At 40.3% G+C, this 64,118-nt stretch overlaps 1 protein-coding gene across 2 annotated transcripts; it reads right to left on the minus strand.

Annotated features, from left to right (window-relative positions):
- Positions 1-39,342: 39,342 nt before the first annotated feature.
- On the minus strand, positions 39,343-60,348 carry LOC117420568 (uncharacterized). Of its 2 annotated transcripts, XM_034034039.3 has the most exons (12): positions 60,278-60,348; positions 59,359-59,449; positions 57,345-57,502; positions 56,272-56,386; positions 55,225-55,295; positions 54,387-54,492; positions 53,794-53,860; positions 53,552-53,634; positions 51,100-51,199; positions 43,968-44,066; positions 42,702-42,802; positions 39,343-41,743 (listed from the first exon to the last, which is right to left on the minus strand). In XM_034034039.3, the coding sequence occupies exons 2-12, from the start codon at positions 59,379-59,381 to the stop codon at positions 41,686-41,688; spliced, it is 981 nt and encodes a 326-aa protein (XP_033889930.3). In that variant the 5' UTR covers positions 59,382-59,449; positions 60,278-60,348; the 3' UTR covers positions 39,343-41,685. The 2 variants fall into 2 exon arrangements, with proteins under 2 accessions (XP_033889930.3, XP_033889931.3); XM_034034040.3 differs by lacking the exon at positions 43,968-44,066.
- Positions 60,349-64,118: the final 3,770 nt, after the last annotated feature.

Raw genomic sequence — 64,118 nt, forward strand, 5'->3', positions numbered from 1 at the left:
CCACCAACGTGCAAAATCCCCAGCACCTTCAGGTAGGTATTGCACAGCACCAGACACTGTACCAGCACTTTGCGTCTCCGCTTGGCGGGTCAGCTGACGCTTAGGCGTCTGTGCTTGCGTTCCACGCTCGGTACTCGCGCTTCGGCGCTCGCGCTCCGGCGCTTTTGGTGTCAGCGCTTGTGCGCTTGGTGCAGCGCTTCGGCGCTTTGTGCAGCGCTTCTGCGCTTGGTGCTTAGTGCTTCTGCACTTGGGGCTCAGTGCTCGACGCTCGGTGCTCGACGCTCGGTGCACGTTTCCATCAACGTCGGTGCTCGACGCTCGGTGCTCGACGCTCGACGCTCGGTGCACGCACCCTCGACGCACCTCGGTGCTCGACGCTTCGGCGCTCGACGCTCGGTGCTCGGCGCTTGGCGCCTCGACGCACGCACCCTCGACGCTCGACGCTCGGTGCACGCACCCTCGACGCACCTCGGTGCTTGACGCTCGGTGCTCGACGCTCGACGCTCGGTGCACGCACCCTCGACGCACCTCGGTGCTCGACGCTTCGGCGCTCGACGCTCGGTGCTCGGCGCTTGGCGCCTCGACGCACGCACCCTCGACGCTCGACGCTCGGTGCACGCACCCTCGACGCACCTCGGTGCTTGACGCTCGGTGCTCGACGCTCGGTGCTCGGCGCTTGGCGGCTCGACGCTCGACGCTTCGGCGCTCGACGCTCGGTGCTCGACGCCTCAACGCGCGCACCCTTGACGTCGACGCACGCACCTCGGTGCTTGACGCTTCGGCGCTCGGTGCTCGACGCACGCACCCTCGACGCTTCGGCGCTCGACGCGGCGGCGCTCGACGCACGCACATCAGGTGCTTGACGCTTGGTGCCCAGCGCTTCGGCGCTCGACGACGCGCACCTCGCTCTCGTCTTTGACGTCAATATGTCTGGGTTCCACCGTTGTGTGACCTGTCAGGCCAAGTTGCCTGCCAGCGACCCTCATGAGGACTGTGTCGCATGTTTAGGGCCGGACCATGCAGCATCTGCCCTGGCAGACAGGGCATACTGCCAGCTATGTGCAGGGTTTCAAACACGCACCCTACGCCAGAGAGCTAGGAAGGCGGTGGGAGGTCGTTCCCCATCTTCGGGCTCGTCCCACACCGTCTCGGCCCCACCATCGTCTATCGTGTCGCTGCCGGTGACGTCTCAGCCTATGAGCCCATCTTCCCAGCTTATAGCTGGTCAAAGGTCTCCAATTAGGCGTGCTCGGGAACGTTCCCGCAGCCCCTCCTCTCGCGGGGCTCGCCCCCGTCGAGAGTCGCGATCCAGATCTCGATCGCCTCGCCGGAGAAGACACTCCCGCTCCCCTCGAAGGGGTAGACGGCATCAAGACACATCTGGGGTGGCTGAGCTCACCTCCAAGATGTCGCAGTTCATGGAGCTCATGATGGGACAACAATCCCTCCTCATGACTCTAGCGAACGTGGCGCCTCGGGCCCCAGAGATGGTTACCGGACCCAGCGCTAGTCAGCCGATGGTTCCTCCACCAGTTCCCCAGGAAGTAGAGTGGGACGCCGATGCTGTCTCAAGGGACGCATCTGATGCAGACCCGCTCTTTGAAGATACAGAGCCTGAGGTGGCATCCCAGCACTCTGGGCAGGACGACCCTGAAGTGCTGCATACTAATGACCCTATCTGGTCAGTGGTGGAGAGGGCAGCCCGCCATCTAGGCGTGGACTGGCCCGCATCAGAGCCGACACGTCGCTCTCTGTTTGAATTGCCATCGGCTCCGCCCCTTCAGTCCAGGATGCTCCCGGCATTCCCGGATTTTATTAAGGAGGTGCAGTCCACCTGGGGAGCACCGGCCTCCGCCCCTGCGACTTCTCGCAAGGCTTCGGCCTTCACCATGCACGGGGCGAGCGAAGCTGGGCTGGCGTTGTTTCCGCCAGTGGGCGCCGCGTTCGCCGCGCTAGTAAAGACGCCGACACTTTCGGGGCTGGCTAAGGACCCTTCCTGCCCTAACAGGCAGTGTAGGATTACGGAGGCCCACCTAAAAAAGGGTTATGCCGCGGCTACAGAGGCAGTTAGACTGTCCAACGTGGCCAGCCTCCTGACAGTCTACCAGGCGGCGCTGATTCGCGACCTGCCTGAGTCCCCACCCGTCGGGCTCAGGACCGAGCTGGGTGCAGTTGCACAGCTGTTGGTCAGGCTGGCTCAGCTAAATGCGCGAGCACAGGGCAGGAGCATTGCTTCCCTAGTAGTAGCAAGGAGGCAGCTATGGCTCTCACAGGCCAGGGTACAGGAGCCTGATAAGGCCCCGTTGTTAGATGCTCCTATATCCCCGGGGCACACGTTTGGCCCAGCGGTGGAGGAGATGCTGCAACGCTCCATCAAGGCGCGTGAGGCGTCGCAGCAGTTGGCTAAGATGTGGCCAAGCAAGCCTTTCCAGCCAAGGCGGCCGCAGGAGCGCCAATGGCGCAGGGCGCCGCCGCAGCAGCAGGCGCACCCACAGGGCAGTAAAACCGCCCCCTCGGGGGTTGCAGCACGCAGCCAACCAGCATTTGCGAGACCGCAGCGCGGAGGGTGGCGCCCCAGAGGAGGTAGCAGACCACGTCCTCGTGGCTCTGGTCAGGCCCCTCGTGAGCGAGCGCAGCCTAAGCAGCCCTGAGAAACCCCGGCAGCCGTTAACCCACCCCTACACTGTTCCACAGCTCCTGTTCTGGCAACAATGCACCAACGACATCTGGGTGCGCAAAACTATAATCACCGGGTACACCCTTCAATTCCGGTTAAACCCCCCCCCTTCAGGGGAGTGGTGGTAACTGCAGTGAAGGACTCGGTTCAGTCCTCAGCTCTAAATGCAGAAATACAGGCATTGCTCAAGAAGCGTGCCATTCAACTAGTAGACCCTGCTCTGACCGACCAGGGGTTCTACTGCAAATACTTCCTTGTGCCAAAGAAGGACGGCGGGCTCCGCCCTATTCTAGACCTGCGTGTACTGAACAAATACCTACGGGTGTTGTCGTTCAAGATGCTTACGCACAGGCACATTGTCCAGTCTGTCTGGCAGGGTGACTGGTTTACCACCGTAGACCTCACAGATGCGTACTTTCACGTTCCCATCTGTCCGGGTCACAGGAAGTACCTACGTTTCGCATTTCAGAGCAGGGTCTACGAGTTTTGTGTCCTGCCATTCGGCCTGTCTCTAGCTCCTCGAACCTTTTCGAAGTGTATGGACGCCATTTTAGCCCCCTTGCGGGTTCAAGGCGTTCGACTGCTGAACTATCTGGACGACTGGCTCGTCTGCGCGCAGTCAAAGGAGCAGTTGGCACAGCACACAGTGATGGTTACAGACCATCTTCAGCGGCTAGGTCTGAAGGTCAATCCAGACAAGAGCCGCCTCGTGCCCAGCCAACAGACCGAGTTTTTGGGTCTGCATCTGGACTCAGTGTCCATGGAAGCGACCCTATCGACACAAAGAGTTGCCTCATTAGAGCGGTGTCTCTCCCTATTCAGGTTGAGAGAAACAGTCAGCATGGAGCTCTGTCAGCGCATGCTGGGGTTGATGGCTGCCGCCTCGCAAGCCCTTCCTTTGGGCTTACTACACCAGAGACCTCTGCAGGCCTGGTTCAATGCCTTCGCGTTGCACCCGCGGAGAGACAAGCACCGCAGGCTGAGGGTATCCCGAACCTGCTGGGAAGCATTACGCTGGTGGAGAGTTCAGTCGAACATCCGCCAGGGCGTGCGCTTGGGTCCCATCTTCCGAAGGGAAGTTATCACAACCGACGCTTCCAACCAAGGTTGGGGAGCAGTCTGGAACGGGACAGGGACCCGTTGAGTGTGGTCAGGACCCTGGAGGTCAGCCCACATCAACGCTCTGGAACTCAGAGCAGTGGACCTCGCCCTTCGGCACTTCTTGCCAGTGCTTCTAGACAAGCACGTGTTAGTGCGGTCAGATAACACCACAGTAGTGGCGTATATCAATCGCCAGGGCGGATTGCGGTCCCCAGGTCTTCACCGGATGGTAACGCGGCTGTTGCTCTGGGCTCAACCGCGGTTAGCCTCTCTGCGTGCAGTTCATCTGCCGGGCAGAGTCAATTACGCAGCGGATCTCCTGTCCAGAGGAGGTCCTCTTGCGGGCGAATGGCGTCTTCACCCTCGGGTGGTAGAGCGCATTTGGGACTGGTTCGGCACAGCGCAAGTCGATCTCTTCGCTTCGCGAGAGACCACGCACTGCCCCCTATGGTTCTCGGTGAAGGACCTCGACAGCCCCCTAGGAGTCGATGCACTGGCTCACGATTGGCCGCCAGGGCTCCTGTACGCATTTCCACCGATTTCGATGCTCCCCGCCTTCTTGGAGAAGGTCAGGGTAGAGCAAGCGACAGTGATTCTGATCGCTCCTCGGTGGCCTCGGAGGATTTGGTTCCCGAGTCTGGTGCAGTTGTTGCACGGTCGCCCGAGGGAGCTCCCTCTGCGAGCGGACCTGTTGTCCCAAGCCCAAGGAGGGCTATGGCATCCGAACCCCAAGCTCATGCAGCAATGGGCTTGGCCCCTGAGCGGGAGCGCCTGTCAGCCTTAGGGCTTTCGACGGCGGTTATATCGACCATTCAAAGTGCGAGGGCGCCCTCCACTCGGTCGCAATATACGTATAAGTGGCAATTATTTCAGAGTTGGTGTCTGGCTGAGGGCCATGACCCGGTCTCCTGCCCTATGGCAGTGATATTACAGTTTCTGCAGAAGCTGTTAGACGAGGGTAAGTCTCCCTCTACACTTAAAGTGTATTTAGCCGCTATTTCGGCTTGCCACGTACGCATTGACGGGTTATCACCTGGTTGCCATTTTTTGGCATCTCAGTTTCTGAAAGGCGCAAGACGCTTGCGGCCTCCAAGAACGACCAGTTTACCGTCGTGGAGCCTTGATGTGGTGCTGGAAGCCCTTGCCAAGGTGCCGTTTGAGCCTCTCCACAGCGTGGATATGAAGCTCATATCTATTAAGACTGCGTTTTTGCTGGCTGTGGTATCAGCAAAACGCGTGAGCGAGTTACATGCACTGTCAGTGCATCCTTCTTGTACTCGTTTTGCAGGAGACGGTTCTAAGGTCTCCATGCGCCCTAATCCGGCCTTTTTACCAAAGGTTATATCCCCGTTCCACATGAACCAGTCAGTCGAGTTGATGGCGTTCCATCCTCCTCCTTTTTCTTCCCCAGAGGAAGAGCGGTTACACATGCTCTGCCCTGTGAGGGCATTGAGGTGTTATATTGACCGCACAAGGACTGTGAGGCAGACAGAACAGTTGTTCATATGCCATGGTTCTAGATCTTTGGGTCAGCCGCTGTCTAAACAGCACCTTTCCCACTGGATAGTGGATGCTATTAAATTAGCGTATGAATCTGCAGGCCTTCCTCCACCAGGGCAGTTGAAGGCGCATTCTACCAGGGGTATGGCGACATCCTGGGCCCTCTTTCGAGGGGTGCCGGTGTCTGATATTTGCGCGGCAGCCAGTTGGGCTACGCCGCATACTTTCATGAGGTTTTACAGGCTAAATGTGCTGGAATCCTCTGCTCTGTCATTTGGAGCATCTGTGTTGCACTCTATGACGCCTCAGGTTGCGGACGTCTAGAGTAGGTACAATATGGTGTGACTATTCCACCTTGGGACAGGTGTCATTGCGAGCATAGACGCTGAGGCGCAGCTCCGCATATGTGTAGATGTACTGCCTACGCAGTTGCGTTATGACGTAAGTCTGTCCTACTGCCGAGAATCCTCCCTCGCGACGGCTTGGGTACACTGTTCCCATACCTTGATGGTTATTTTCGACTTGAAAGGGAACGATAGGTTGCGGATGCAACCCCGGTTCCCTGAAAGAGAAAATAACCATCAAGCCGCGAGGTCGCTCTGGAGGCCTTCACGGCCTGAAGGGCAAAAGAGGAAGTGACTCTCCGCGCGCTGCGTATAGTAAGCTCCCAAGGGGGCGGGCTTACACGGCAGCTTGCGCGGAGGCCTATCGGCAGCTTTGACATAAAGCTCAGCCAATCCCTACTGCCTGACGGCAATGTCCCATACCTATACCTTGATGGTTATTTTCTCTTTCAGGGAACCGGGGTTGCATCCGCAACCTATTGTTTTCTGATTCGGAAAACGCTTTGTCATGTAAACGTACTGAGTGTAAGAAATCTACAGTCAGCGATAGGTTCATTTTTTTCTTTTTCCTTTTTTATTTTAAAAACATGAACTCGCCCTCTGTAGTACACTTTATCGTTCATTAACAGCAGCTGTCTGTATTTAATATGGAACTAATTAGTTACATGTGGAGTAAAATATACGTTTACAGACATGTACTTTCATATCCAAAAACTTGGGTATTCGTTTTTGATGAGTGTCCTTGGTCTGCTAGGAAAAATAAATCTTGGTATGCGCTGTGCAAAGGGGAAATATTCTGGGCACGTGCAGTACGCAAAGTAGGAAAATTTGCCAGGTAGCATAAATTGACGTGACACCGTAATATTTTATTGTCTTGCGATGTTCTGGCTCAAGCTGGCATTGTTACTTCCTTCTTAGTCTAAATGAAACACCAAATGATGGATTCATACTTTCATAAATACAGAATGTTCTCATTGTAAATATGTTATCAATCCTTAACAAATTACCCAAATAGGAAACAAAGGTTAATTTAGCTTGAAGGACAGTGACGTTCATTTTTCCATATTAAAACATTTCTGTGATGTCAACCTTTGATCTTTTCATTGATTAATTCTTTGAATCTTCTAAGTGTGGCTTTGAAGAGAAGGGGAGTTCAGGGCAGATATATTGTTGATTAGCGAAAACGGTTCATTTGTCAACTAAACCACAGTTAGAACAATTCAACAGAAAAGCGAAAAACATTTTATTACACAACAAAATCATTTCAACAATTATTTAATTACAATAGTACACATTTCAACACTTATTGTTTGCTAAAAGCAATTTACATTAACATAATGTAAAAAAAGGTTTTCATAATTACAAATTCATTTCCACATAACGCCCCCCCCCCGGCCCCCCCCCCCCCCACACATCTAATTTGTATTTCACATATCTTTTGGACAGGTTCAGGAACAACAACAATTTCATCATCACTTTATAAACCTCCATCAATTAAACTCTGCTTTTGTATTTCTGTCTTTAAACCATTGTTCAAACAAGCTTACAGCCCACTTATGTTTTGCCTTAGTACTTCTCGAAAGCCGATCTCTGGCAATGATATTTAGGTCTTAATCTTTTTTAGGTTTGGCAAAACGATCAATAACTTGGACTTTCCGTTGCTGGTTCACATTCCTTTGTTATTCACATTTTTATTTTTCTAATGCCACTTTCACGGTTTGCATCTAAAACACATAGTCCTCGCTACTATCTTCACTTACAACAGACACTTTCTTCTGTAATGTAAGTGGGATTTCAAACTCAAACTTTGAGGAACTCATGACAACATTCCTACAATATGAGAGAAACATCTTAACTGTTCAAATGTTTTAAGTGGCAACAACTCAAACTGTTGAATCGGTAAGAAAACAAGGCAGTTTCTCATGCCTAATGGCACGAGAACCTGTGAATATTTTTTTTACAGATTCAATACATCGTTGTTTATCCCTTGCTTAAAAAAAAAAAAATTACAGAAAAAATAAAAACAATGAATCATTATAAACTAAACACATTATGCCTCAAGGCTATAATTTAATGTTCTAATATAATGTTTTAACATATTGCCTGTTACCAATATGAAAGACCTGGCAAGTACTTTATTCAAATTTTCACAAAAGTGGGACTCATTGGCATTTGCTTAATATAAGAACCACAATAAACCCTCCGTGGACTGACCGGTCACAAAATGTTCCAACAAAAACAGGCAATAAACCATAAACAGTAAAAACAACTTTTTTTTTATTTTTTATTGAACTCAGCTGTTTGAAATGCTTAATAGAAATACTGTGCTGCCTTTGTCTTTCCATACCGTAGTAATATGAATCTGCAGCTTTAACTGCAGCATATCACGTTTGCAGGGATGTTTTTTGGAAGACTAGGTCAACAGACCGCTGAGGAGATTTGTTCATTCCCAGGGCCCTGAGTCAGAGAGCCACAGGGGTGTTTATCCAGGTGCCATGTGGTAAGCACATAAAGAGCATGGAAGCAAAATGCTTCTTTTTCCCCTTAAGGGAGACGTACTGGAAACACAGACAGTAGGCTGCAGATGACACTGTGCATATGGCTAATAACTCAATATGACATCCACAGGAAGAATGCTTCTCTAGCACCGCACAGCTTGCACCGGGGAGAGCAAAAGTTCTTTGAGGCTTCACAATGTGCTTGCAAGATGAACTCCTTTTCTTGGGCCTAAAAGTAACAATTAATTAATTCATTCATTAATTAACATTTCCTTCAGAGGACGTGACAATAAAGATAAAGGGTGCAGTCTTGCAGTAAAAAAAGGGGGAAAAACAAAACATATGGCAATATCATATTCATCTTTAGAGCATTCTTGAAAGGCTTCTGTATTGAGAGACATTTGAAATCACTGCGACACAGAACGAAACAGCCAGCAGTGGGATAAAGCAACGAACGGTTAGACAAAGAGAAGCTTGAAGTATTGTAAGATTAAATTTGACAAGACCCTTAGAAAAAGCTAGACAACCCCCAGCTGCGTGAGACTTGCAATATACTACTGCTTAGTAGATTAATATGTGTTTGAAAGATCATTTGAAAAGTGTAATCAGAAAATAGGTTTGTAGCATAATCTACCAATAAAGCCCCCTGAACTATGTAAAACACAGTGGGACAGTTGGCATTAATAGAATAAAAACTGCCTCAATGACAACTACTGTACCCAGCTCAATACAAATTCAGCCAACTCAGTTCTGAAAATAGTAAGTATTTTTGTCCCACAACAAGTCTGTTCCTGGGGTAAACATGCTCTCCATTTCATTTGGGGAATGTAAATGAAGAATATGAAGTGGAATTCAAAGGCTATGACATCAGAGAGAAATAGAATTCCACTGACTGCTTTTTAAATGAATGTAGAACAACTGAGCGACGATATTACAAAAAAACCCATTATTAACACACAAATATAATGCAGCATAACTAGTGTGGACTATGAAAAATGTTTTACATGAAAAAAATAATGCAAAGTGGGAACCTCTTATGAACTGACACATGCTTTTATATTGAATTTAATTAAGAAAATGTATCTTGTGGTCTATATTACCTTCTGCAAACTGATACTAAACTACTCGCTAGTTACCGGCTGAATTAATGTTATACCATGTAGAAATACCTTTCTTGGACATTTTAGTCCTGTATGTGTCATGCTCCACACACACAGATATTATTAAACACATCAGAAGTTCCACTTCTAAGGTTTTATAACCTAAAAAAAGTATATGTTTTCAATTAAAATCACATTTGTATGAGTTTTGAGATTCTACTTTTTCTGCTGCTGCGATATCAGTTACAGTGATAAAAAGAAGACGACAAACCTTTCTCCCCTCCTACCATGTGGTTTCCAGATGCTGGAGAGATCGAAGTGAAAGGATATGAAGGGATTGGTGAAGATGTGGACTTCTTCTCAGTGAGAGAGTGGAGGTGAACTGTGAAGTGAAAATGATGCAATACATAAACCGTACCTGTAATAACTCATTGCTAAGAAACTGGGAAGCTGTAGCCTCATAAAACATATCAGTTTTCTGAAATATATTTTTATGGAAACAGCCCATGAAAAAAATGAAAACTGAGATTCCCATTGTGCTCGTTGGGGTTGTCAATTTAATACTAGTCTTCATATGATACATAATGGCAGCTACAGGTTCCTCTATTGCACTGTAAAAGTTAACAGTGTCATGCAGTCTTGAATTAAGCTGTCACAATATCAAGTGAAAAGTTCGAATTTTCTATTCATTCTCTAGTAAATAAGGAAAGATAAAACTTAAATGTTAGCGGAATTGGCTATGTGCAAAAAAATAAATTAAAAAAAATCCTGCATTTAAACTCCTTACATATATATATATATATATGCAGATTTCACTTTGGAAACAGCCACAGTTTATTGGGAATGCTTTGCCATTAAGAAATAAGAAGACAATATGAAGGAGGCAGATTCAGTAGCATCAATATCCCCGCAGATTCGACACAGCATAATTGAAGGTAAGGAAGTTAATCTGGTTTCTCTATTGATGATTTGTGGCAAAGTGGTTGAGTGGATACAGATGCAGGAGTGATGCAGTGCGTTAGTGAAGCAGACAGAGATGTTTTTAATCCAGTTTGGAAAAGGTTTTATTGTTGTTTTCTTTTATATCCAGGTCTGGTGACTAAACAATAATCCCCCGGCAATACACAACAATGTGTACTGCACGGGGTAAATAACAACAGGGTTGCAGTCCCAAATAATAAACACAATATATATCTGCCCCACAATATACCAACATGGTCATCAGTCCGGGGTGCGTGCAGTAGTTCTCGTGGTGGGTGATACAAGTTTATTAGTGACAGTAGTGTAGTGCTGTTCCGGGTTTTGTGCTGGCCCTTGACAACAGCTCCGGAACTTGTTAGCCATCTAATAATCACAAACAAGACAATTATAGACAAACAAACAAAACACTCACGATACATATAATTCACAGGGTCTCTCACGAAACACAAACCAAAGCAAAGGAACAGATTGCGTCTCTCTGTCCCCTTTTATGCCGGCACACATGACCCCTTGGTAAACGAGTGCAGCCACCCCTCCAATCTGCGGCTGCCACATCGTTTCCCTTCCGGGTCAATGCGTTAATGCAACAGAGTTCCGCCCCCTTTCTAGCTGGCCGACTTCCCTTGAAACCTGGGAAAGACATGTCAGCCCAGCCTGTCCAGGGAACTCTGTTCTCGCTGCTTAGCGCCCTCACAGGTCGGGAGGGAGATTTACTACCCAGAATCATTGTATTTCTGTCACATGGCTACATCCTAATTTCTGGACCATAGAGTGGTGGAGCCCGGTTCCAGTGAGAGCAAGGAAATCGAGAGAGAGAGAGGTGGGAGGCAAAGGCAGAGATCAGCTTTATTAGCAGAAGAGTGACAGTTCCAGAGGGCACCAGAGAGAGTGCGGGAGGGGAGAGAGTGGGAGGGGGGAGAGAGGCAGAGGGATGAGGTTAGAAGGGTTAGGGGAGCAGCAGCGGAGAGAGGACAGAGGATGAGAGTGAGAGGACAGAATAACAGGGATGTGAGCGACAGTCATAGCAGGACAGGTGATACAGATAGGTACAGTAGTAGTGGGAGCAGGAGCGGTGGGGGGGAGGGTACAGACCTGTCTAGTAGTTGGCGTCTTCCAGAGCACTGCTAGATTCGGATTTTCTCCAACAGCCTCTCCTCGCACCCTCACTTTGCAAGGGAACTGGTTAACAGTTGCTAAACTACGCTAAAGACAATACTTAAGCAATACAATAGTTTCAATGCACGTCAATGGGATCACACAACTACAAAACCAAGATGGAAACCAATCAAATTGCAAATCAACCTCTATTCAATTGAACCACACTCACCTGGTATTAATCACAAACAGTAGATCACCTAATTAAAACAACACCACCTTTATAATGTTACTTAAATACAGCTAATGTTAAGAGTTGGAATAAGGCCTCTAGTAGCCACCGGTAGAGATTTTGAAAAGGTCATCGCTCTACATGTCCTCGCTCGGACTGCCACAGCTCAGACTGCCACAGCTCAGACTGCCAAAGCACAGACTGCCCTTGGACATGTGGCCCTTAGACTGCCACAGTTAAGAACTGAATGCCCCTGGGTCACCTGTAATTTGAGCTAGTTTTGGGTGGCTGTTTTCCAGAGCAGCCTTAAATAAAGTACCAGAGGTACCCAAAATTTAAATTCTGCTTCTTAGTGTGTTTTACACCATGCCACAATACCAAGGTACATTTTTATAAGGGTTTGCTCCAATAAGAGACTTTAAAAGCTACCATAATCCAAAAATGGAAATCCATAAGAAATGCATGGGAAAGTGAAGTGACCCTGAAAGAACGATAGAGAATGTAGAATTGGTTTTACATCAACTATTCCAAAACCAATAGTATACACAGCCCACCCACCTATATACCACTCACTTTCAACAGGATTACATGCACATAATTAAATCTGATTCACTGTATGTCAATGTGATAAAGAGAGGAAGAATCAGAGCTGTAAATCTCCCTCCCGACCAGAAAGGGCGCTGTGTAAGGTTGGTAGTATACTTCCCCATAGACGGGTCAACTCAATGGTGGGCGGAAACAGGAAGTCGGCCATCTTGGAGGAAGCGCGCAGCTGCACGTACATGAAACGATTCCCTTGCTATCAGCTGTGGGCCAGGGAGTGATTGGTTACACCAAACGCCGGGCTGATCACAGGGAGGAGTTGGGCAGTACAAAGGGGACGCAGCTACATGAGTACGGTCCCTTACGCTGATAACGTAACTTACGGCTGGAGCTCTTTATTTATTACTTGTGTCTTGCAGAGGAGGAGTAAGGAGCCAGCCTACACACCCAAGCACTTCTTTTACATCACAGCACCAGCACTTGGATTGTATTGTGTATTTTTGTTGAGGTCTGCAAGCCTGCCTTGTGCCCCCCGATACCATCGCTGGTAGAGGGGTGGCTCTTTTTGTTTATTGTTTAAATAAAACACTTATATTTTTTGAGAGAAAGTAATGTCTGGACATTCACTCTGTTCACTACACCACTCGCACCAGTAGCTGGTGTGCAGTGAGCCAAGGACTCCCCCACCGACCTACCCCTACCCTGCCCGGGCAGCGCTTGGCCGCAAACTGTGTGCCGCAAACTCGAACCAGCGATCTCCAAGCTATAGGGCTCATCCTGCACTCTGGGAGGAGTGCCTTTACCAGCTTGTCCTGACACTGTTTACAATGTTGAAGCTGTAACCAGAAGGTCACCGGTTCAAATCCCACCTCTGCCACTGGCTGACTCACTGTGTGACCCTGAGCAAGTCACTTAACCTCCTTGTGCTCCATCCTGAGGATGAGATGTTAAATCAATGTCCTTTCTCTGCATATAATGCACAGTTCACAAATTACCTCTGTAAAGCTTTGTGATGGTGGTCCACTATGAAAGGTGCTATATAAAGATTATAATTATTATTAAATAGTTCCTTTGGCCAATGGGATAGAGATTTATATTGTATTGAATCCAGTAAAAGCTACTGTGTACTGTGTACTGCCTGGATATAACACCATCTAACTTTGTTTTTATTGCATGGCAAAATGGTGCTTTACTGTAGAGTATTTTAAAAGCCTAAAGTTCAAGTGATGTCCTCTGCTAACTAAGCTATATACAGTATATTACAATTAATCAAGTTTTTCCTCTTGTATTAGGCAAGACTGCATGCCATATATCTAGTGGCAGGTTAATTGGTCTAGCGTATGTCTTCATTATAGTGACTGGCAGCTGTGCTTAAAGTTGTGTATGAGGGCCACAGCATCCGATTGTGATCAGTGACCGAGAGGCTGTTACAGAAGCAGGGCTGGCTGTGACCTTGAGAATAGGAGGTTCAGCTCATTCATCTAGCAAATCAGCCTCATCAAGAAGGATCCTGTACGAGTCATATCTCTCCACAGGGCAACATGTAACCAATCGTCAGTAGTGGGCTTCAATGACATCGCAATAAAAAATAATCTAATTTCACACAGGACTTGGTACACACACACACACACATATATATATATATATATATATATATATATATATATATATATATATATATACTGTATACAAATAATATTATTTTTTATTTTTTATTTCAATGTTAGTATTGATGTGCTTATTCCAGAGCCTCTATGTAAAAAAACTGGTTCCACATTTTTTAAAATGTTTTTAATGTGCAACATTTGGACATGAAGGCATTTACAAATGTCATTGTTGAGTGTTCATCATAATATTTTTATTCAACAGTGTGGGTGTGAAAAAAAGAGTTAACTGGAACATGTGGAGAAATGTGCCCGTTCCTCTTCAGGTGAGCTGTTTACAGCACAAACAGTATTTTATCAGTTGGGCATGTTACTGAAAAAAAACTTATTGCTTGCTACTCATTTCTTCAGAAAAAAAACTTATTGCTTGAAACATCCCGGAAGAGAGATCGCATCATTGGTGCTGAGGCACCGACATTAGAGCAATCTGGCGCGTCGGGGTTAAAAAGAAAAGACCCCTGATGTAGGTACACAACAGAGAAAAGGTAACAAAACAAACAGAAAGTAACTGTAATATTATTACTCAGATTAAAAATCTATTTTACATGACCTCGGTAAATATTATTACAGTAACTCGTTACTTAAGTAGCGAGTTACCCCAACTCTGTATTTCATTGTGATAAATTGTGGGGTATGATCTTATTTGTGGGTTTCTTTTATTGTAAATGACCTTAAATCCTACATCTTGTATGCAAATTTGAATGAAACTAATAAGAGGCAATAGATTTTAAAATATTGTATTATTTTATATTGGCTAGTGTTAAACTAAAGCACAAAAAGACCATCATGGTTGCACACCTGAAAAATAATATTTGCAGTTCACTAGGCTGGAGCAATGACTGCGTGGGGGGTCTTGGGGGCCCCCCTTTGTCATGATGAGAGCTCCCTTGAAGAGATGAGGCCCAGTTGATCTAAAAGGTCAGAGAATGTATTGTGTTAAGAGTATGTCGATCTTTCTTGGAGGCAGTTCTGTGAGATCACAATGGCATAACAGCTGGACAAGAACATGAGACCCTCTTTTGTCGGTTAACTTTATTTCATTGTGTATCACCTGATATTGTGGTTTCATACTTTCATAAAGCCAATGTTTAACCAACTGAAGCTGAAACAAAACTTTTTATTCTGATCTAGGTCATTCCGATCTGGGAAATGATTAGAATCCTTTGAGACTGCCAAACCCTTCATATTCTCATAAGCAACAAAGATCCAATAAGCATCTTTCAGGAAACCATTGGCATGAGTCTTGTTTATCTTTTAAGTTTGTCATTTTAGCTAAAGATCAGTTCTCAATGTAACACCAATGTACCAATGTAATGCCTCAAGCTTTCAGTGGTTTTTTTTTGTTTTTTTTACCAGAACTTTACCACTAATTAAGAAAATGTCTGTATAAATACAGAGTGTATTATCTGTAATATTTTTTAAATTTTTTTTATTAAATCATAAGATGTGGGTAATACAAAGATATAAAGATTCCACTGGCTGAGCTGGGATCTAATACAGGAGTGGCTAAATAACTTTAAACAGAAACATGAAAGTAAAAGAAAAACTTTCTTGAAGTTTTTGATTTTCTGTTGAATCATTTCTCTACTAGTACATTAAGAAATATCTTAACCTTTGATCATTTTGTTATGTAGCAGTAGATGATTAATACATTAATAAATACTTTTGGTGTTCAAATGGGAGGCCTTGCCTGTACACAGTTTGTGCACAATTTTATTGTAGAAATTGAAAAGTAGCATGGTTTTAATAATAACTTATTTGGGACACTACCAATACAGGAGAAAAACAGCCCCAGGAATATCATTAGATGAACTGCAGAATTTGAACTTGGATGCTTGCTGTCAGCTACCTTGATCCATTGGTGGACCCTAGAGAGATCTTGAATGACTGCAGAAAAAACAGAATAAGCTGAAGGCGCTGACCCACAACTGGCCCCAAGACCCCAGCCAACCCCTGTCACTCAGTCGCCTGTCACACAAAGTTGTGGTTTGTTACTGCAGCTCCAACTGATGTGAAAGTGCGGGGCTCTGTCTCCACTGATGTGAAACTGGAGTGCCCCTTCGACTTTAGCCTGAACTTGTGTGTTAATTAATGAGCGTGTGCCAATACAAATCAGCGACTGAGCAAGAGGAATCTCAGTGGTGTCCTAAAAGAGGCTTGTTCCTAGGCAACCCTGTGGAAATGCTCTTGGTTAGTTCACTGTCATTCAAGCCTGTGTCCATCGCTTAAACATACCAATAAAATAAGTTTAACATTTTAAAACTGTCAAGAAAGACTGTCTTTGTTGAATAAAACAATGGAAGTAATAGGTGGATCCAAAATGTGGACATTATTAGCTTATGTAGAGTAACCAAAGCAGAGAGCTTGTACAAAACATCTGGGCTGACTGGAAAAAAAGGCGATAGTTTAAATAGAAAAACAGAGGCCTATTACATTCAATAGTCCTGAGGGCAATTAGATTTTTGCAAGTGTTAGTCTTGTCGTATAATAGCCCTGGTGGGACCAATAAATTACTGGCTTGATTTGAAATTCTCTGACTGAGTCTTGCCAATCTTTGGCTCAATGTGTCTCTATTGGATTGAACATTTTTCCAAGGTAACGGATTAGGGGGAATTTAGCTACATCCGGGAGTCTAATACGTGCATTTTCAAATCAAGTCTTTACCATTTTGTACTTGCGACACAAGAAATACAAAAGGACTGATTTGCCAAGTTAAAGAACTGAGATATACCGTAAGAGGTCTACTTTGACCATGACACAGCAAATAAATACAGGTGAGAAGTTGCAGTTTTCCTTCCAGAGACAGCAAATAGTATGATGCAGCAGACATCACAGCAAGCAAAACAAACAAATACATCATTAATTAATCAATTAAAAACATTTTCAAAGAAGGTAATTAACTGCTGTGTTGTTTGTTTTATCTTATAAAAAATTGTACATTTTAATTTAAGTGCCTTTTCTTATGGTGTTATTCTTTAAAGACAAAATATCTGAAAATATATAGAACAATATTTTACTCTATATTGTGTGAGAGAGAGAGAGAGAGAGAGAGAGAGAGAGAGAGAGAGAGAGAGAGAGAGAGAGAAAGGATACTGCCTGAATGCACAAAAAGTACTGTAGTTATTCCACAAATGTGGATAGTCGAATATGATATGCTTATGAGGGAAATAAACACAGCACTCTATGAACATTCATGGAGTATTCTGTTTAGATAAAAAGTTTGGAAAGAAAGAAAGCATGTTTAGTAGTTAATATCGAAGACTTACTTTTCCTTAGATCAAGCTCTGCATCTGCTTAGCTACATGGCCTACTTTGGAACAGTGTGTATTTTGCCAGTCATGAATGCAAGATAGAATCCAAAATGAGATTGGGCAAGATAAATATTCACTCCATCGGATATAAAAAAGTTATTTGATGGTAGATATGTCAACGCTTGTTGTACAAATATATATATGCAACTAATATAATTTTCTAAGGGGTTTCCAGTGGCTCGTGTATTAAAGTCACTACAAAATGGAGTGCAGTATGAGATAATCGATCAGAAGCTTGCTAGTTCAATTCCTGGTCTTGCTGAGTTACCGGTGTTTGCTGAGGACCCACAGGGAATACTGCATTGGCCTTTACGCTCCTCCAACAGTGTGACCCCTACTGGTCAGGTGCTGGGCAAGGCCAGGGTTCAGTAGCTTGACAACATCTGGTGCCTGGGTTTTTTGGTTGAAAAGATGTGATTAGGCAGTTAGCAGGAATGGAGGTAGCACGTTGCTCTTCATTTTTGTGGCGGAAATCTGGTTAAAGATTGTGCACTCTAAATTAAAATCAGGCCAAAGGACTGTGCACTCTAAATTAAAATCAGGTCACAGGATTGTGCATTCTAAATTCAAATCAGGTCAAAGGATTGTGAACAAACAAAAACTTTTCAATCAAAATAACCCTTCTAACCTTGATATTCCCTCCAGATAACACTTAACACTAACAATGGCCAACCTATTAGAAAACACTACATGTGAACCAGCCATATTTTCTTTTCATATGATTTCTTTAACAAAACAGTCCTGACTAACAGTTGATTCTGGATTCTGATATGGGTTAACTGCAGTGTTCCACTGTCATTTGCTGCCACAGCTATGATTGCAATGCCCTGCAGATTAGCTGAATAAGCAAAAATAACATACATATACAGTGTGTGTTTTTGCAGTAAGCTTATGTTACCATTTGGGAGGGTAATAGTTAGGGTTTGATTCTTGTATATCTCTGCCAAGGAGAGCCTATGTGTTTCTCTCACATATGCATGTATTCCACTTCCTCTTGTTGTTCATAAAGTAATTGAAAACATTTCCCTAGAAAAAAGGACCTGGGAGGACCCCCTGTTGAGAGTACATCGCTGCTTCATTATTTACCTTGGCGTTCACTGCAAAGTTATATTTATATTATCTCCAGAGACTTTCTCGAAGTGATATATATATATATATATATATATATATATATATATATATATATATATATATATATATATATATATATATATATATTCAATAAATCACATATGCTTGTAATTATAGCCCAAAGCCGACCAATTCTATATACAAGTAAGTTAGCAAGGCTGGTATTATTATTATTATTATTATTATTATTATTATTATTATTATTATTATTTATTTCTTAGCAGACACCCTTATCCAGCGCGACTTACAGTCGTAAACAAAAATACATTTAATCTCTTTTCTCCTTGATCAGGAATATCACCCACAATGCCAAAAAAACAACTACTACTAAAAGTGTACGAAAACAATTGTTTTAATGAAACTGTCTTCTCAGATTCAGTTTGTGCATTCATTTAAAAAACTGTTTTCAACTCCAGGAATTTAAATAAGAATGGCTGGGAAAAACGATTGCAATACTTTTTGTACCTACATTAAGGGTCTTTCATTTAGGGTCACAGCCCAGTGCATTTATGCAGTCCAGCATGTTCCAGAAGTCTACAACCAGCAAGGCCAGCAAGAAAACACAATATTATGCTCAAATAGTTCACAAATGTTTAAAAGGTTGTCCATCGATCCTCCCTCAGGCATATGTGTAAACAGTAAGTCCAAGCACAGTAGGCATGTTGGTGCTTGGTGGGTTTTAAAAACAATAGCCTCCAGGACTAGTGTTCAGCCTACGATTTCCTTCGTAAAATATCCAATGCTGTACTAAAGCAAGCACTTTTAGTAATGCAGACTTTAATTCTCATTCAGGATGTATACTACATGCATGCTACTATTTAATTTAGCACTGTTATGATTAAATATTCAACACATTTAAACATTATATTCGGAAAGGTGAGCATTATTCCCCAAAACAATACTCTGGATTAACTGCATTGTTTTGGCTTTTTATTTTGTTCTTAAATGTGGGAAATTCCATTCTGAATTTCTGCAAATTCACATGGCTTCAAGTTCAGATGTGAAGTGCCTGGTGGCCACTAGATGTCACTCTTAGCCCATTAAACCACACCACTATGCTCGGATCACTTTGGCCTGGCTGGCGCACTGAGTGTAAATAGGGGTTAGAAAAACAATGAACACACCCTTGAGTGAGGGATTATCCACGTTGCAGTGGGCCAACACAGAATGTCAAAAACAGTTTCACAAAAAGAGCTTGATGATCTGTTGCTATATCCTATACTGTACGTAACTGTAAAACTATTATCTAGTGATTTACTGGTATTTATTTAGCATGTCGAATCACAAGATAAATTATCTTGATATCTCAGCATAACAGTTTGAAATGTTGAGATCCTGAGATAACTTTTCTTTTTTTTTTATTTTCTACTGCTTTATGTTTTTATGTAAAGCTCATTTCACTGAATGTGTTGGACACACAAGTTCTTATACCAAATCATGAAAGCAGAGACAGGAACTCACCAAAATAATACATTATCTAGTAGTTCTTAACCAGTATTTATATCCTGTTCCTCCAATATGAATAGTCACATATAGATTGACACTGTAATTCCAATGTTTTTTTTGTATGGACGCTGTTCTCTGTAGATCTGACCAACGACACATATACAGACGTGCTCAAATTTGTTGTTACCCCTCCACAAAAAACAAAGAATGCACAATTTTCTCTGAAATAATTTGAAACTGACAAAAGTAATTGGCATCCGCCATTGTTTATTCCATATTTAATAGAAATCAGACTTTGCTTTTGATTTTTTATTCAACATAATATTGTAAATAAGAAAACAAATGAAAATGGCATGGACAAAAATGATGGGACCGCTAACCTAATATTTTGTTGCACAACCTTTAGAGGCAATCACTGCAATCAAACGTTTTCTGTAGCTCTCAATGAGACTTCTGCACCTGGTAACAGGTAGTTTGGCCCACTCTTCCTGTGCGAACTGCTCCAGCTGTCTCAGGTTTGATGGGTGCCTTCTCCAGACTGCAAGTTTCAGCTCTTTCCATAGATGTTTGATAGGATTCAGATCAGGACTCATAGAAGGCCACTTCAGAATAGTCCAATGTTTTGTTCTTATCCATTCTTGGGTGCTTTTAGCTGTGTGTTTTGGGTCATTATCCTGTTGGAGGACCCATGACCTGCGACTGAGACAGAGCTTTCTGACACTGGGCAGTACGTTTCACTCCAGAATGCCTTGATAGTCTTGAGATTTCATTGTGCCCTGCACAGATTCAAGGCACCCTGTGCCAGGCGCAGCAAAGCAGCCCCAAAACATAACAGAGCCTCCTCCATGTTTCACTGTAGGTATGGTGTTCTTTTCTTTGAAAGCTTCATTTTTTCATCTGTGAACATAGAGCTGATGTGACTTGCCAAAAAGCTCCAGTTTTGACTCATCTGTCCAAAGGACATTCTCCCAGAAGGATTGTGGCTTGTCAATATGCATTTTAGCAAATTCCAGTCTGGCTTTTTTATGTTTTTCTTTCAAAAGTGGAGTCCTCCTGGGTCTTCTTCCATGGAGCCCACTTTCGCTCAAAAAGCGATGGATGGTGCGATCAGAAACTGACGTACCTTCACCTTGGAGTTCAGCTTGTATCTCTTTGGCAGTTATCCTTGGTTCTTTTTCTACCATTCGCACTATCCTTCTGTTCACTCTGGGGTCGATTTTCCTCTTGCGGCCGCGCCGAGGGAGGTTGGCTACAGTTCCATGGACCTTAAACTTCTTAATAATATTTGCAACTGCTGTCACAGGAACATCAAGCTGCTTGGAGATGGTCTTGTAGCCTTTACCTTTACCATGCTTGTCTATTATTTTCTTTCGGATCTCCTCAGACAACTCTCTCCTTTGCTTTCTCTGGTCCATGTTCAGTGTGGTGCACACAATGATACCAAACAGCACAGTGACTACTTTTCTCCATTTAAATAGGCTGAATGACTGATTACAAGATTGGAGACATGTGTGATACTAATTAAAGAAATGAATTAGTTTGAAATATCGCTATAATCCAATTCTTTATTATCTTTTCTAAGGGGTACCAACAAATGTGTCCAGGCCATTTTAGAATATCTTTGTAGAATAAGCAATAATTCATCTCTTTTCACAGCTTCTTTGCTTTATTCTATGACATACCAAAGGCATGCAAGTATACATGATAAAATAGCTTTTAATTTCATCACTTTTCAGGAGGAATGAAGCATTATTTCAATGAGCTGTAAGGGTACCAACACATTTGAGCACGTGTGTATGTGTATAGCATACGAAGATGCTTGTAAACACAATATGCTATAGACTGTGTATTGTATCATGTGAGCTATGTCATTTGGGCATTACAGGGTTAACTTTGGTTTTAAAGATAGGATTTTATTCAGCTCATAAATCTTGCTCATCCAATATATTGGTAACCCAGAAAAGATAAACGCCCCAAAAATGCACGTGTCTCACAAGTGCAAAGGTACCCCAAAATGTGATCAATTTTCTACGGATGGAGAGTTATTTATACGACAATACCATCAACATATTGCCAGACAATTAAAAGAACAACTACATATATATATATATATATATATATATATATATATATATATATATATATATATATATATATATATATATATATATATATATATATATTTGTGTTTGATATATCTTCTGTGATTTGAATTTAAACACAGAAGTAGCAGATATAGAACTCTGCACAGCAGTCAATACTAGGCCGCAAGAACAACCCACCCCTGTGGGACCCCAGATAGAGAGAGATCGTGTGAGAGACACAGGAAGCTCCATTATCACTTTACTGTATTTTATGTAGGCCTGGAATAATGACCTCTTCTCTGATGATACTCTATATCTGCCTTGCAAATTTATAGGGTGCAGACTTGTCTGGTTTGGGACCACTTCCTGTTCAAATTCCCCAAGCCCCAATGTTTTTCATAGCTATTTACAGCTCAAACACATATTAAGGAAATGAAATAAAAATCACTGCACATGTCTGGTACTCTCAGGGGACAATGCAAACAGTTTTAAAAGACACTATGGTTTGGGACTGGGTCGTTGTACTTCCTGTCTTCACACTTACAATATAACAGACCGTAGATGATGTTCATATGTTGATACTATTTCAAAACTGACATTGAAATGTAAAGCTTTAGTCTTTCTTTACATATAACACAGATGACTTGTTGTCTTAATAAACATTGTGTACAAATATCCAATTGGTTTTAATGGACTTTACGCCAGAATTAGATGAATAGTGTAATTAAAACTCAAGACAACAAAACCTTTTACAAATTGAAAATTGAAAAGGCATCCAAAACAAATGGTATGTCTGTGCAAATTGCCACGTTTCTTCCTGATGTGTATCAAAATATTTTTTTTAGACACATTTTTTTTTTCCCAAAACAAGAGGAAGTTATGTTAAGAAGGACAAATGGTTTCCTGAGCTAAGATGCTGTCTGGAAATTCCTGGTCAGTCAGACATACAGCATTTGGACCTGTATCAGGTGCTGTGTCACTGTTACACATCCTCTTCTATGGCTACACAGAGCTGCATCTCAATACAAGCTACAATATATTATAAAGCCTTGTAGAATATGTGCAACTGGTACAACATCATTTTGCTTGCAGTCAGATTTGTTTTTTGAATATTTAGCTTTTAACCTTTAACTGGATATGGAGAACTAATGGGAATTTTCATTTTCAACCCTCAAAGTGACTCATCACGCTGCTATGAAACACTGGAAAATAACAAGACACCAGTAATATAGAAAAAAAAATCAATTGGTCTGCTTGTAGAGCTTCAGACAGTGAAACAGAGGTTAGAATGGTGAGGGATTGAATGCAGTACGAGAGGGTCAGACAGGATCAAGTAGATTAGAAGACCAAGGATATTTGATGTGTTTGGCTTTGTTAGCTTACCTGCTGTGCATGCCTAGGTCTCAAATGTGCAGTTTCGAAAGAAACACATGGTATAGTAAACATGTTTTTTTTTTTAAAACATGGTGTCTGGTATTTCACTTGGTTAAAGAAATCTCTGTTTGCAAGCCATGTGCTCTCAGTTAGTGGTGCACTTGATTGGTCCAATCACCTGGTGAGTGAAATTGTAACCCTAAATTGCATTCACTAGCTTCTTTACTCACACACTTTCAGCTAGTGTCATGCACACAGACACTGCTAATGTTAAATGCCCCAGGAACTGCAAGTGTAACATATATTCTGAAATTAAGGCATAGAAACTGATAATTTTCTTTGATCTAAAGTAGTACTAGATATCATTTCTAAAATGAATATACATGTTTGCTATGACATGTGTTTCTTTCAGAACTGCACATTTTATATCTATATATCTACTGAACGTGCAAGATTTATGAAAGTATTTTGTCAGCTACAATTACTTTAAAATCACTGTGAAAACCTGCCATGGGGTTATTGACTGTGATGTGCGGTAAATAGGACACATTTGCACGTTTTTGCTGCTGATAAAAAAAGTCCAGCCCTTCTTGAAGGATACTTCATATTAACCCTCCTTTATAAAAGTTTTGTAAAATGCACTAAATTCAGCAAATACAGAACTAGATTTCATAATGTCTACAATGCTTTACATTCAGACTGTACTGGCAAATGCAGGACAGCGCAAATTTAAAATCAACACTTCATCTTATCTTGGTTTGCAAGTCAGCGGTTTATAACATGCATACAGTTATCTTGATAGATTGACTACAGCCAGGCCTGGTAACTGCAGTCATAAATATGTTCCGAGTAAGGGGTGGCTATTTTGGCAGGACAAACAGGTTATTATCCATGTAACAATATAATCTCTTTCAACACAAATGGTAAGGTCTAAACTTTGATGTTGGACATTAAAGAAATAATTTGGAAAGTTACTAAATAATATGCTTCAGATCTGATTACACTTTACAGGAATGAATACAAAGTTGCTTCCTTTCATTGCAGTGTAAATATTAATGTGCACTATCCAGGCAAAAGATGGAGAGAATGCAAATTGTATGCACAGTATATCTCTTGGTTTAGTCCCTGTGAAAGATAATGAAAAGCAAGAAATAGTGACTATTGTATTTACCAGGGGATTCAGAAGGAGGATGCCAATGCAGGCTGCCAAAAGCACAAAACCAAACTGTGGAGGTAATAGCTCATCCAGACATGGACCTTTTGGAGCAAAAACTTACAAAGGTGCTGGTATTGTGACAATAGGTAACTGAATACACAATAACAGACACTTTAGCTTCTTGGCTCTTAGTGGTAGAGGAGCAACATAGTGGGAAACAATCACAAGCACACTCCAATACACTAATCGCTATACATACTGCACTGTAGCACTGTAAGAATTACCATACTTCAATGTATCCATACAAATAGGTAGTGTTCCAACAGTGCTGGTAGCAGAGATGATATCCTGTACCTTCTAAATATTAACAATACTTCTGCTGATCTTAACATAAACTATGATAAATGTTTGCAACTATTTAACCCTGCATAAAATGCCCAACACCATCAGTAACCTTTACTATAACTAAAACGTAATTCTAGGGTTAGTCTGCTGTGACTCAAATAATATTTTTTGTATTTGGAGGAGGGAAAAGAAAGGTTTGGATAAATTAAAATTTCTTACAATTATAAAATGGAGTAAAGGCCAACAACACAAAGGCAATGTAGTGTATACTGCCCAAAAGCAGGGTCCCTGGGCTGTCATGACAGCATTTAATCTGCGCCCACTCTTGTCTGTAGGATTGGGACCATGGCACTTTCCAAGATATCAGATGAATTATGCTTTGGCATTGCTCTGCTCAGTAAGGACTGAGAATTAGAATTCTGATTCAGGCTCCAGGTCTATGTGGTTCATTTTTGATCATTAGAAAGACCATAGAGAAGCCTGTGGTTCCTGGAGCAATACCAATAGAGGATAGAGGATAGATTGCATGGATAGGAAACAATACAAATGACCCTTATCACTGACCAGGTGTGTTAATGCTTAGGAGTTTTTTTTTTCTTTTAAATTTAGTTGTCGCCAATGGTTTTTACCCAATTTGGAATGTCCAATTATTATTTTTTATCCCGGTTCACCGCTGCATCCCCCCGTTTGCACGGGAAACGAAGGCTGAAACACGCTTCTTCCGAAACGTGTTCCTGCCAATCCGTCATTTTTCGCACTGCAGATCCACAGCGAAGCCACCAGACCTATAGTGCCGGAGGACAACACAGATCTGAATGGCTCCCCTGCAGACCCGCAGGCACACTATCAGCCACAGGGGTCGCTGGTGCGTGGTGAACCGTGGAATGCCCTGCTGACCTAAGCCCTCCCTACCCGAGCGGTGCTCAGCCAGTTGTGTGCTGCCCCCTAGGAACCCCCGGTCACGGTTGGCAATGACATAGCCTGAATTCAAACCTGTGATCTCCAGGCTATAGGGCGCATCCTGCACTCCACACGGAGCGCCTTTACTGGATGCGCCACTTGGGAGCCCCGCTTAGAAGTTATTTAAAGCATGTTTTTAAAAATGTTGTTATGATTATTTCAGTAAAGTGGTCTAGAACAATTTTATCAATACCAAATGTAACTTAATTCATCAAAACAGACATAAAAAACGCTTTTAAATTACTTACAGAGCTCATACAATTGTACAGATGATCCATACATATACGGTATTAAAAACATGAATAAAATAATAAATAATCCTAAAAGTCCAACAATGCTTCAAAATTAGAATGCATTTACTGACAGGGGTCACTGATTTGATTTCCATTCCACCCCTGCATACTATCAGCAAGACCATTTTGCTAGCAGGGGTTTGGGGTAATATCAGCTGTATTTACAGTAAGGCTCTCATCTCAGTATGCAATGGCCCTATATTTTGATCAGCTATTCAAGTGTTTGGACACATTTTCACTGTCTCCCTTGTCTTTGGGTCTCCTGCAGAGAGACTTGCTTGTGCAATTGTTTTTGTAAGTCTGCAGGGTTTCACTGAACCTATGGGTCCCTCCATCTGCATTAAGACTTTTCAAACGGCAGGTTGTCTGCCTTGTTTGCTGGCAGGTTGGAGGATATTTTTCTAAGATCGTTAAACATGGATTTCAGTTTTGTCAAAGAGGACTTTTATCCGCCTCCCACAGATTTTAGAGCGCATAAAAGGGACTGATCCTCTCAGTAAAAAAAACGAATTCTCAGACACAAAGCATTTTAAGAGCTGTTTGAAATGACAAACACAGGAAAAAGGGATCTTTTAAGATATCCAATCTCACTGAGCAAATGTAAAACTTGTATCTTTACTTTTACATCTGATGTATGCCTACAGCATCACCACATCTGGATTCTCTTCTAATGAGAATTGATATGTTTCTGTCTATCATCTTTATGGTTTTTTATATTACAGCTAATCTGCAGCAGTCTGATTGCGTACAGTAAGTGTGTACCTAATCGCCACATTGATAAGCAGCAGCATCAGTCAAGCCAAGCAGATGTTGAAAGACCAAAGGTAAAATGTAACGGTTACAAAAAAAAAGGTTTTGAGTAACTTTAACATACATTTTATAGTTTGCTGATCTCACTAAAAGAAACCCCCTTTTTAAGGACACTGCTGCCTAATGAGTAAATTAATGAGAAGAGTGCGTTCTGTGCCAGCAAAATGTACTGTACAATCAACTCAATTTTATTTTGAATGCCTCCCCAAAGCCTTTGTGCTTGTAGAAGTAATGTGCCAATTTCAATGGCAACGCATGAATAAAACCCCCTTCTCAATCGGTGATTGCCTGTCCTAAGACATTACTGGAACTTCCTCTCAGGCCAGTTGACAGTTTTTTACATGGGAGACTGTGGATTGGGAGGTTGTGGGTTTGTTTCCTTGCCAGGCTTGGCTCAGCCAAGATGTATATCTAACAAACACCCCGGAACCTGCAAGTTATCTGTATTAGGGCTTCTGTTTTCCGGTTTTTATTAATTTCATTTTTCTGTGCTTATTTTTAGCTATTTTCGAGTTTTACGTGAACTGTTTTTTTCCCCCCAGGGCTTTTACTTTTTATATACTATATGAAATATTGTTTTCAGTTAGTTTAGTTTTTTTCTGTCACAATATGTAGTAACTAGACAATACTTGCACATTTTTTCAATTGTACCTTATTTCCTTTGCTGTCTTCCACAACTAAATCATTATGGTCACAGGCATATTCTTCTGGGGTTTTTGTGTGTTTAGGCATTTTTTTACATTTTGCCATAATTTGCAATTCTGTTTTAAATTCCACTAGCGTGTAAATACTCCCTGCCGAACAGGAATATAGCTTTAAATCTCGTGAGCAAGAATAATCCGCCATTTCTTGTAATCTCGTTTTAAATCTTTCAAGCGTGTTACAATCCTCCAATAGAAATGTAGGAATTTGCTGCCACTCAGTAGTTGGGGTGGGTTTAAGCATTCGGAACGAATCAATGTGAGATACAAGTCAGGAAGGACAGACATTGCCCAACTGCAACACTCTCTCTCTCTCTCTGTTTTATTCAAAGGTTATTACTGATGAAAACATTAAACAAAGACTTATAAAGGCATTGTTAGTATGGTATAGATTATGATCAAGAACAAATCACTAATCTGAACAGATTCCCAGGTTCCAACTGGAGTCTGCAGTATCAATAATTAAAGTTTTTTTTTTTTTTTTTTAAACTATCGAGCAAATAACAAAAAGATCTTCAGGACATCAAATAGGCTCCAGTGATAATTTTTCTACTAATACTAATAATTTCAGAGTCCTGGTTTTCCCTCCTTTAATGTGCACTGTGGTCTCCCAGCTGTTATCTGAGAGGTGACAGATTGTCTCCATTGCAAACTCATGCTATAATGTTGTTGGTGTAGTTAGTATGGTATGAAACAAGGGTGTTTGCTGTAAGGGTGCTGTAACGTGGGTGTAGAAGGTTAAGGGTTTATAAAATGTAAGCCTACCAAATAGCCTGCAGCTGGTTCAGGTCAGTGAGAGCTGCCCTGAGAGGCTGCCCCCTTCAGACAGCTGGACTAGAAGAAAACACGATGACCCTTTCATCTTCCTTTCTCTTTACCCTCCAAACACCATCTCCAGCTGCTTGTGTCAACTCTCTGAGCACTCTCTGAAATGGCCACTGCCTGAAACAAGAGTGGCTGCCTCTCACTGATTCCTTTGTAACTGGACTTACTAGTGAAGCTTTCTTGGCTCCTAAGACAAACACAGTTGCCTGATTACTGTTACTTGTTTTAACACAGGGACATGTTAGACAGGTTTTGCATTCCACAGCAACTGAAACCGGGTATGTTCTTTACATCAGCAAACCATCAGTGTTACTTGGTAGGGAAATCACTTCCTGATCTATCTTTGGCTTATAAAATGGTATCCTTCAATTGATCATTATGTTCAATGTATCTGAAACAAAAGGAAAGAGGGGACAAAGAATTATGACTAATGTTGTCCCACTGTGTGCATTGCTTACTGCCCATTGGCTGAGGAGACTCACCAGCACTGTTAGGCAACGGTCAGAGGGAAACCAATAGGGTCCCTAGCGCATCTGTAAAGCAGCACACGGACATAAAGAAAAGAGGACCTGAATTCATATTGGTCAATGCAGTTAATTTCTTAGAACTGAATTAAGTTCAGTTCTTGTGTTCAGGCAACAGGACCCACCCCTCCCTCTCAACACTACCTACCAGTGACAGTAGCTTTTGTTTGTGTTTGTTCAGTTAGGCTATGTACCCCTGTCCCTATTATCATTATGAGCTGAGCCTTGCCCTGCCATGTTTATTGCAGAAACCTGTACCTTGAGGGTTTTTACATGTCTAAAAAGCTATTAAAAGTGTATGTGGGACAGCACCTTTAAAAACCATTAAGTCGATCTTTACGTATGGTAAACTCCAACCACAGAAAACTGGTTCTGATGATTATGTATTATTTGGTTGGTTTATTTTCTTGCTCTGTGTGATGATGTAGCACTTTAATTGTGCCAGTCCTGTTAAGCTGTGAAGATGAATGTATCTAGCTGTAACAGCTGTTTCATTTCTCTGTGTTGTGTAAGGCGTAACCTCCAAATTATATAGATTCCTTGTATGTCTTTAATCTTTGCTCTTCCACCTGCATTTTCTCTATGTTATATTACAGGATAGTCATAGGGTCCAATCATTTCTTGAAGTAAAGACCTGCAATTTGTTTTAACCTCACAGGACTACAGCATATTCTCTTAGGAATCCCTTTCCAGCACAGTAATAATAATGTCTTATTTTTGTACAGTATGGTATACACATAACTTATTTTGTCCTGTAAATCTCATAAATTAATCAGATGTTCCTAAACCTGCGCCAGACCAAAAAACATGATCCGCTTGACTTGTAGCACCGTGTGAGGTCAGAGGCTGAGTATGCAGAGCAGCAATGGTCCTCTGTAGCCTCACTGTAAATATTTGAATGGGCAATGGATCAGACAACTGGTCCTGAAGCTGTGTCTGAGTATTACAAGGTGACGTAAGTGTGCCTTGTGCTTCTGTACACATTTAAACCTCACAACATTCATTCCATAGGCTATCATTGAAAGCTTTTGTATTATCTTCTTGTTTTTAGTTATAAGGTATAAAGACCAAAGCCTTTGTTCTTGTAGTGCGTCTTCCTATCAATAGACAGCACATACTGCCTCCAGCAGCACACTGCCCCCTAACATCATGCTGGGGCACTGACTGAGTGCAGACCCAGAGAGCAGTGAACCACCAGCACACCTTCTGCAGGACCTGCTGAGGGTCTTTCAATATTTCTTGCAGAGCACCATGCAGGCAAGACATCCCGTACCATTATCACATCACACAATGAAAAACACTGGCAGTGCAAGAACTTGAGTCATTTGTAGACAAAAAGTGGGCCATTGGTAGACATTTTTATATACCAATATGAACCAATATACACTATTCATCTATTGCAGTACAGTATCAGACTGCTCAGACAAATGGACAGTTGCCTCCATATACCCCGATCCTTTCAATAAGTTGAAGAATATTTAAACCATGTTTCATCACAATTAAGATAAGTGTGACCATCATTCATATAGTACAGAGATAAGGGATCTCCATATAGCCCTAGAATCTGATACTCATGGAACTTGTGCTAAAGATTGCTTCGCAAGTTTCATCACGTGTCAAACAGATCTCTAGATACTGTACAGACAGACAGTCACACAGAAAGACAGCCTCCACATACCCCCAGATAAAGCCTTTAAAAAGTTCACAATTTGAAAAGTGGTTCTTTAGATATATGTGACAGACCGCCACTATATGTGTATGTTTACTGATATGAGTGAAGTTAAAAGTCAAAGTCGCTCTGATTAATATGTTATCCTCAATTAATATGATTAATCCTCAAATTGAACGCAGTAGGGATTCAAGGAAATGCATGCACATGGATTAGGGTGTGGTTAACATGTAGAAAACAGAAAGTACTGTTTAGAGGAGAAACCTCAAAATAGAGTGAGGTAACCAGCGGTGTATCAGTATTAGGTCCTCTGCTATTCCTAATCTACATTAATGATTTAGATTTTGGTATAGTAAGCAAACTTGTTAAATTTGCAGATGACACAAAAATATTAGGAGTGGCAAACACTGTTGCAGCAGCAAAGGTCATTCAAAATTATCTGGACAGCATTCAGAACTGGGTAGACACATGGCAAATTACATTTAAAAGTGTAAGGTACTGCACGCAGGCAATAAAAATGTGCATTATAAATATCATATGGGAGATACTGAAATTAAGATTAGATAAAGGGGCATTCAGGACAGAAAATAGGTGGCACTTTTTTACTCAGAGAATTGTGAGGGTCTGGAACCAACTCACCAGTAATGTTGTTGAAACTGACACCCTGGGATCCTTCAAGAAGCTGCTTGATGAGATTCTGGGATCAATAAGCTACTTACAACCAAACAAGCAAGATGGGCTGAATGGCCTCCTCTTGTTTGTAAACTTTCTTATGTTCTTATGTTCTTAATGAGGTAGCACAGGTGTAAAAACCCAGCACAAAGCATGGCATCAAAATTGCTTCACAAATTCTGACTGTGCTAACGACCTTTGAGTTATTATTATTATTATTTATTTCTTAGCAGACGCCCTTATCCAGGGCGACTTACATTCATAAACAAATACATTTCAAGAATCACAGTACAAGTATTAATACAATTAAGAGCAAGATAAAATACAATGACTTCGGTTCTAGCAAGTACAAGTATGACAAAATACGATTCAATAACGGAGTACATAACAGTGTCAGTGATAGTTACATCAGGATATAATTAAATACAAAATATTACAGATTAAATAACACTTGTGACAGATTACAGTACTCTAAAGTACAGGATTAAATGCAGTAAAATAGGGAGCAGATCGGAGAAAGTAAAGCGCATTTAAGGAAGAGTGATAAAGTGTCCAGAGGGAAAAGAGGAGTTTTACAGGTGCTGTCTGAAGAAGTGAGTCTTGAGGAGGCGCCGGAAGGTGGTCAGGGACTGGGCAGTCCTGACATCTGCGGGCAGCAGTGTGGAGTAGTGGTTAGGGCTCTGGACTCTTGACCGGAGGGTTGTGGGTTCAATCCCCAGTGGGGGACACTGCTGTTGTACCCTTGAGCAAGGTACTTTACCTAGATTGCTCCAGTAAAAAAAAACCAACTGTATAAATGGGTAATTGTATGTAAAAATATGTTGTAACAATTGTAAGTCGCCCTGGATAAGGGCGTCTGCTAAGAAATAAATAATAATAATAATAATAATAATAATAATAATAATCTGTAGGAAGGTCATTCCACAACTGCAGGGCGAAGGTGGAGAAGGAGCAGGTTCTGGAGGCAGGGGAGCGTAGAGGAAGTACAGCCAGTCTTCTAGTGCAGGAGGAGCAGAGAGGTCGAGTGGGGGTGTAGGGAGAGATGAGGGTCTGGAGGTAGCTGGATGCAGTCTTGCCAAGGCATCTGTAGGCGAGTACAAGAGTCTTGATAGAGAGCCAGTGGAGTGAGCGGAGCAGTGGAGTTGCATGGGAGAAGAGAGGCAGAGAGAACACCAGGCGAGCAGCGGAGTTCTGGATGAGCTGGAGCGGACGGGTGGCGGACGCAGGGAGGCCAGCCAGGAGGGAGTTGCAGTAGTCTAGGCTGGAGAGTACCAGGGTCTGGACCATAAGCTGGGTGGCGTAGTTGGTGAGGAAGGGTCGGATTCTTCGTATGTTGCTCAGGAAGAATCGACAAGTGCATGCCAGAGTGGAGATGTGCTGGGAATAAGAGAGGCAGGGGTGGATTTAGCATTACTGCTTGGCCGTATGTCTGCTTTTACTGTAATTCAGTTGGCAAAAACTGGGTCAGTCCAGCTGGATTTGTTTTATTTACAGTACTGTATGGTTTTAGACACCGCTCCATGAACCAGGATAAGACTCCATCCCTGCTGCCAAACACCCACACAGTCCTTTGACACAGCTCTTCCGCACATCTTCCTGCTGTGCTTTATCTTTCTTGAATGGAAGTCAAACTCAGTGTGACGGCCTCTGAAAAAGGAACTATGTAAGCCACAATTGCCTTTGGCAGGGCACCTGATACGGAACACTCTTTAAGGTCTTGACACACAAGAGCTTATGTATCAAAGGGTTCATAAGAAACAGAGCCATGCATTACTCACAACTGTGACCTTGGATTACATTTGAAATGTATTACAAATAAAATAGGATAGCTCCTGACATTATTTATGTCAGTCAGTATTGCTAAATGGATTAACCTCTACATAAGCAGAACCTGTAATAAAACTGAGCATTTAATAAGGGAGCATCGTTTTATTTAAATCTTCTTCAAAGCTGTTCTGTGGGGTTTTCATATTCCATAGACAGCTATGTGTGTTGGCTTACTGTCACTCCATTGACATTCTACATAGACTTCCTTTGTTTTGTTTTACTAAATTGGAAAAAAAAAAATCTGAGGTTCTGACCCGTGTTACCTGGCAAAATAAAGTACCAGGAATCCCTGCTTTAAAGGAGAGTACAATGTGGACTTGTTTAGAAGAGCACTGACACAGATGCTTACCCTGTATACTGGTATCCTCAAATAAACACTGTGGTGGCTTCTGTTTTCTTTTTAGCTTCCAGCTTGATAGCCAGGGGGCGAATTTGGTGTATTTCCCAGAAAAAAACAAAACAAAAAAAAAACACCTTAGTTTTCCTGTTCTGCTATTTAGATAATTAGATACCATTTTGGATGCAAATCTCTATTCCAACATATAAATCTGAATTAATTTTGACACGCAAATGACATGAGGTCACTCAGTGTGCAATCCAAGTGCTAGTGACAATCTCAGTTTATGACCAAAAGAGGGCACCAGAGACCTACTTTTTGTGGAAGGGATGCAGATGGAGAGGGGGGAGGCCATTTTTAGGACAATTATTCTGGCTTTTCAGTTCCTTCTGTTTAAAAAGTTTAATTCAATATGAATTAAAAAAAATTCCAGAGACATATTACTTGGTATAATTCACTTAAATGATAACAACAAACCTACTTTGTAAATGTAACATTACAAAGCTCTCTCAAAGCACAAACTGTGGATAACTAGCCCAGGGATCTACATACTCAGAATGATGTATCAGTCATTCTCAGTGAAGTATTTGTCTGATGTTGCATTCCTGGAAATCCTTAGACAAACAGGATTCTTAAGGTCATGTTATTGTATTTTTACATTCTACTGGCTTCTGTGTACCATAGCAACAAATGTTGTTTATTTTAGGTATGTAAAGAACATTTTGTCTTCAGTGCCTAACAGCTTTCCTTGAACATAATAAAAAAGAAAACTGTCAGAATGTAAAGCTTTAATGCTCTCTTTGAGTATCAAAAACAGATGACACAAAATGTCAAGAAAAAAGGGTTCAGAATATACGAAAACTCTTAAAACGTTACCTGTATAAATCTGCCCGATTACAGTCCTTACATACTGTAATTGAAATAAGTGTGTGTGGCAGGGGGGCTGAGGCCCTGCATGTGTAAATAATATGTTTTTGTTTTGTTTGTAAAGAAAATGTATATAATTTATTTTATAAAGTTTGTGTTAGATATGACAGGGCTGGGAGATTAAAATGTCCTCCCTGCCTAACTGAATTCCATGTGAATCATGTGGCCAGGTGTTGATTGATTAATTGATTATCAATTAACCCTGGCCACATGCCTTTAAAAAGGGGCTGAAAAGGTAGTCTTTGGTTCTTGGGTCTCCATTTTGTTGTTTTTGTCAGCAAGCTGGAAGGGAATTGGCTGGGAATCGAAATGGCTGCATGTGCGAACCAGGGTGAGCAAACAATATAACCACTCATGATCACTTGTGTGTTAGCCAGGATCTGAGTGTTTAGGGGCTTTGAGTCTCTCCCAAGTGTAGAGAGCTTGTGTCAGGGAGAAGGTTTCTGAAGCAGGTCCTCCCTGTTAGTCGGAGTAGCGCTCAGCTGGTGTTTGGCAAATTTTTGTTTATTTGTTGCTTTACCACTGTTTTGTTTTTGCATTTTTAAAATTTATTTTCATGCACTTTTTTTGTATATGTCTTATGCACTAGGACTACCATTGTTTGTACTCTAGTGGAGGCCACCTACCACTTCTTGTAATTGTCAATAAAACCTGGGCTCCTGATGTGTGTATTTCAACGTCATCCTCTGTGTCTCTCTTGTCTATTGGTGTATACCTGCATAGTAACAAAACACCCCTGTTGCAGTATAGTTTTAGATTTTAGGTTTTTGTTTGAGCAATGAATGCATTGGCCACTTTGCCAATCCCAGGAAACCAGAATACATTGCACCCCAGAACTAGACTGCCTCATTTGAATGTGCCTGGTGGAGGTTCACAACTCAGATATGCTAGTGGAACCATTGTAACTATTCACCACTACTGAGAAGAGTAAGGTATGCTTACTATATGCCTACAACTGGATTTCCCCCAAAGATATCCATGGTTTACTCTAATTAATTCAAGGGATAGGGCCAAGATAATAGAGACTCGCGCAGATGTTTTGAGAGATTCAAATCTGAAAAAAATCTGATCTTTGGTTAGATGAAATTGATAGAGCTGTCAGTTAAATTAATTAATCAATGATTTAATTGAACCACAAATCACAATGCTTGTATGATAAAACAATGATTGTGGAATAACACTTCCTGGTGCAATATAACAATGAGGACAAGATGGATGAAAGATGAACAAATACACACATGGGGTAGCATGTGATTCATACTTTATTGCTATGATCTTACCTTAAGACATAACTTCATTTAACCCTAATAGTGATTCTTTCAAATCGTGTCACACTGCCACTGCAGTGTTTATGAACTTTGCAGACAGTGTCCCTATTCCCCAAGCAGACGATGAGGACTGGGGAATATGGGATCATCCGGATGTTATTGGAGTAAGTTATTTCTACAAGCACTCCTGGTCAAAAGTTGAACTCAGAATGTTAAAAATGTTGCATAAGAGAACATCTGTGGTTAAAATAGCATATGTCACACAAACTGAAATTAAATAGAATTGATACAATGGAACACTGTTGCCAAATCCAATATTCTTCTATTACTGTCTGAACCCAGATGGAATGAGCACATACTGTCTATTTTCACAAATGTTTATTAGGAACAATCAATTGTTATTTGTACAGATTTTTTCCAGGTTTTTTTTTAAATGTAGTTATTTTCCTTGTTTTAAACAAATTACTTTTTACTATTTGTACAAAACAAGTAACAATCTTTCTTTTGACACATCAGTATTGGTGCTCACAAAGTTAAGAGTTACAAGGTTATATCCTGCCAGGCTAGTGAGTTCCAGGAAAGACATCTGGCTAAACAAAAACAGGCCCAAGGCAACAAACAGTGTCTAATATTATTTGAATCATTAAATGAGACGAATGATTGTGGTTTTAACCATCCTTGTCTACAGTGCAGGTCCTATGCAGCTGGGCAATCACCCCAGACTTTATCACATGAAAAACAGGGGGAAAGTGGCATATTACTTGTGTCTTTTTGTCTGCATTTGAGAAATGAACAAACCTTTTAATTTGAGATATAATAAAGCATTTGAAACTCTTTTATAAAACCATGCATCAATAGTCGTATACAAGATTTGGTATTCTCACTTATTCACATCTCCAGTTCTATTGAATTTTCACTTTTCTGGTACAGGAATCTCTTGTTTTATCAAATTGCATGTAATTGTAAGCGACATTGCAAATGAGCTGGGCTTGTTTGCATTCGTGGTTTTAACCTCCTCTCATCTCACCAACAGGGGAAAGTATATTTTGGACTGTCGGTGTGTTACAGGTTACTTAAAAAAAACACAATAGTGAGTTTCATTAATCCCTTTAAAATTATTGTACTTGGGTGCCTTTGCACCTCAAAGAACATGTGATGCAACATTTTCATGTGCATGTCTAGAATGCTAGAGTGAAATTTGTTTAACCTTGAATGGCCATTATTGGTTTATACATGTGGCCCATTATGCACATTCTTCTTTTTATTTTATTTTTATTTAAATCACCTTTTGATTAAAATAAACTAGAATTAAAAATGCATTATGCATTGAATCCAGATGCCCATGATTTTCACCACTAGAGGGCAGTAGAAAGCTGTCTCCCTTATTTGCTCAATTGATCCAGGTTTGTCAGGAGCTTTGCATGCTGCATTTGAATGTGCTCACCTCTCCTGCTTTCCAGGGTTTTGGTATTGGAGACTCCTTTTAATGGTTTATTGCAATGTATTGAACCAAAGGCTCGGTGTCCCCTGCACATATACAAATGAAATGACGCAAAAACTTAAAGATACATAACTGACCTCACTGACTCCAATAACAAAAGGGTCGGTCTGTTCAGTGACTCAGTCAAACACTTTTAAACTCGTCCAGCACCAATTGGTTCACTTTCCTTTTATTTTATTTTTATTGCCTCCAGTCTCGTAATACACAGTTAAAAGGTGTATTTTACGCACATGTGTTTTAAACCTTATTACAAATTTGTATTTGTTAAGAGTAAAGCAAGTAATAAAACTAAAATCCAGGACTGGCCTGGAGGCAACAATCCTACAGAGACTCTTACACAGAATCATTTTGGATACATATCCAGTCTGTCTTAAATTGGTTATTATGTCTTTAGAGGTTTCATGTAAGAAAAAGGCTTTGTCTATGTACACCTTCGGACAGTGCTGCCCAAACACGGTCCTGGAGAGCCCCTATCCAGTAAGTTTTGTAGGTCACCCTAAATCGCTAATTTCTAAAGACTGGGAACACATGAAAGTTATTGATCAATTAAGCAAATAACTTGTTCAATTAAGGAAAAACTGGTCATTGGGCCAGTTTACATGCTGGGAAAATGTCATGACTTGTTTACTGTCATGACTTAAGGTGGTACGGTCTGGATTACAATTCTAGCTTGTTTTGGTTTATGTTTAGTTTATGTTTGAATACAAATGTAATACATTATACAAAAATCAAATACAACATGAAGTTTCAAAGCAGGAATTGTTAAATTAAACAACCCAAAACTATCTAAAATTATAATTCAGCTGTACCACCTTAAATAAGTCATGACAGTAGACAGATGTGTCATGACATTTTCCCAGCATGTAATCCAGGCCATTGAGGGCTGAAAAGGGTAGTTAATTTTTTGTACCAAATGATCTCTAAATGACTTAATTTAATAAATCACCTGCTTAATTGATCACAATGAAATTGTTCCAGGTGTTAAGAAATGGATGATTAAAGGTTACCTATAAAACCTGCTGGATAGGGGCTCTCCAGGACCGGGTTTGGGCAGCAGTGCCTTAGGATATACTTATTGCTTTACAGTTCACTATGGTAAAAGCATAGCAAAGTGTAGATTGTACAGTTCTAGTAAAAGGTTATCAGGGATCTCAGAGTGGCTCATGCAGTCACAGTAGGGCAGGTTTGTGATCTGACAGTTGCATTTAGTTTGGATCGTGGCTCGGGATCTGGGGATTGATGGAGTGATTCTTGTGCTCATGCAGGCTGGGGAGGAAATACTGTCAAGGATTATTTCACCTCACCACGCAAAAGTGACCCCTGGCCAAATACCAGTCTCTCTTTTCATGCTTTGATACTGCACACTATAGTAAGCAATTTAATGAACAACCTATCATCAAAATTTTTGTAACTGTTTTTATCAGTTCCTTTGCTTGCCAGAACCTTTTCTTTCTACGCTCCAAGGAACAAGTGTTTCCAGTGTGTTCTTTACTTTATCCATTTAATAAGCGATGTGTCCGGTTAACAACATAATGTTGCGGGCAGCAGTGTGGAGTAGTGGTTAGGGCTCTGAACTCTTGACCAGAGGGTCATAGGTTCAATCCCGGGGGGGGGAGGAGACACTGCTGCTGTACCCTTGAGCAAGGTACTTTACCTAGATTGCTCCAGTAAAAATCCAACTGTATAAATGGGTAATTGTATGTAAAAAATAATGTGATATCTTGTAACAATTGTAAGTCGCCCTGGATAAGGGCGTCTGCTAAGAAATAAATAATAATAATACTCTGTATAGCAAAGGAACCATTTCCAGCAAAAGAGGATGTTGTTAACAGAGCTTTTACAAAACATGTTTTTTTTGTGGCAAGTAAATATTTTCTTGTTCAGGGAGATTCAGTCATGCATTAGGAAATCATTTCATGAATAATTATTCTATTCGTGACTAGTACTCCCCCCTGTCTGGTATCAGTGACTCATCATTAGCCTGAAGACATTCATGTCAATGCTGAACACGTTTTCCAGGCTTTGTGACTCAGCATAAACAAGCACAACAAGTTCGTCATTACCTTTAACAACTGGAGGGCATGTTTATCTCATGATAATTAGACATGTCATATTTCAAGGATATGTTCATACAGGGGCACATACAGTCCTTCTGCAGTGTGAATGCATATCCCACATCATGATATAGGCAACATTCCTTACTTTCCTATCACTGGTTGAACAGGTTTGACAGTGCAATCTTTCACCACATTTTACATTCTGACGGTTTTCCAGACGCGCAACGTTAAGGATTGGAATTCCAGAATTAATAACAATTCCATTAGATGTTATTAAAGTTTTCACTCTGGTGGAACTGCAGCGGAACTGCAGGGTGACACACAAACGGCATGAAAGACAGGACAACACTCACACAGAGCACAGATCGCTACAGTGAATACCCCTTCTTTATTTTAGATCAACCACGTTTCCTAATGATGCCCACAGCAACACAACAGATGATTCTTTCATGCCAGATATTACATAGCAAAAAACCATCCCCCTGATTTAGATTGTCACGTTCCTGTGCACATTTTCCTTTCTAATGAGCCACATTGCACGTTGTGAACAGTGTGGGTTAAATGGATGATAATGATAGGCCTAATAAAAACCTTTAAAAATTCCACCCACGCTTTCAGAAGAATCTCTTTTGAATTACACAACTCAAGCTTGATGGTGTGCAGAAGTGCAGTCTTACAAACCTGCAGAGACTTTTTTTTTTGTGGGATTGGGGGTAAGTAACGAACTAAGTGCAACCTTCAAAGAAACCTTTGTATATTTCCTGAAGAAAAACGTAAGGTAAGTTACATCGTGTCTGGTTCTTATTAAAACAGTACCATGAAATGCAGCTCTGATCTGACTGCACTCAGTCATCATGGGGACATTGGGACTTATTTAATTAATCAAAACAGTGACAGAGCTAAATACCGCCACAGTATAAATATTAAAATAGGTCCAACTATGTAATTTCACTGACTTTTAAGTACAACAATTCTAAGCTTTTAGATTCTCCACTGTTAATACCAATTGAATATACACTGCTTGCTTCCTCCATGGTTTATGCTTCAGGATGACATTCTGAATCTTCATTTGGTGTGAGCTTGATGATGTCACTCAGTAGAACAGAGATGAAGGCAATATTTGCTAGCTTTGGGCATTTTTTTAATAAATAAAAAAACAAACTCAAATAATGGGTCATTTTGCTTTGAGCCCTCTCAGAACAACCTTGAGGAAGACGTAGGCTCACTTTCAGGATCTCAAAATACTTCTAAGAGACACTGCCTAGGTGTTCATATTAGATTTACCTCCCGAAGGCTGCTGCCTCTCTGAAGCAGACACATCCAATTTATTCAACATGTTTAGGTACATTTTAGAAAAGGGGAAAACTTAGGATAATCACATGTCATAGAGTACAATATGTTGACTGCATCTTAACCATTGTCCGTGAAGGTTCAACTGAAGTTAACTAGACACACCTTAACCTATTTTTAAAGCATTACTGTTATAGGTTCTGAATTTGTATTCCAGGTACTGTATTCTGCCATCCTTGATTAAAACACTTAACGATAACACTTCTGTTGCCAAGCAGTTGAGACATTCCGGTTCCTTTATGAGGCACAGCTAAACTACAGGTAGTGGACAAAAAAAATGGAAACACCTGGGTAAATGAGGGGCACCAAGTATATTGAAAGCAAGGGCTTCCACACAGGTGTGGCTCATGCGTTAATTAAGCAAATAACATCCCAGCATGCTTAGGGTCATGTATAAAAATGCTGGACAGGCCTGGTTGCCTATAATTATGGCTAGCATGGCTGCAAGAGGAGGCCTCAGTGACTTTGAAAGAGGGGTGATTGTTGGGGCGCGTTTGGCAGGAGCTTCAGTGACCAAGACAGCTCAACTTACTGATGTTTCACAAGCAACGGTGCCTAAGGTGATGTCGGCATGGAACTCCGAGGAAAAGACATCATCAGCAAAGGGCAACAGTAGGTGGAAGCGCATACTCCAGGATCGTGATATCCGTGCATTAATTCGAAGTTCAAGGCAAAACAGGCGAGCAACTGCAGATCAATTGACTGCAGATTTCAACCTGGGGCGAGAGAAGCCAGTTTCATCAAAAACGGTCCGCCGAGAACTCCACAGTACGGGATACCATAGTGGCCTAGTAACTTTAGATTGGTGTTTCCATTTTTTTGTCCACTACCTGTAGTTATCTATACACTTTGGCTTAGTAATTAAACTGGTTTAACAGACCCTGATTAGCCTGAGGTTACTTTACCTAAAATAACATTTAGTTAGTCCAAGATTAGTGATAAATTTCTTTAAAACCAGCCATCGGTGCCTGGTTTGGGGTTTCATAGCCCAAGATGGGAAAGAGGAAAAGTATGTAAAGAAGAGGAATGCATTTCATTTTTGTTTCTAAAATGAGCAATAGTATAATTTAATAATGAGGCCAGGGGATTCCACCTACCCACACATTTCAAATAAAAATGTTAATTTAGTAAAACTGTATTTACTGTATTTACACTGAAGTGTGCAGTAATATAAAGTTCTGATAGGAGATCTCCACAACTCAAATAATGAGGTAACAAGGACTGTTATATGTAATACATTTCCAACAGTATGTAGCAAAGAGGTGGCAGCAACAGTAAGTACTGAGAAAGTTGTAAAAGTCACAGGATGATCCACTTTTATTGGAATCCTGGCTGTCGTTAGCTGTGGTGATTCAGTGTCACTCAGAATTAGCTTGTCCATTTCAGAGCTTGGCCTCTTTTGTAAATTTCTCCTTTTGGGTGTGGCTCCATGTTTCTTTTCTGTGTGGGAGCAGAGGGGGAGGGGGAGAGGGGGAGGGGGAGAGAGGGAGGGAGGGGGAGGGGGAGAGGGGGAGAGAGGGAGGGAGGGAGAGGGAGGGAGGGAGGGAGGGAGAGGGGGAGGGGGAGGGGGAGGGGGAGGGGGAGGGGGAGGGGGAGAGGGGGGGAGGGGGGGAGAGGGGGAGGGAGGGGGGGAGAGGGGGAGGGAGAGGGGGAGAGGGGGAGGGGGAGGGGGGGAGGGGGGGGGAGGGGGAGGGGGAGAGGGGGAGAGGGGGAGGGGGAGAGGGGGGGGGAGAGAGGGAGAGGGGGGGAGGAGGTGTTATGACAAGAAATGTTCATGTAGTAATGCCTGAGCAGAGAGTACACAGTGGCTTTAGGCTACACATCTCAATCTCACTGGTTACTGTTCAGGTTGTTCATTCTCTAGAAATGCCTTGTACTTAACTACAAACTATTTATGGGGAAAGAGTATAAAACAAGTATAGTCAAAATTATTCTGTAAGTGTACTAAAAATGGTATGCCTTTATTAACAATATTTTAGTTGTTAGCAGTTTTAATATTTATTAAATCACCCAATAGGCATTAAACCCACTGGATCAGCATTCTTAGATTTGGCAGATACTGTATTAGTGGTTGATTAAAATCTTATATCAAAATACTGTTAGTCTGATATACCAATTGTTTACTACTTTGTTATATCATTATTATTATTTAGTCATCTAGCAGACGCTTTTATTCAGAGCGACTTACAGAGACTTGAAGGTGAACTATGCATCACAGCTGCTGCTGGAGAATCACTTACCTCGGTTTTACATCTCATGCATTAAGGATTCAGATCATGCATTAAGGTTTCAGAAACCCCCAGAATAGCATGTCTGAGTTGTAAATTAATATCGCAACATATACTTCAATTAATACAGGGTGAGGGTGCAGCACTCCTCCCCTGAGATTCACCAGTACCTGTGTCGCTGCCTGTCTCTCTGCTGTTGCAGCAGAATGTGGACCAGGTTTTCAGAAGGATTTCCTGGTTGATCCTTTCCAAGGTCTTTTTTGCCAGCTTCCTAGTGGATCAAAAAACAGAAAGTAAAGTATAACTTAATGGGTGTTTTGGGGGGAAGGCTTTGTAATACCAATTTGAAATTTGAAACTATGCACCCCCCCCTTAACCTGTAAGCAAATTATGTTGTATTGGGGCTCTTGTATAAATATAACAATGTTTTTTTTTTTTTAATAAGTATTGTTGATTTGTTTTACAAAAAAACAAACAGAAAGTATACTAATGTTAAATTACACTACATGAAAGCACCCACAAATTGAGGGAGTCATATAAAGTGAGGAACATCTGTAAGAATTACACTGTGTCTGTGTTTAAAAAATTGTGGGGCAGCAATAAACAAACTAAATGGGCCCCCATCATTCTGTGACGTCACGTCATTACAGTACATTCAAAAGTAGGTTAAAAGACTACATTTCCTTAAATTTATGGTTTATAAATAGGCAAAATAATGTCTTATTGAATAAAAGACTGACCATGGATTTGTATTTTAAATGTGCACTTAAAATATTTAAATTTTTCATAGTTTTTTTTTTTTTTTAAGAGAAACATTTACAGATTTGAGAATCTTTTCAAAATAGCTTAGACTTTTGAAAATCCTGTGTAGACGAACACAGCAACTTGAACAAAACAATATTTGAAAAGTCAAACTTCAAACAAACATGTGCTCAAGGCATCCAATGAAATTCTAAAACATGGAAGTTGATTGGTCTCAGGTCATGTGACATCATCTGCTTTCTAATCATCCCCATATGACTAAAGTATATTACATTTTCCACACCAGATTGTTTCATAAAACAACTGCTTATGTTCTGTTCTCTTAAAAGGCTTTGTTGATCTAGTAATGCTCAATTGGCCACAATTTCAGAATACAATTATGGCTTGGGGGGTGGGGAGGAACGTTGAAGGAAAATTAGGATTCACTTCAAAAGTGTTGGTGAATAAAACATAATCAATGCCAGAACTACTAAAGCCACCATATTTCTTGCACAATTTAATATTTTGCAGAAATTACCAAAACTTGAAATTTCCAGTTCAAAAAGTATAGTCCAGTGTCCTATGAAATGACAAAGTAGACTTTAGGGGGTAACTACTTTTTTTTTTTATCCAGTTTTACATTTTCAAACAGTGATTATTTGCTAATCTAACATGGACTTCAGTTCCAAGCTTACCTGAGCAGAGTTTAAAATGACATCAAAGGATAAGGCTTGACACATTTTGTTCACATTATATAATGCATGAGCAATTTCCTTTGAAAACTCCAAAGTAGACTTAAATGAAAAAAAAATGAAGATGTGATTAGTAAAAGCATTTCCAGGATACAGAGTACAAAATAAAATACAAACTGTTCTACTTGTCAACTTTTGAGAAGCATATGTACTACTAGGGAAACTCTTGGAAAGTCACACTACCCCTGTACAGTGCAAAATTGTGCAGAAAAAAACTCTTTCATCTAATTTAAAACCTCATGATGCAACTTTAAAGCAGAAAAGCAATTGCGTGTGAGCAAAAGCATCTGCAAAGATTAAGAACCAGCCCCTTTGCAGCAAGGTCATATAACATCAAACATAATTTGTTCAGGTCATTTCAAAACAAGTGACGTGTGACAACCAACGTCAACAATTCCTTCAAGAAAGGATTCTGACAGCTCGTCTTGAACCCCACATAGATGCTTCACTGTACTGACTGCTGTTTTTTTTAAACAGTATTTTTTAAAACAGACCTTTTAATGAAAGTTAAAATTACAATTTAAAAATGACACAAAACTAAACCCTAACTTACAGTAAAGCCCTAAAATGTTATCAAAGCAAAATAATTGTCCTGAGTACAGCTGAGTATGTAGTGAGTCTAAAAATAATACTTTGAGAACGGGTACAGTTCGTCATTAATGTTCCAGACACAATTCAGCCAGTCACCTCCCATGGGAGAAGGGAAGCAGGGAAGCACTAACTCGCCAAGATGTTCAGAATGCGTGTTGACGTTTTTGATGATGGGAAGTCTTACAGGGCCTAACAAACTCATGTTCATTCAGGCCGGGTGAGTCAGCACAATCTGCGACAATGACCACATTCTCTTTACTTAGGAACATACTGTATTGTCTTTCTGCAGTATGTTAAAATGTGTCACTGATTTAAAAATTGAATTCATGCTTTCTGTCAGGTCAGCCACTGGGTAGGGATGCACACAATGATGGTTTAGAGAAAACAAAGTGTGTGTGATGGGACTGAGCACTTCTGCCTGCATCTCAAAACCAGGCTTCTTGCTCTAGGGTATGTTGAAAAGCACTTTGAAAGAATACAATTGTCTTTGAGTGGTGAGCTCCAGACTTAAGACAAGTCTAATGTCATTTCTTAAATTCCTGACAAATGCATACATCATCACCTGTGAATGGCCATAATGAAAGAATTAAACTATGGAGTTCCAACAGTAAAATAGACTTAAATAAAAACATATTTTCATATCTCCTAAATGTCGGTGATATGACACTGACTTGTAAAGGGTGAATTGGTCATTTAAATGTTTGATAAACTAACTGTAAGATTCTGATTGAAAAGATATCATGTATCAAGATATCATAAAGTAAGAGTGAGGAAAGTGAGAGATAAGAGTAACGAGGAAAAGGGAAGGAAGAACGAAAAGTAAGAAATATCGAATCACCACTTTATTTTGTGTTTGCTCACAGTACCCTTCCCTTGCTTATATTTATTTTGCTGTTTTAAATAAATACGGACTCAAGCCTTAAAGATGCCTACCTTGTCTGACCTCCATTCATCATGGAACCCAGCAAAGTTACAGTATCAACAAATTAATTGTTATGGGAGCTTTACTCTTTTATATTTAATTTATCTGTTTAAACTAGAGGGGACTCTTCACTTATACATTTTTCGAAACATACAATCTACTCGGCGTCTCACTTCCCTGAACACAAGCTACACTTATGGTTAAGGGGTATATTCAATCAGAAAATATTGCAGCCTGCCCTATGGTAATATTAAACCAAACTTTCCATTGGTGCACTATACCAGTATTTTAAAGTTGTGATTTTTTTTAAGCAGGGGGGTTGCCCATGTCTGAAAGATGAATTGAATAAAGTAGGGAAACAGAATGAGGTATAAAGTGGCTCTGTATTTTTTTTATATGATGAACCCACCCTTAAGTGTTGCTAAAAAGAATAAAATATATTGGAAGATATCATCTTTGAACTGCCCTCAAAATTTAGTCAGGAACATTTTCAAGAACTAAACTTTTTTTTTTTTTTTTTTTTTTTTTTTACTTTGGCACACAGACATTAATGGAATACTTACACCAACTACCACCTATGCTCATGATATCTTAAATCGAACATCCTATTACGTGTGTTCTCTACCATTGTCTGTTGTAGAAAATTACAGCTGCACGCCCCTAGTGGTTATTTTTGAAACCACCTCACTTACGAATTTTAGTGGGAGAAAAAGTTAATTTCTGGAGGAATTGAGAAAGCATGGTACTTATCTGACCTAAGCAACCATAACAGAGAATGGTTAAACACCCATAATCTGATATTAAAACTGGTAAACAAAACAAATCAGATGATATAAAGTATCCCTTTAATTGCACAATTTCTGTATCCCATTGGGGTTTTTAAAAGGAAACTGAAAACAATTTGCATTAGTTGAATTGCATATATCAGGTCCCTAGTTGGCTGAAGGCCAAACAGGGACTGGTACCCAAGTCCCCACTGGCCAGACACATTCATGACAAATGATTACCATTTGGTACACATATAATGCAGTTCTTGACACACGTCACGGAAAGTTCCACATGAAACAGGAAATCGTCAGCATCAACTTAGTAGATGTCTGAGAGGCTGAACAGGTACTAGATGTGTATCTTACTTCTGTGCCTGCTTTCTGATTCAATTCCAGTGTACGGTACATTTTCCCTATGTGTTCTTATCCAATCAGGCATTACGACCTAATTTGTTGTCAGACTGAGGATTCCATTTAGAGTAAAAATAATTGTCTTGATTATTTAACTGCCAGCAACTCTCTCTACTATTACTGAATCAAACCCATCAAATGTAATAGAGGTACATGTACATGTAGCATCTAAAACCGAGCAGTCTTTTAACACATCATTTACTGAAACCACCTAGTAGGGATATGCTGCTGCAATCTGTTCTATACATTTTGTATATAATATAACTATAAAGTTTGGTAAATCAGAGCAAAACCATGGTTAATGGATGGCAAATAAAATGCAAGTAGGGCTAATGTGTGAGAAATATAAGCTGGAAGAGTATGCATATGGTAAAAGCTGTGTAGGCACATGAAGCATAATATTAGTAATATTATTAAACTTGGTAAACACGTGGTAATCACAGTGAAGTTTCAGAAACTGTTTAATAATGAAAAGAGCATGAGAATGTAGATAGACAAATACATGTTACCTAAAGTTGGTTTCTTTTGATTCAGTATGTCACATGATATGACTGAAGGTTACAAATCAGCTTGAAAGTAAACAGTTCTTATTTCTAAGAGGTAACCTCTTGCAAATGGAAGTAAGCCACTGCACATGGTTTTGCAATAAAAAGGGGCTTCTCAAACACTGGAATGTTATTGTACCTGATTGTAACAATTCCTGACCCTTTGGATACGCTACAGGGGGCTTTATGGTGCCCTTTTGACTTGTACATTCCAAACCTGTGTCACAATTTATCACAGATTCCATTCATATAGGATCAATTATTTAGGCGTCACTCAGTATTCCTACTATCCATGCCATATTACATCATAAAACACTTCAGTGGAATGCATTCTTACACAACAGTATACGCTGATCCTATAGGAATATATAAGTCAGACAAAGAGATGTAATTTCAAAAACAAGTAAAAAACTGCCAGAAAATGTATGTTGTTATTATACAGAATCCTGGGGTTCATTTTAATGATCTAAGCTACAGCAGATCCCAATGCTCCACCCCCACCCCTTAAAATAATAACCCTGTTTTTATGGGTCACACAGTATATCAAATATAAAAGTTTTTTTTTTAAATCATAAAACACATACTTCTTGTTCCTTGACTATGCCCAGCTGTAAATGCATAATCAGAGCAATGGAAATATAGCAGTGGTTGTACATATGTTGGGAGGAATCTGGCTATGTACTTTCTTTTGGAGTTAAGAGAAGCCAGGCTATATGGATGTTAATCGTCTCTGTGTCATGACATTTTTGGTGATCAATTTTGTCTTGTTATAATAACTCTGATTTTATATTTACAACAGTGAATGATTGTGGCAAAGCGCCCCGCCCCTGTGTGCATTTGTGTTCTGTGTATGTATGTTGCGTGTGTAAATGTTGGTGTATAGTCATTGGTACACGGGATATAAACGGGTCTGTGTTTCACGTGTATTTAAAAAGTGTATATTTGTATTTAGGCACGGGATTGCACATCATGCACGTGCATTTAAAATATAATGTGTGGCACGGGGTTGCACGTAATTAATTCACGTGCTGGGATTCAAGTGAATAATTAATTAGTAATTGAATCCCAGCACAACAGTATATATAGAGACACATTTTCACTCACTGGTGGTTGGTGTTCGGTGAGTGGAGAACGGGAGAGAGAGAAGGAGAAAAGAAAGTCAAAAGTAAAGTAAAGTAATTAGTGTTTTCACTCACCGTGTTTGTCCGTTTGTCTGTTCACTGTTTAGTCTGTTTTGTTTGTCTCTTTATTTTGGCGTATAGTGCCGTGTCCCGTGTTTTTGTGTTTCAAACCTTTTATTTTCTGTCTGTTATTAAATGCTGAGCGCAATCACGCGCTCAGCTTTACCAAAACCCCATCTCTCTGTTTATTTATTTCCTCCATCTGGTCTGACGCCACCCACTCCGGCCGTCTTTGTGACACGTGGTGGCAGCGGTGGGATAACAGCGCCTCCAAGCGTCAGACCAGGAGAGGGGGTTTTGTGTTGAAAAAAAAAAACAAAAACAAAAAAAAAAACAAAAAAACCACAGGACTGGTTTCAAAAAAAAAAAAAAAAAATGGAAGGCTGGAGAGACGGCTGCCGGGACCTGGAGGACCTCCTCGGGGGCCTCGAGGACCAAGGCTGGTGCATGGCCTGTGGAGTCTACGGACACACGGTGGCGATCTGCCCCTTCCAAGGTGAGGAGGAGGAGGAACCGGCCCAGGAGAGGAAGGTGGGGAGGAGGAGTAAGAAGAGAAGGGGGAAAGGAAAGCTGCAGCAGCAACAGCAACCACAACACCAGCTGGAGGAACAGCAGCCCGGGTGTTACTGCTGTGCTGAGCCTGGGCATTCCAGCACCAACTGCCCCTGGTACCCCCTCGGACAGCTACCCCAACGATGCCCCATCTGCAGAGGTGAGCACTTCGTGGCCCACTGCCCTGTCCATCAGGAGAGGGAGGAGCAGGGGTCGCCTCAGTCTCCACGATCAGCAGGGGGGGGTAGACTGCTGCTCCCACCGCCCCAACCACAACTGCAACAGCGGCCAGAGGAGCCAGAGAACCTGTTCCCCTGGTGCACCTGGTGCGGAGAGGTGGATCACCGCTGGAGGGACTGCTCCGAGGTGCCACCGAGCTGGTGCGGGCGATGTGAGGAAGGGGGACATGACTGGTCAGGATGCCCCTATGCCAGCTCGCCAGTGCCCAAGCGGAAGGAGCCTGAACGTCCTACGCCTGAGTGGGAGGAGCCCGAACGTCCTACGCCTGAGTGGGAGGAGCCCGAACGTCCTACGCCTGAGTGGGAGGAGCCCGAACGTCCTACGCCTGAGTGGGAGGAGCCCGAACGTCCTACGCCTGAGTGGGAGGAGCCCGAACGTCCTACGCCTGAGTGGGGGGAGCCCGAACGTCCACAGCCCAAGAGGGGGGAGTCGGTGCGTCCACAGTCCAAAAGGGAGGAGTCGGTGCGTCCACAGCCCAAAAGGGAGGAGTCGGTGCGTCCACAGCCCAAAGGGAGGCAAGTGCACGTGCATGATGTGCAATCCCGTGCCTAAATACAAATATACACTTTTTAAATACACGTGAAACACAGACCCGTTTATATCCCGTGTACCAATGACTATACACCAACATTTACACACGCAACATACATACACAGAACACAAATGCACACAGGGGCGGGGCGCTTTGCCACAATGATATATTTGTTTACAACAACTAAATCCTAGGAAGCTTGTCAAATACAATAAAAATATATTTCATTTATAAGGCTGTATGCACAATTAAACTAGAAGTGTTTTCAAATTCAAGATCATAAGCAACCAGTCATTTGAAGTAGGCAAATTTATTGACTTTCACTGCAAATGGTTTTTACTGGTATTTTGCTATAAAACACATTTTAGATTGGCTGAGCTCTTTGGAGGGGATATAAAATGTAAGCAGACTCTATGGAGCTTTCTGTCTAAGATAGCTACCAACCCGTTGAAGATGTGTCTGTTACTTTTGACATAACTTAGTCTGCACCTAAAACAGGGTCATTTATAAATCGAATAGCTAAAACTGGAATTTTAAAGTTATGTTACCCACACGAACCAGAACCTGACATACTTGTGACACACACTGCATTTCTATAACTGGGGTATGCAGGTCAAGATTTGCTTTTGGTGGCTTTGTCCTCGTTGCTAATATCAGACAGTCAGGTTTCTTTTTTGTTATTATTACTTTTTAAGACACACATTTAAAGGCGTTAAATACTTCTATCTGCTTTCCAATTGTAAAGTATTGAGCACATCTGAGCCAAATTGATACATTGTCCTACATTGTAGATACGTTATCAAGCAATTACAGAAACAAACAACCAGAAAAAAATGATGGGCCAAAAATTAAGCAGCAGGTATTTTTGGGTATATGAAACAAAAAAATAAAAGGTGTTAAGTGGTTATCTATTGCAAACGAGAATGCCATTCTGAGTAAATCTAGTGAGTGACACTGTAACAACAACTGAAAAAAACATTTGAAAAAAAACATTTAAAACGGGGCTCCCGAGTGGCGCATCCTTTAAAGGATAACAGTGATACAGTACATTAATTGGGAGTTATTTTAAGTTCAAAGCCATAGCTACACAGTGTCTTCTAAAAACAAAGGCTATTGATGAAAAAGCACTTTGCCACAAGGATACATTTTTCCTTTTTTAACTTTATCTTATTATTTACAGTATAGTGAATGGTACTGTACAGTGTATGGCAAAGGAATCCATACATTTCTTTGCAGTGATTATAGACATATCACATATTGCATTCCTATAGCACTTAAAGTAAACATTTAAGTGGGGGGTATCCATCATTCTGCCCTATAAAGCACTTACTGACCTCCAAGACAATCTGCTCCATAATGAGGCTGATGACCCGATCTGTTAGGACCTCCTCCATCACCCTTTCAACCTGCTGCTTCTGTTTCCACGAGTGTTGCCTGGGTAGAAGCACAGAGTCAAGGACAAACATTCCAAACAGAGCGTGGAACTCATGGAACACATCGCTGTGCGTAGCAGGTGGGTATCTCCACTGCAAGAAAAAGCGTTTAATGAGCCAGATTGAGGATTTTGATTTCCATTTTTGTATTTTTTTTTTTTAAAATATTATTATACATGTTTGCCCAGCCATTGATGACAGCCATCCTTTCTCATTTTTTCATGTTACCTCTGTTGTACGTGCCTTTATGTGTTCTGAAAATTTGTATTTGCTATGGTGTAAATCAAAATGAGAATGAGTCCAGAAAAAACAGATAATAGCATGCATTTTACCCTAATTTTTCATCACTTTTCATTCACTTCAACTCCAACCCCAACTCTAGTGACATCATACATTTATCTGTGTGAAAAAGCAATGTTTGTTTTTAATTCATTATACATAAGCCAGCCATACTATTAAACTAAGTAATTCAAGCTTGATTTACATCAATTATAAGACAACCAACTGATTGGAAAAGCAATGTATATATATATACACACTTGTACAGTCTATTTTTTTTTAGCTTGCAGTGTCAAGCCTGAGAAAAGGCTGGGTGAGTTAAAATAATAAAATAGTAATTTAAAAAGACAAAGTGAGCGACGTGCATTCATTTTTAAACACTAACAATAGCCATACAGTGCCTTGCATAAGTATTCACCCCCCTTGGACTTTTCCACATTTTGTAGTGTTACAACCTGGAATTAAAATGGATTTAATTAGGATTTTTTTGTCACTGATCTACGGAAAATAGTCCATAATGTCGAAGTGGGGAAAAAAATCTACATATTTTTCAAAATTATTTACAAATAAAAAACTGAAGTGTCTTGATTGCATAAGTATTCACCCCCTTTGCTGTGACACCCCTAAATAAGCTCTGGTGCAACCAATTGCCTTCAGAAGTCACATAATTGGTTGAATGGAGTCCGCCTGTGTGCAATTAAAGTGTCACATGATCTCAGATTAAATACATCTGTTTCTGGAAGGCCCCAGAGTTTGTTAGAGAGCATATCTAAACAAACAGCATCATGAAGACCAAGGAGCTATCAAAACAAGTCTGGGATAAAGTTCTGGAGAAGCACCAATCAGGGTTGGGTTATAAAAAAATATCCCAAACTTTGAACATCCCCTGGAGCACCGTTAAATCCATTATTAAAAAATGGAAAGAATATGGCACAACCGCGACTCTGTCTAGAGAGGGCCGTCCACCAAAACTCTGTGACCAGGTAAGGAGGGCATTAGTCAGTGAAGCAACCAAGAGGCCAATGGTAACTCTGAAGGAGCTGGAGAGATCCACAGCTGAGATGGGAGAAACCGCCCATGGGACAACTATAACCCGGACACTCCACAAAGCTGGGCTTTATGGAAGAGTGGCGAGAAGAAAGCCATTGCTGAAAAAAAACCATATCAAATCCAGTTTGGATTTTGCCAAAAGGCATGTGGGAGACACAGCAAACATGTGGAAAAAGGTTCTCTGGTCTGATGAGACCAAAATTGAACTTTTTGGCCTATGTGTTTCGCTATGTGTGGCGCAAAGCCAACACTGCTCATCACCCTGAGAACACCGTCCCCACGGTGAAGCATGGTGGTGGCAGCATCATGTTATGGGGATGCTTTTCATCGGCAGGGACTGGGAAACTGGGGCAAGATGGATGGAGCCAAATTGAGGGCAAAATGGATGGAGCCAAATACAGGGAAATTCTAAAGGAAAACCTGTTTCAGTCTGCAAGAGACCTGGGGCTGGGGCGGAGGTTCACCTTCCTGCAGGACAATGACCCTAAACACACAGCCAAACCTACACTGGAGTGGTTTAAAAACAAGAACCTGAATGTCTTAGAATGGCCCAGTCAAAGCCCAGACCTCAATCTGATTGAGAATCTGTGGCAAGACTTGAAAATTGCTGTTCACCAACGGTCCCCATCCAACCTGATAGAGCTTGAGCAATTTTGCCAAGAAGAATGTGCAAAAATTGCAGGATCCAGATGTGCAAAGCTGGTAGAGGCTTACCCAAAAAGACTTGCAGCTGTAATTGCTGCCAAAGGTGCTTCTACCAAGTATTGACTCAGGGGGGTGAATACTTATGCAACCAACAAATGTCTTTTTTTTTTGTTTAATTAACTTTGGTGTCACAATAAAAAGTATTTTGCACCTTCAAAGTGTTAAGCATGTTGTGTAAATCAAATGGTAAAAATCCCAATTAAATCCATTTTAATTCCAGGTTGTAACACTACAAAATGTGGAAAAGTCCAAGGGGGGAGAATACTTATGCAAGGCACTGTATAATATACTGGGTATTGAGCACAAGACCAAAGGATACTCGGTGAAGTGATCTGTCCGTTTTGACAAAGAAAGATTGTCATCCATTATCTCATCCACCACCTCATTGAATAGTCGATGAACCTGAGGAACGTGAATCAGGGAAAGATTAAAACCACTACCGGGAATAAATCATAGATGTTTGTAGAAACACAAACATTAAATGATTTATAATCATGTAAATTAAAAATTCGCAATGATCTCCTAGTTACATTTTAATTGTCTTCCATGAGACAAACTAACCGTTTTGATGTGACTTGTTTGGGTTGGTACAGTTGTTTCAGCCAATTTCTCCCTCTCAAGTTCTTCTCTAAAACAAAAAACAAAAACAAAAAAAACTTAATTTACAGTACACCAATACATTTATTTTAAAAATATTAACGTTGAATTATATTATATATAGATAATAGAAAGTTACAAATACATAGTGACAAAGATTAATTAAAATATTATAGTCCATTTTAAAATATGTTTTCAACAGTCTCCAGTTGATGGCTTTGAAGTTAGCAAGGTAGTTTTACACATGCAGCAGATATGCATATAGTGTGCATATCGATAGCTGTCAACATAGGCTGTCGTTCTTCATATATGGGAACATTCCTATTGATGGCTCCTGCTGTGATTTATGGCCTATATTAATTGGCCACCTAATGGCTGCCAATGTTTTGTATTTTGAATAACATCCAACAGGGTCTAAGTTGTTAAGCCTGTTAGCCTTAGCCACTGAAAGGAACCCAGACACATTTATCAACTTTAATTAATGATAAGCTGGCACTTCTTTTAAACTGATGACCACAATATTGATTGATTGAATTATGTAAGAGTGTAAGCAGCACCTCATTTTTTTTACTCTGGCCTCCATGGCAGGTAGACTCTCCATTCGCTGTTGTATACGAGCCTGAAGCTCATGGTCGTTGCCTGGGTGTGGGGCCACAATAAATTCTGTTCAAGAAAGAGGGGACTGGTTAGTGTTACAGCACAAGGGCTTTTATTAGGAGTCAGAAAGGAATGTATACAGTACTCTAAAGAATTTACAAAAGTGATAACAGTATACAAGGCAACATTTTATGGTGTTGGGTGCTGGGAATAATTTAAAACTGCTTACTGTTAACAGTGACAGAATTGTATTTAAAATAATAAAATTAATTTGATAAAGAACAGCATACCCAAAATAGATTTATACAAAAGCCAGGGATGCAGAAAAGAACACATTTTTGGCACACTCATACAGTGGGGAGCAATGAGTTTAAAGCGTTTTTTTTTTCTGGTATTGCATGGAGAGCAAAAAATGATCAAAACTGAACTCTGCAATTTTATATGAGCTTTGCTTGCAAGCCTAACACATCAAAGAGTGCACAAGAAGCCACTCTAATATCAGTTGATCCAGTGAACACTTATTAACATATAACAGAGCTTAAAACATAATTTAGGAGGAAGAGCTTTGATTAAACGGGGGGAGATTGCAATAAATCTCCTCCTGGAGGCTGATAACTTAATAATACTTAAAAATCAGCATGAGACACATGCTTACCTCTCGCCTGCAGAGCTCTTTAGTTGAATGCTACATCTTTGAACCATATGGTTTGGTTCCAGCCCTTGCCTTTCCATTCAATTCAGTGTGCTGAGATGTCTACTCATTACACCTTCTACATTAAGCTGACTATTCTCACTCACCATGACGATTCTTCTGTAAATGAAGCGCCCAGAGCTCTCTCTTGATATGGTCTTCCTCTTCCTTGAGTATCCTGGAATGTAACATTTTATTTTAACCTGACAGCTTTATAAGAAACAAGCTCAAATTAAGTAGAGAAATGCTGAGTATTTCCATTCACCTAATTATTTCTAGTTGTTTAATACAGTATTCACTTTTTTTTTTATCCGCTCCTAGTATATATATATATATATATACGGCCTCTATCAACAAAGCAATTGCAAAAAAAAAAAATGATATAACTAAGACTATTAATGTCTGTTGCTACTTGCCTATGAAAGTCTAGAACAGCCATCAATGACAATGTGTCATGCCTTGACTAAGGTTAAAGGTGAAGGTGAAAGTTGTAAAAACATTCCCAATTAAATTCAGTAGTTTGGGACAACGGAGTGAATCAGAAATGCATGTAAGAAGGTTTATAATTTATCTTACATGGACTGGCCAAGAGATCAACAAAGATGGAAATGAGGGAGGCAGGGGGTTGTGAGTACATATGAAAGTAATGAAAGGTGGGCAGCTGGGTTAAAGTGATATTACTGGTTAATTAGGAGAGTGACACGTGTGTTGTCCCTTCTCCCAAAGTTTCAAAACTTAATTTGTTAGCTCTTCTTTTTGCTTAGTGATGCCTGCATGATCTATCATTGCATTTCTCTGCTAGGCTTTGTGTCACAAAAAAATATATAGATGGCTGAATCCCTGCTATAAGTGAAGTCCTGAGGTAACTGGTTCCATGACATGGAGGAGAGGGAGAAATGTGACGATTGCCTAATTTTAACCACCAGGTGATAACAGTTTTTTGTTTCTTAATTGAACATCCTGGTATTTTACTGTTCTAAACAACAGCAGGGTCTAATTACAGTCTCTCTTTGTTATGCAGCTAGCACTTTCCTTCCAGGGTGATTTTATTGACACCCTTAATAATATAAAGAATACAGGAGTCAGTGATCGAGCCGGCTTACCATCTGCCGCTGTTTAGATCATTATAATAGATCCTTCTAAGCATTACCAACCTTTCATTGTCACTATCTTGTATTTCTTTATCAAACTGCTGAATGCTACGCCTGGCTAAGATGTCATCAATCAGCCTCTGCTTTGGGCTTGAAGCTGCAGCCTCTGTCTTTCTATCTGCAAGGGAAAAGATATTCTGATGGATTATCAACAACTCCAAAATGATATCTACCCACTAGCTGTGTCCATGCCATGCTGGTTTATAAACACTAACAGATTGCAGTTTACAATTGAAGAGCAACTTATTAAGCATATACAACTGCACCCCTGCAGTCTCAACAGATACTAAGGAACAGTACAGATAGCACTGCTGTTATATCATTGTAGATACAAATCCATTGTTACTTCTTATCTCATATTGTATTCTAGTAGCATGTGCACTTACTGTAAACTACACTATTTAAATATTGTTTTTGCACTGTAACCTTGTACTGCCCTGTAACACCTGTAAGTCGCCTTGACTAAACTAATAATAATTCATGGGACAGGAGCAAGGGCTGCATGGAGGAAGAACCTTGGGAACTGAGAATTTGAGAGAAGTGCTTTGTGACAGGGATGAGTACAGAGTTTCCCCTTGGCCTGCGGAGAGCCGCCCTCATGGTGAGACCAAACCGATCGGCCTCCAAGGCTGGGAAGCAACCATTACCGTTACTTCCCCCGAGGGTAGAGAATGGGAAACCGGGAGAGAGTTAGGACAGATTTGGCCGGGGGTCCCCTTTGGCTCGCGGAGAACCTTCTTGGTGGAGGACGAGGTGGGCCTCTAAGATTGGGAAGTGAGCTTCACTTACTCCGAGAGGGAGACTGTTGCAGAGTTGTAGCAGCATAGTGGAAGAGGAGGGGAGGATGGTGGAAAATGAAAAACGGAAGACAGAGAACAAGGGCATGACTTTGGGTTTAAATAGGGAGATTGGCAGATATTATTGGTGGGATAGAACCATACCCAAGGTTATAAAAATAATAATAATAATACACCAGAGTGTACCTGTCCCCCTACAACACTGTCTATTTCAATACTTTTGGGTACCATTGTAAAATGAATAGGAAAGAGCTAGATTAGGTAAGCAGTGTCACTAACCTTTACTTAATACATCTGCATAGCTTTGTTTCATTGACTCAGCAGCAAAATGACCATGGTGTATTTTGACTTCTTTCTGAAGCAATTTTCCAACCAAATAACTTTCAATAGGTTTTGGAGCTTCTGAAATCTCTTTGTTGTTGAAAGGTTGGTATTTCCTAAGACCAATAACAATAAAACATTGAGTGATTTTTTTAAAAGTGAAACCCATATTAAAATGGGTGTATACCACAACAGGCAACCAAGAAGGCACCTTAGTGATCAGGGTCCATCAAGGAGGCTCAGTCGCAGGACTAGTCATGCAACCCAGAGGCATGTACTTCGAGGGAGATACAATTACTGGATAAATATACTAAATTACACTGATAAATGCACTAGCCAAAACTTTTGTCTACTTGAAGATAGGCCATAATCAGAAACAGCACCATTAACTTGTCACACTTAAGTGAACACTAAGTGTTGTTTCAGAATGTGGCACTTAGGTTATTTTAAGGGCAGCAGTGTGGAGTAGTGGTTAGGGCTCTGGACTCTTGACCGGAGGGTTGTGGGTTCAATCCCCAGTGGGGGACACTGCTGTTGTACCCTTGAGCAAGGTACTTTACCTAGATTGCTCCAGTAAAAACCCAAGTGTATAAATGGGTAATTGTATGTAAAAATAATGTGATATCTGTATAATGTGAAATAATGTATAATGTGATATCTTGTAACAATTGTAAGTCGCCCTGGATAAGGGCGTCTGCTAAGAAATAAATAAATAATAATAATAATAATAATAATAATTTTAAGCTTTACAGAAGACATATACACATAACTTGGTTTCCCAAATAGTCACTCCCTCCATAAATCAGTGTTGTTTGACATGAGGCCTTTGTGTACCTATGAGCCTACGAGGTCTGCATAAATACATGAATACAATATCAACAAGGTAGACAAGATTGGAGAGTAATGCTTCTTAAAGGTACAGTATATATTATATATAGTGTTCTTGAGCAATATCTGACTATTCCTTAATGATTACAGGCAATATTTATTAAAGTGGTTGTAGCTAACAAAATAATTTCATAAAGCTTACCTGTCATGCACTTTTATTCACTTTATAGGTTTCAAATATGAAGTTATAGCAAACATGTATTTTCATTTTAAAACAACTGCTACTTCACTAAGTTAAAGAAAGTTCTTAGTTTGCTTACCTTGCATTCCAGGATATTTTACTGCTCTACTTCCTAGGTCATTTCACCCCACAAAACACAAAACAATCTAAAAGCATGACTTAACACAATAATATTATCTCTCTCTCTCTCTCTCTCTCTCTCTATATATATATATATATATATTTATTATTTATTTTTTAATCAACATACATTAACTTTAAAAAGTCATGGAACACCCCTGGTGCTTTGTGAAAAACAAATATCTAGCAGGGCTGCCCCAATGCCTTTTGGAGCCACTGTCACTCTTCCTGTTGCTTGGTGATATTATCTCACATGGATTTCACATCAGGTGTCTATTACACATTTCTATGTTCCTATTAGTTGCATTGGAGACTGTCATTTTTATGTTTTACAATCTGCCAGTTGTCTGTTATGCAAAAATATATCAAAAGCGCACTGCATAAAAACCAACCACCATAGCAACTAGCTGTAATAGGAATATAAAACGTGTAATTGAATTTCTTACAGGAGAAATCCTGTTTATGTGTAAGATTGTAATGCAAGAGACTAATGACTATGCAAGCTGTTTTCGTTTATGTTGTGAGTAAAGCAAGTAACTGTAGTACACATGCCAACACCACATGCACGTCGATAAACTCCTTTAATAAACCTCACAGCGGGAGAGAGCACTGAAGAGCAACCAACCACCACTGTTAAGGCATTGGTGGGCCCACTGTTTCAAGTTTTACACAGAAATAATACATTTGCTATTGAGCGATTGTAGATTTCACAACATCACATAGAATTGTACAGTATACAAGCTGCAGAAAAAACAGTATTGTTTACACAGACTAAAAACACACCTTCGCTGTTGAATGGATGCCATGTTGATTGTGGAACATTAGCAAAGGAACTCTTTAGGCTGACAGCCCCTCAGTAACAACAATCGGAATGCTAGGATTAAAAGAAATAAAAAACTCATCAAAAAGGTGCTTCTCTCTTGTATATACCACAGAACTGTTTAATGTTATGTTACTAAGAAACCAAACTTGATAATCCAGGAGTGCAACTAAGCAGCCAAAATATTTCAGCAGAAGTGTGCAGCCAACGTGAAGACGTACACAGACAATCACTTCCTACTCGATCACCCTTGTCTTGTACTGCACTGTGTTCTCTGTTCTTTTTTTAAACTGTTTTAGTTGTGCTCTGCAGTTGCCTTCTTTGTGTAACTAGATTCTTAAAATTATTGACTCCAAATCATCAATTACCCCAATTATAAACCCCATAATTTAATGTTTGAGTTTAATGTATATTTCTTGTTTGGTAACTTGCGGTTCTTTTTCTTTCTGAAAAAAAATCATGCAAATGGCTATATATATATATATACAGTTTCTCTATTTTATTCATAAAAACATACTTTGAAAAAAACATTATTTAAATGACTATTTATTATACCAGAGATTCAATTTTTTTCCTTCTTTTTAATGCATTTTAGGTCACATTATAATAATTGCACAAAACAGTAGTACACTTCTGGCCAAAGATGCACTGTAGTACAAATCTTTTTCATGATACAAATTAACTAAGACAGCTCTGGTAAACACATTACAAATAGACATCTTAACTAACCCCATTAAAATATCTTCTGAGAATAATAGTGAGCAGTCTCGTGTTTTAAAATGACAGTAATGGAAACATCATTGTTTTGTATTAGTCTACTATGGTAACTTATATAAATACAATAAGTAAAGAAAGAAATCAGAGCATTACAGGGATACCTACCCAAGGTAGCTGCAGTTTGAAGTACTGTAGTTTGTCTGTTGCTATGAGACCAAACAAATGATCTAATAAACAGAGGGAAACTTCAACATGGTCATAAAGCCCTACCCTTCTGGAAAAAAAGAATAACCTGAAGAAAATAGGTTATTTTATTTATTTATTTTACATACCGGTATTTAAAAAACATGTAACCTTATAAGTCATTTACAACCGAAGTCAAATTGCAGGATGACATTACAGCAAAGTCTTTTTTTCCCTGTGTGGTAACAGGAATTACTGCTCTCGTCAGTAATGCTAGGGTTATTAAGGGAAACTAGGTCCTAAAGATAATTCGTAGCTTGGAACAGTATTCATAACACTTTTTAATTTCAGTAAATGCAATGCTGTTCTACAGTAAAAAGAACACATAATGTTATGTAGAGAAAAGGTGGGGGTGGGTTGGGGATAATATGTAGAACGAAATGTAACAATAATGTGGGATTAAACATTAATCGCCTAGATTAGCACCATTGCTAAGCATAATGTTGGGTCATATTTTTGCATTAAAGTTGACCAGAAGGGGTTCCGTGGTGTGCTATAATTAGTCATTAATGTTTTAGTTGTTACATGTGTACAAGATACAAAAAAGCTTAAAACAAACACAAAATTAATTGTATTATTCAACACAGGAAGCATTATATTGAGTCAAGAACACTGTGTACTGTAACTGCACATTTGCCTCTTTCAGAATAACTTCAAAACCACATTGCACATTTGCCTCAATATTTTGAAGAAAATGTACCCTAATGTTAAGTTTACACAAATCATTGATGGTACAAAGCTTCAAATAATAAATTTGAGCTCCTACACCCCCCACAGTTGTTTCTTGTTAGTTCTGTACCATTACCACTTTCTTTTTAAATTTCAATTAAATGGGGCAAACTTAAAACAACACTCTCATTTTAAAATATTGTATTTGGAAGCCATAGTTAAAAGTCTGTGTTATTTGTGTTTTGCCTTATAATGAGTATGCAAATACTGGTTTATCGGCAGTAAGGGTCAAATTGGAGCCATGGCAAGTTAACAAACTTTGTTTGTCTACTTGAGAGTCAAGTAGACAAACAAAAAACAGCGCAAGTTGCTCTTGATAGATTAAACATATGCTGCTTCAATTTCCAACTATCTGAATGGAAAGACAACAGTACTATAACTGGCTAACCTGATTGTCCTTTTTATGTGTTGTCAATAAACAATTATTTTATTTAATGCTTGTAAGGGTAGTGCTCACTCTGAGGATACACCTGAATCATGGCCCTTCATTTAAGCCTGGGCCCAAGCAAGACTGTCAAATGTTACTGAAATACTTTATATTTGTTGTGACATAGACTATAACATCCACTGGGGTCTGAGAGCACCAACCGAAATCCCGACCTCCAGACCTGCTGAAAATAATTCCTCTTTAATTAATTCTGTGTTTTTAACCTGTAATTGCCTGACTTATTTCAGAATCTAAAGGTGGCTGGATGAAAACAGGAGACACCAGCAGGAATTTTATTTATTAACAATCCAGGTATACTAACTATATCCACTCTTAGTTCGTTATGGGGTAGACCAAGGAGACACACTAGCCAAGTTAGCACAGAACAAGATATTTTAATCATAAGACTTTATTGAAGAAAATACATTAGAAACATTTGTGTCCATTCATTTTTAGCAGGTATACATAGTACTACCAATGTTACCTTGGTAAAACGTAATCCATTCATTCAAATCGCCAAAGGTAAAATGGTCTTAATAGTTGGTTAACATGTGGTATAAATTGACAGGGAAATTTACTTACTGGGCCTTACTCACAAAATGTAAGGTTTTAAATCATGTTTTTTTAAAGAGTGTTTATAAATATCCTCTTATGTTGAAGAGCACTTTAAAAGTGAACATAAACTTCTAAGTTCTCCCCAAAACAGTTGAAAAAGGGTTTCATAAACAGTAAGCTTAATTTAATTAATCAAAACGGCCTTTAAAAAATATTTCTTAAAACAGTCCTTCAAGTTTTGTGAATAAGGCCCACACAATCTTGTAGAAAAATGTTTCGGCTAATGCCTACATTGGTTTTACGTGTCATTTGAAATAAAACTTGCAGAAAACAAATCTTAGTCTAGGTTCACTTGAGAAGTTTGCTACATAGAAACACACAAAACAAACCAAAACATAATGAAATGGTTCCCAAACAATAACAAAGAATACTGGACTTTAATTAGAAATAGATTTGGGCAGATATGCTTTTCTTGGAATTTGTCGTTTTTCGGGTATAGTTTTTCTTTCATGTGTGTCTCTCTATAAAGACACAACAGAAAAATACACCTGTAATTAAAAAGACCAGAAAACTATTAACATTATTATATGATCATTTTTTGCTCCAGATTAACATCACAAACATTTTAGACATGACAGCAAAGAAGGATAGTTCTTAAAACTAGATGGAATTAAAACTCAGTTACTATTCACACCAAGATGTTTGACGCACAATCACATTCATTTCTCTTTCCACTACAAATTCATGACATTCCGGTTTTGGCACATCTATTTTTTTTTTTTCTTCTGCATTTCCCCTAAAAATGTACACATCATAAGTCTTCATTCCACAAGCATTTCATGGGACAGTTAAATGGTTCCCATGTGGTTCTTCTGTCTGTCCAGGACCTTGTTCCAGCCTGTTCCAGCCAGTCTGTTGTTGTTATTGCATTGAACAGTTCAGAGGCTGGCTCCAGCTGGGTATTTAATTGTAACTGAGCCTTAGTGTTCAATTCAGTAATTCCTTATTGGAATAAGGACCTGAGTCGGAATGAAAGAACCAGAAGTGAGCACCATTGGTATAGATGAAAGGGAACAAAATGTTAACCAACAATGAAGCGAAAGTGAAAGGCAAACCAGTGACAACATGCTGTTTGCATGTCAGCATGCTACCAGATTTTTTTGTTGTTGTGTTATTTTAGTTGTATATGCTATTAGTATCATCATTACTGTCACTTTTAATTGCACTAGCCCACTCACAGAATATCATTTAATACAATACAAGAAGTTACTCCACTCAGTTTCTACATCAAAGGAAATAATCATGGTACCTTTTATAAGGTTGACATGTAGAAAATTGGATTCACTACTGACAGGGTTCCTACAATCCAGACTTTTTCTTTATATAAATTAGAATTTTTATGATGCACTTCATTAACACTTAGTCAGATAACTATTTGGTTCCAACTTTATTCCTGTACAGAAATACCTGTCCATTAAGGTTAGCAACACCTATTCAGTTTATTATTTTATTGTTGATGCGATACGTTTTAAAATGTTGTTGGTTCCTTTAACGACAACCTACAAAAGTGTAATGAAAATCTGTATAAAAATACATCAGATACAACAGATTTTTAAATGACATTCTTCACATAACTGTGAATACGCCCCTATATCTCATGAATAACCAAAGTTTTGAACAACTATACATGGCTGTTCCTCATTTGCTTGTGGTATTCTTGGATTTCCCAGGATGTGCAGGAACCCTGCATGGAATTAACTTGCCAGTCACAATGTGTTTCAACTGCATACGCTCAACAAATTAGAAAAATAATGCTTTCACAGTCTACGCGTCTCCTAATGGATCACAAGCACCTTAAAAGAGTGAAACTGGCAACAGGTGTAGTGGTGGTTTGGCATTTCAGCTACTTAGGGCTACTGTAGGGCAGCATTTACAAATGTGCCTTGAATAGCTAATTTGCCTTTATCTCCCACCAATCATAATCATACATATCATATTACCATTAAAGAATGCTAGGGTAGAGGTGAAAGGAGTAAGTTTGGTTGCAGATGC

This window comes from Acipenser ruthenus, chromosome 1 (assembly GCF_902713425.1).
Source record: "Acipenser ruthenus chromosome 1, fAciRut3.2 maternal haplotype, whole genome shotgun sequence".
NCBI classification, from domain to species: domain Eukaryota; kingdom Metazoa; phylum Chordata; class Actinopteri; order Acipenseriformes; family Acipenseridae; genus Acipenser; species Acipenser ruthenus.

What these genes read in the sequence shown, in the direction of transcription:
- LOC117420568 (XM_034034039.3), bottom strand. Translation starts at nt 59,381, where the DNA reads ATGGCATCCATTCAACAGCGAAG. An exon ending in CAAGATAGTGACAATGAAAG is followed by an intron (nt 55,296 to 56,271) that starts GTTGGTAATGCT and finishes GTTACATTCCAG; the next exon opens with GATACTCAAGGAAGAGGAAG. An exon ending in AAACAAGTCACATCAAAACG is followed by an intron (nt 53,635 to 53,793) that starts GTTAGTTTGTCT and finishes CACGTTCCTCAG; the next exon opens with GTTCATCGACTATTCAATGA.